The following is a 71,987-nucleotide window of genomic DNA, read 5'->3' as shown; positions in this document are numbered from 1 at the left end:
TTTCAGGACATCCTGCGGAACAAGAACATCATGACCCCAAATTAAACTGTACATAAGAACATCTTCGACAGAAAACATTGGCTTATACATTTGTTTGATCAATTTTTTTTTTTTTTTATAATTTATTAAAAAAAAAATTTTTTTTGGGGGGGGGGGCAGTTTAAATGCACTACTGGCCAAATTGAAAAAAAAAAAAAAAAAGAATATAAAATTGAATATTAGTTAAGTTAATATTTCTATTTAGCTTTATTATTATTTTATTTTTATTTAATATGCAAATAAATAATTTAGTAAATTAATTACGTTTATTATAAGTTTATTATAGTTGTCAATGCAACATGTCTATTTATTAAAGTTTTATTTTATTTTGGCTTTGTTCATGAAGGCTATTTGTTTGTTCATTTTTTTTTTTTATTATTAGTTAGTTACCAATAACAATAATAATTACAATAATAATTTATATGATAAGCAATCAGTATAATGGCAGATTAGAAAAATCTGAATTTCTTAATATTTGGTGTGTTTCTCTTTTTCCTCAATGACAGAAGCCCTAAAGCTGACTAACAAATCTTGATCTTTTCCTTTTCCTTTATCTTTTAAAATTTCCAATACTTTCTGTTTATTTCCAGGTGTACATGAAGGAAATTTCTCATATTTTCAGTGCAGTCTCTGGCTTTTGAACCCCACCATGTATTCCCACTCTTCTAGTCATATTTCACCCTTGGACACAACATTACATAATCAAACAGTGAAAGTCAGCATCGAATTTACCCGCCATCACTCAGAGAGTCAAGAGCCAAAAGCAAGAGCTGTGTAACCTGATATAGTAGCGTCTGAAGCTGTAGTTTCTCTCCTCTCGTGCCTCCGCAGTGTGAAATCATCGTGCATTACATATGTAGGTTCTCAGTCTCCTGAGAAACATCCATCACCGAGTGACTCTCTCGCTGAAGATGGAGCACTTCATTTTCCTCTAGGGGAATGTGAACTTACTTGATCCTGTTAACAAATTAAATTGACTTACGTTTTGAGCTTGGCAATATATTATAAATTGTTATTTATGTGGGCCAACAGGAGATTAATAGCTATTAGATAAATCATTTTTCATTGTGATGGTTTTTGGATGAAATTTTTAGTCCTTGGTAAGAGTTCATACGTAGTTTTAACAAGATACCTCTTCCCAGCTCACAATGAAGTGTCAGGCTTAATGTTTTTTTTTGTGTCTCCCTAACATGGAGTTCAGGCAGCAATATAAAAAGCATTTAGCATTACTAAAAGTCTGTTTCCTAAATATATGTATCAAATGTAAGATTTGCATTAAACGCAAAATGACTGCAGTTTTGGATTTGTTTCAAGCCTAGTAAGCTGTTTACGTGGGCAGCATTTTAATGCATTATGGGTACGTGTTCCTGACGAGAGGCCTGTTCCAAATGGTAGGCAGCTTGATTATGCTTCCTTCTAAAATAACGTCTTATAAGGCGGCATCACATGTTTCCTTTGTAGAGAAGATGGTCCCTGAATGCACTGCAAAAACTTAAGTAAAAAAAAATCCATAAATACGATGGGCAAATTATACAGTAAAAATTAATCAATAAATTATGCAGTATTGATTATACTGTATAATAGACACTTAAAAATCTAGCATAGCGTTAGTTCTGGCAGGTCATCTTAGTCAAGCTCACATCAGCTGATTCTCAGCTGATGCCCATCTACCTATGGGAATACAACACCTATCTAAGCATTCATATATAAGTCCCTCAGTAATATCAGCAGTTTCTGCATTGCTCAATAGCTAATTTACCCTCCTCCATCCCCAACTCCTCCTCTGTCAGTCAAGGTTCAGCCTTCTGTTTCTCCTCTAAAATGTGTACTGTACATAACATTATTGAACTTTAACGATATCTGCAATACATTTATGTTGGTTCTGTTCTGTTTACTCTGGATGGGTTATTGCTGCTCTGCCTGCTATCATTGATGCTAGTTTGCATGGATGCGCAGGGAGTTCTAGCCCGGAACAGAACCATATCGCCAATCCAAACTGTATGCTAACTGCAAATTATCTTTCACAATAGTTGTCCTGACAGATATAAAGGTTCCTTAGGGATTCCTTCATGACAGTTCCATGTAAAACTTTCCATCCCCATTTATTGGGAAAAAAGTGGAAAAAGGTTCTTTAGATTTTTAAAGTGTTCTCTTCAATAAGGAAAACCATTGTGCTTTGCTGAAAATCTAGAAAATCTAGTTTGTGCCAGCACCTTATTATGACCTATATTTATGTTTTAAAGTTAAGTGCCCTCTAGCAGGCGTAAAAATAAGTGTTGTGTTGTATCTGTAATCATTAGACATGGCGGATTACCAGTAGATTTTCTGCAAAGCGCCACCTTCTGTTCAGGACATATAAAAAGAGATATGGCTATTTTTGCTTCTAACTTCAGAATGGTTTAGCCAAAAATGGCAGGCTTTTTACATGTGCAGCAGCATCCCTCAATTGGTAGAAAATTTCCTTATTTCAGCCACTTTGAACTTTACGAATATTGATACAAAACTATCAATGTTGTGGTATACCTTTGGAACCATGCCCTGAAGGTACTCAAAAAAAAAAAAAAAAGAAAAGAAGAAAAACCTGGGGGGTGGGGATTATAATTAAATGTAAAAAACAAAACAACAACAATAATGACAAAAAAAGCTAATAACTCATGATTTTTGAACTCATGAATTTTGCCTATAGTTATGAGACATGTCTTGAGAGATTCCCTGGATAATGGCGAGAACATATTAGTTATGCCATAATCGGCTGAACTTCCTGTCTCTCATTTTCATTTATGTTCAAACTCTAACTAGACCATTGGTCACATTTTCACCAAATTTAGCTTAGATCATTTTCAGATAAAAACAAAAACATGTAATTTATAGATTTAATAAAATTTGCATTTACCACGGCCAATTGTTTCACAATGCCAATCTTTCATCTGAGACAAGCGAAATCATGCAGTGTGTTCAGGGCTTAATCAGTTGGTCAAATTTTCACCAAATTCAACCCAAATCATCTTCAGACCATGCTGGCAAAAATATATGGATATTGTGTTTATAGGCAAAATGGTTTTCGTTCACTGCATTAACAATTTGATGGCATTATGCCAAAGTACATCTCAGGCATCTGATATTTCTTTTTTGGATCAGATTGATGGTACTAGTACCCCAGTTTCTGAGTGAAAAATAAAACAAAAACAAAACACCAACAACATTATTTGGGGATCATTTTGGCAATGTGAACTCAAAAACTGATGTCCATAACTTCAGATCAATGAGGCCTAAAATTAATCCGTTCCAAAAACAAACACAAAACCTGTGCTATAATGAAACATTTTGTTGGTCATATTGACTGGGAACATCCCAAGTGTAACAAGAAAAATTTTATTAGATTTATTATTTGGACAATATTTGAGTGTGTTACTGTAGAGATTTTCTTTATGACTGTTGTGTCATTAGCCTAGCAATGTGAAAACTAATTAAAATAAATTGTGTGTGACGTGTAATTTGTAGTTTCCTCCAAATCAGAAAATCTGAATTATTACGCTATACAAGATTATTAGGTTTTGAAGCAGAGCTAGCAGTCATAATGAACTGTCAGAAAAAGAAAAAAAAAATGCAGTGACTTTTGCTCCTTTTAAATGTTCAATCAAAGTCAGCATAAAGTTCTATTTGTCCCAAACCAGCCAAATCACCGCAACTGGAATGAATGTGCTCTCTCCAGGTGCTATAGGCTTCAGTAGGAAATACGTCACATTACTGAAGAAAAGTGGATTGCAAATGGGTTTTCATGTTGATTTTTAATGACTTTCTGGGACTTCTGGGCGCTGGTTTCATGTTACTGGGCAAGACAACAAAATCTCTATTGCATTTACAAATTATTAATGTTTGCCATGTGAAATGCTGCAATAACAAAAAAGGCATAAATGGAAGACAAATACCAGCATTAACCACAAATTACCTACATTTATGTTTTAGCAAATGTGTGTTGTTTGGGCGCGTGATGAAATATCCACTCACATTGTGAACATGTACAATTAATCCTTAGTCTTGGCCTGTTACACACATAGCTGTAAATTTGGCCTTCTGGGTGATTAATTCGCACCCGGGTTATGGCCAGACTTCCCATCTAGATGCAAGTGAGGTGAATTAAGGCTAAAATACCAATGTGATCAATCAGGACTCGGTGCAAGGCAAACAAACTGGCGCCTTTAAGTGATGGGGTCAGCATGGAGAAGACGTTAATAAAGACGGAGAAAGGGAGATCGGGGGGGGGGGGGTGTGAGAGATTTTCTGTCAAGAGCAGCGCGGGCAAGATTTATCTCTCTGTGGACTTAATAAGCTGATGTTTCTGCTGTGCAATCAGTATTTGTTACTTTAATCACCATAATTACATGCATGTTTTTATCTCTTTTCCTGGTTTGGAGAAGGAAAACTTATTTGGGAATTATCTTTGATTGTCTTTTGTTTTTAGGCAAAACACTAAAAGTCAAAAAAAAAAAAAAAAATGTCATACACTGCTTTCATTCATTACTTCCATAACATGACATCTTTCAGACAACTGGAAAGAAAACATCCAAAATACACATTTAAGTGTGTATTTTATCACACTTTATCTGTTTGCCTCTGTAGATTTCAATTACAATATATTTATATGTATGTATATAAAGGAAAAACTCTCAAAATGAGCCAGAAATCTACACTCAAGCACTTACACACTATTCTGTTGTAATGCAGATGGGTTTATTCATATCATTCACTTGATTTATACAGCTTTTCATTCTCAAAAACATGGTGATTTTTCATGGTGAAAAACATTAGCATTTTTTTCTCTGTCTGTTGACAGTATTTTCTGATTTATTGAGTTATGGAGATCTAAAAAAAAAAAAATGATGTAGACTAATATTTCAAAAATATGGAACAAGAATTTTATCCTACCTTTATTCTATCTTACCAAGAATTTAGTGTTCAGATTTCTGTTACCCATATTTTCCCATCAGTAACATATAAGCCATATTTAATGTAGTTAATGTCAAACAGGTCTCTTTTAAAACAATGTAATTGCTAAGAACATTATTGTTCTTAAAAAATTTTAAAATATAAGTAACATACGGAGTAATTCAGATGTAACATTCCCAGACTTTTTGCAAAATGATAAAATGGACTGTTCCCTTAATGTTTGTATACTGTATAACAAAAAAACAAAAACTTTTACAAAACATTCAGAGAACATTCAGTCTTAGAACATATTTTTGTTAGCTGGTTGTCTGATTTGTTGTTTAACCATGGACCAAGAAGTCTTTACTAACATTTTAAGTGGAACAAGTCCAAAAAGAAATTCTAGAAACTGACACATGAGATTCAAGAGTTTGTATGACCTTTATGTTCTCAGATAGGGCTTCCTCTATTAAAAGACAAGCAGTTGGGTTTGAGTATGTCTTCACAATTCTCTGATCCAGACTGAATCACTCTGAAGGTTTGAATAAATCCGCTATACATAAGCCTGGTCTTCCGCTGAGTCAAACTCTCAGACCTGCCCTGATTGGTCACAGAGTTCGTCCTGTCTTTCTGCTTTACTGAGCTTTCTTTTGGAGCATCTGTCAGGTTGTATTTATGTAAACCACAAGCTTTCTTCACACAGATTAATAAAAGTTGTGACAAAGTGTTTCATTAAGGTGAGTTTTAGTTGGTTTCTTGTTTTCAAGTTCATGTTCCGGGCAGAGGTGTCAAGTAACGAAGTACAAATACTTCGTTACTGTACTTAAGTAGAAATTTGGGGTATCTATACTTTACTTGAGTAATTATTTTTCAGCCGACTTTTTACTTCTACTCCTTACATTTTCACGCAAGTATCTGTACTTTCTACTCCTTACATTTTAAAAATATCTTCGTTACTGGTATTTCATTTCGCCTTGTTTTCATTCCGGCTTGTCATCACTCAAAAAAAAAAAAAAAAAAAAAAAAAAAAAAAAAAAAAAAAAAAAACCTATCCAGATAAATCGCGCCATCCGGATGGAGTGAATTTGATTGTGGTTGGATGAGAAGTATAAACAGATACCATCCCGACACCCTATTGGTTTGTATGCGATCCATCGCACCTGCACATGACACAAATTACATCACCCTCCAGCAAGGGCATAGACAGTTTTTGGTTCGTTTATCATAAAATGTATTTCTTAAAAGTAGGGTTGGGTATGGAACCGGTATCCGATCGCCTCAGAGTCAGTCGGCTTAAATTTCACATGAAACCGGCGCCAGACCGGTCTCCTCCCCGTCTTTCAGCGCGCTCTTCAATCCGCAGACCGCGGCGGAGCAGCACGAGCTCAAACAGAGACAGAGGACATAAGGTGTGTGTTTATCAATAGATTGTTAGAATCTGTATCAGTGAAGTTATTTGTCATAAATACAGTTTACAAAAGGTCACGAAGAAGCTGTCGCTTTCTCATCTACTGTAAAGTTTTCGCTTGTCACAGCCGTTTCCTCCAGTGAAAATCTAGCCCTTAACACATATGACCGAACAAATACTTTAATTACACTTATTTAAATATACTTATACTAAATATTAATTTAATCATACGTACTTTATACATACACTAACTACTGTACAAAAGTTTTAGGCACGTTAGTATTTTCACTTAAAAGAATGGTGTTCGGACAGTTATTTATATATTTTGCTGTAGTGTGTCGGTAGAAAATATCAGTTTACATTTCCAAACATTCATTTTGCCGTTGTCAAACTGCTTGTGCATTCAAAATCGCACTAGATTATTATTAAAATTAATGGCAAACTGATATTTACTATGGACACACTAAAGCAAAAGATTTAAATAACTGGCTTAAAACCCTTTTTTGGGGTGAAAATACTAATGTGCCTAAGACTTTTGCACATTACTGTACTTTACAAACGACATTGTTGCTACTTTATAAAGAATGAGCATACAGTAATTCACAGAACTGATTTAAGACAGTGACAGACAGCACTCATCTTAACTAAATATCAGAGTGAGTGACAGATATACAGTAGAATTATGTCTGGTTTTGTATTAAATAATGACCCAGATTGTGAAATACATTTATTAGCCTTAGATTAAGGGAAGCACAACTTGGGAAGTGAGAGCATCCAAGGTGAAAGCTATGGATTTATTTAAAATATTTGGAATGTTCTTTTAAGTTATCCATAAGTTTTTTTTTTTTTTTTAGGTTCTTTTTTTTAAGTATAGGTTCAGGCACCATTTAGGCGCCTGTACTGTTTTAAAAGTATCGAAAAGGCACTGGACCCTATTTAAAAGTTATTATTTCTCACTGGCTCATTTACCAAATGGGTGCTTTATCTTCGTTCTCCACAAATAAAGCTACTGTTGGTAGTTCGGTAGTGAGACGTTTTAATAAATTATCGTTTGCGATTGACAATGTTGTGATATCTAGGCTATACCAACTTTGTAACTTAACATAGCATACGTATGTACCGAATACAGGAAGCTGTCAATCAAGAAGGTATCGGGATTATGAGTTAATTTTCCTTTTTAGTTATTGATTAATCACTTGGATTAATCATTAATTTTGACAGCACTATAATGCTTATTGTAAATAGACAACGTTACAAGAGTAATTGTTACTAAGCCTGCACCAATGTTCTTGTCCATTGCCCTCGCAGATTCCTGCAGCTAAGCTTGGATGTACATTTACATTCCATTAAAGGTTATTGATGACATGCCTCTAAAGTTTGACTTTGTGCACCATAACAATACTTATTGGCAACTAGTAATCATATCTCTAGTCCTTTAATGTATTTGCATTGTACTAAAATGCGTTCATTTTCAATGGGCATATATGTTGCTGAAACATGTAGCCTAGTGCATCCCAAATTTTTCAACATGAACATTTAATATAACATTATATTCATTATGGCCTTTAGAAAAATGTTTTTTTAGGAGGTGGGGTAGTTCACAATAGGCCCCTGTGGTGCGGCCTAAGCTTTTGTTCTTAATGGCATTTGTTCCCTTACATTACTTTTACTTTTATACTTTAAGTAGTTTTTTAAACCAGTACTTTTACACTTTTACTTGAGTAAAAAGCGTGAGTTGATACTTCAACTTCTACAAAAGTCTTTTTAAGACCTAGTATCTATACTTCTACTTGAGTAATGAAAGCCAATACTTTTGACACCACTGGTTCCGGGACAACAGACAGTTCTTGCATTTCTTGTTCACAATTTAACACAACTTTTATGAATTTTTAAGCCTAAATATCATTGGCAGAAGTAAACAGCAAACATGGACTATAAATAAAATAAACCATGGTCACATGGCCTCAACGTCACCACCATTTAACTTCCAACAACTCTTTCAGCCTGTAAATATGTTTTCCTTAACAAGCAGGACAAGCAGGTGTTACTGTATTTTATGTCATAGAATAAAATGTGAAGACTTGAGACTTTATTTCAGGCATTTAACCAAAATCTCATAAAAAAAAGTCCTAAAATGCATTTTGGTCATTGTGTACATATCCAAATATTACAAGGACCAAATACTTATGTTCACCAAATTTGAACTAAACCACTGTTGATGGAGCTGTTGTGTTTTGTTTATATTTGGAAGTCTGGGTTGCCATGTCTACTTATTGTAAGCAACACTTAAAAAGCATCTTTGGGCTTGTTGTTTGCTCGGCTAATAAAGCGATCCAGTTTATAGACTTAATGAAGTAGGCAGGTGCAGGTCATGACTCTGAGTTAACTTGTTGGTAGAATGTGTCATCACTCCTTTAAATGACTAAACTGTGAACAAGAGGAAGCACAAAAATGTGAATTTACAACTAAATTTAGCTGCAGTGCGTATTTGGCATAAATGTTTCTTAGATGCCATAAAGATTGTCCATTAATATACTACAAACCAATCAGAACACATTATCAAGCAACATGGCAATACCACTAATTGTACTTTAACAACTGTGACCTGGTATAGATAACTAACCAAGATAACTATAACAATTACAACAGCGCTAATACTTTCTTCAGAAAAAGTGGTTTGAGTTAGTAAAGGGGTTTTGACTTGTGCACATCTCACAGGTGCAGATGATGCTCTGCAGGTGTGCTGCTTTAGGCATCAGTCCAAACAAACCAAACATGCCACATAATTGTCTGTCATCTCACGCTAGGCAATTATTTGTACATCAGCTTCTGTTGTTTCTCAGTAGGGAGTGTCGTGTTTGCAGTTATAAATCTTTGTCTTTAAAGTAAGCACTAATTAGTGAATTTGAAATGAAAATGCATGACGCAACAATCTGCTTTTATTCACATCTGTCTACATGAAATTCAAGCTATACCCCAGTGAGAAAGCACACTGTATTTAAATGATTGAAATATTGATGTTAGCGCTTCACTTGAGCTCTTGTCCCTGAACAGCTGTATAGCGCCACAGGCCGACTAACAGCAATAAACCATGACAAAGTACTGAACCCTGGAGTCTGAGAGAAAACACATCAGTCTGTTCTCTTCATCAGTGCAACCCTGGGCTGGATGACGATAGGTTTGTTCCTGAACAGATGTTTGATCTCAGACTCAGAATAAGTTAAAAGTTTGTTCAAAGCTGAAGTTTGTTTGTGTGTGTGTGTGTGTGTGTGTGTGTATACATGTGCATACATATATACACTAATGAAATACAATCATGGCTGTCCTATTAAGGATTTTTTTTTGTCAATGACAAGACTTTTGTTTAAAATGCTTTGTATTGAGGAAAGTGATTTGTTGGCTTTCCTGATTTAAAAGCTGCACATCAGCATCTGTGGCTGAAACTTAAAATTACATGTTTTATACAAAGTAGTTGTTCAACACTACTGTCATTATTATAGCCTAGTTATCTAAAATTATTATATATACATATATATTTAAAAAACTAATACAAATGACAAAATCACACAACAAAATTATACAGACTTCACACTAAATGCAAACAGAACATATTTGTTTGAAATCAAAAAAATAAAAAAACTATAATAATATCTACATGCAACACTTGCTAAATGATATTAAAGTAACTCAGATACACAGATGAGTCTGATGATTTAAGAAATTTACTTTTTTTTTTTTTTAAATAACCGATGATTAAAGGGTTAGTTCACCCAGATAGCAAAATTATGTAATTAATAACTTACCCTCATGTTGTTTCAAACCCGTAAGACCTCAGTTTATCTTCGGAACACAGTTTAAGATATTTTAGATTTAGTCCGAGCGCTCTCAGTCCCTCCATTGAAGCTGTGTGTACGGTCTACTGTACATGTCCAGAAAGGTAAGAAAAACATCATCAAAGTAGTCCATGTGACATCAGAGGGTCAGTTAGAATTTGTTAAAGCATTGAAAATACATTTTGGTCCAAAAATTGCAAAAATGTATGGCGTTATTTCCCTTGTAATGTCGAGAGCGCATAATTGTAGCGCGAAAGTACATTAATATGATGCGCGAGCGTAAATCTCTCTGCTCGCGCGCGTAATATAATGTTTTATTCCAGAATTTATTCCATGTTATGATCAATGATCAGCTGACTTTCTCAGACCACATAAAACTGTCTGATCCTGCAAATTTGCTTTATTCAACATCAAGAAGATCAAGCCCTTTCTTTCAGAACATGCTGCACAACTCCTTGTTCAAGCTCTTGTTCTGTCCAGGCTGGACTATTGCAATGCTCTCTTGGCAGGTCTTCCAGACGGTTCTATCAAACCTTTAAAATTAATCCAGAACGGGGCAGCAAGATTAATTTTTAATGAGCCAAAAAGAATTCACATAACACCTCTGTTTATCAATTTGCACTGGCTTCTAATAGCTGCTCGCATAAAATTCAAGGCATTGATGTTTGCCTACAAAACTACCACTGGCTCTGCACCCATTTACCTAAATTTGTTTCTTTAGACTTATGTGCCCTCTAGAAGCTTACATTCTGCAAGTGAACACTCACTATTCTAATTCTATTCTTAAAAAATGAAAAAAATCTAACTACTTTCCTAATATTTTTGTATTCTGTTCTATTTTCTTTTCATTTATTTATTATGCAATTGTGTGTATGTATGTGTATGTATATATGTATGTATATGTCTATGTACTGTATATATATAGCCTATATATATATATATATATGTGCGTGTGTGTGTGTGTAAAGACCTCGAACAAAGCTTGCTCTATTCTTTTTTTTATTCTATGTTTTCTTTTTATTTAATATATTATTTAAAAGCCCATGCTTCGTGTACTGTGTTAACCTAACTGAGACTTGTTATAGCACTTATATTTCATTTCCCTTTTTGTTGTTTTTGATTGCTGCCACTGTCCTCATTTGTAAGTCGCTTTGGATAAAAGCGTCTAAATGTAAATGTAATGTTCCATGTGCGGTTCAATATCAACCAATAAGATTCCATGTACTATGTCGCGTTTTCATTGGTCAGTGGTTGAAGCCTATTTCTATTTCCGTTTTGTCTTCTCTTCCGTGTCTGTGTGAGAGAGAGTTCAAATCAAAGCAGTTTGTGATATCCGGTTCGCGAACGAATAATTCAGTTCACCAAATCGAACTGAATCGTTTTAAACGGTTCGCATCTTTAATACGCATTAATCCACAAATGACTTAAGCTGTTAACTTTTTTAATGTGGCTGACACTCCCTCTGAGTTCAAACAAACCAATATCCCGGAGTAATTCATGCACTCAAACAGTACACTGACTGAACTGATGTGAAGAGAGAAATGAAGATGAACACCGAGCAGAGCCAGATAACGAACAAAAGACTGACTCGTCCACGAGTCAAGAACCGGTTGCATCGGTTTTCGGATCCCCAGTAGTTCTTTCGGACAGTTCGATTCAATAAACCGGTTGAAGAAAACGGTTCACCGGTTCTTTTGCGCTCGACGTAATGGCGTCATTTGCGATGATTGCCCTTGATTCAAGCCTTCGGTTTACCAGTGCTCATAAAATTAGCACAGAATCAGTTCAGAATCAATCACCAAAAGAATCAGTTTGGTTCAGATGCTCTGTGTGTCGTCTGCTTCACGCTGAATCCTGGTATAAAATTATTATTGCAATTCTTCTGCTAAGTGACATGACCTTTAAACATATCAACTCTTAAAAGGAATGATCTTGCGCACAAAGAGGAAAAATTGCACTTTAACTGTCCAGAGTCATTACAGATGTCTGACCTACCGTTGCATAAACACATTCTGGTCAGTGTTTGCGGCATGACCTTTAAACAACAAGTCTTGCCACGGAAATCCCTTATTCCATTATTCGTTGCTTTGTTTACCCTTGTTTACCGTGAGTGTTACAATACCTTACCTAATAACATCTGCTGCTCACACATGAGTGACTGACTCAATATGCTAGAACTAATGTTCTGTCATCCTCCTCCAGCAGATAAAACAACGCACATTCCTCAACAGTCCAACATTCCTTAGAGTGCGGTTAACTTTGTTCAGGGTCAGGTACTCTGAAAAGGGATAACAATGTCTAATTTCCTCCCTCATGTCTAGGTTGAAGATGTCCTCTAAATGCCTCCCTCAGAATGCTCTTTTGAACCTTTATATATACCATGATGATCTGGTAAATTGGATTGCGGTAAATGTCCAGGGAATACACAGTATACAGCGGTTACATTAGAATATTTATTGACATTAGTGATAGGGCAGAAAAAAATAAGTGTTTGTGAATAAGTGTCTGGATCTTCTGAATGTGTAACTTTGGCAAGTTAACTTCTGGTCATGGTTAGAAGAAAATACTCCTCTCTCTCATCCTCTCTTAACGCTTAATTATGTTTTATTTTCTACTAAAAAACAAAACAAATAAGCACATATTTGCAAAGACCTTTTTTTTCAGGTTTTAGGGGGTTTGTTTTGTGAAATCAACATGCTAACGGGTGCATTATCCCTTTTATTGTTGTACTATACTTACCAAATAAATGGCATGACATTGATTTGAGCTGCAATTATTTGACATGATCACGCAGAGAGTCTTCCTGCATGTACAAGTTGTGAGCGTGCATGTTTGTGCATGTGTTTATTTTTCCAGTCTTCAAACAACCTCAGACACTCTGTTCTCTGTGGGCCCTGCCATGATGCCAACTGCACAAATCTCACATCACTGCCAGACTGATGAATCACAGTCCCTTCATGCAGATTTACATGTTCATACAAAAACGAACAGATGCAAGAATTACGCAAACACACAGAAACAATTACAGAGGCTGCTTTATTAACTTTGCTTTCCATGTACAAAAACACTGAGTTAGCTATTCTGCATCCTTTTTCACACAGAAAAGAGCTGCGTTCCAGATGTTGTCGGGTCTTATTTATTTTCTATAATGGAGAAATTATAATAATAATGAATTTTACTGTAGCTGTGATAAGCTCTCGGTGCCTTGCTCAAGGGCACCTCAGTCGTGGTATTGCTAGCTCGAGACTCGAACCCACAACCTTAGGAGTCATACTCTTTAACCATTAGGTCATGGAATTATGCTTACTGCTTTAATAAATGACTACACAAACATTTTTATGTTTTCAAACCAGGTTGTCTGACATGCATGCATGGAGGATGGAAAGTGTTATAATAATTTTGAAAGAAAAAAATTAAGAGAATTTCAGTTCTTTATTTGTGAAACAAAATGTCTAGTTGTTATTTTCTTCCCTGATGGCTAGACTGAGGGATTTTTTTTTCTTGAAAACAAAAAGTTTATTTTTTTTCTGTGAAAGATTTTAAATAGTTGGCCATGAGTTAGTCAGAAACCGTGTTTTGCTAACAGAAAAAAAAAAAATCAAATAAATTGATTCCAAAAGTCAGTTATTAATTCATTACAGTGTTCTGGAGTCTGACAGTCCTGTGTGCGGCAGTCTGAGACTTTCACAAGTATTGGGTTACACTCTGATTATGTCACATTTATGGCTTTTTATGAAAAGTAATGCATTAGTAGTTATATAAATTAAGGTTGTGAATGTCAATGTAGTAGAAAAGCAAACCTAAAAGCAATTTAGCAGTAACAAAGCTTTATTCTTCCCCAACTTTTTTTTTTTTAATGTTTTTGAAAACTTTGTATTGCTAGCATTTTTTTTATGTCATTGTCTTCTTAAGATGAATCACTTGTTGTATCGCTCTGAATAAAAGCATCTGCTAAATGAACAAATGTAAATGTTCTGCATTATTGTTTTTCAGTGTTTTTTAATCAACAGGTTTAAAACACTTTTGTGAATTTTTTGGGCTTTGAAAATGTTTTTGTTTTTTAAATGCCACTTTCTTTCTGCTTTCCTGCTTTATTATATATATTATAATATTTGTAAAATGCGAGATCATCTTGAACGCCATTTAATTTTACAAGAAAATACTATTATAGCCTCTTTTTTTTTTAAAGTTGATTCATGATTTATTCCTTGAAATTTGGTAAATATTTTTTCCTTTAGTGTTATAAATTTGCATGACATATATGTGTGTTTTGAAAAGGCTGTACAAAAATTGTTAGGACTTTTGTGTTGGGGTCCTATTGACTTATATAAGGCTCAAAGTTTACTTGAAAGTGAGACTCATAACCCTAATGCAACAGAAGAAATTCAACAAGTTTCTCATATATTTTTGACATACTGCAGTAGAGGTTTTCTGTTTTTGCATGAATCTTAATTAGGTTTCATAGTGTTGATTTTTGGTAAATTGCAGCTGTACCCAGTTTTTGAACACAACATGAGGGATTTATTTCGATCTGTTACTTGCTGTGTAATTGTTTGTGAAATTTACCAGCAATATCTGAGAGAAAACCGATAACCTATAAATCCTACACCATTTGTTCAGTGTAATTTCAGACATTTTCAGAAATGAAAACCCCAAAATTACATTTCTGTCTTTGGAGCATAAAAGGAGACACAATACATTGAAAACCAATGTTTGGTTACTTTTTGTCTTCAAAGTATCTTGTTTTTGTTCAGCAGAAGAAATAAAACATGAGAGTGAGTAAAGGGAGTTTGTGTGGACTAGCACTTTAAATTAATTTATTTTTTATTTTTTATTATTGTTACCATGATCTGCAGTGATCTGCAGTCACACGGTATATTTTTGTCACATCGCCCACACCTACTTCTACTTCAAGCACTTCCTGTTGTTAAAGTTGATGTTCCTGTGTCAACTGAAATCCCCAGCAATCCCTCTTCTGCATTTTATATCTTGATGTTTTTTTTTTTCACCATACAAACAAGTGTGCTTCTTTCCTTTGTTTATGGTAGCCCTTTATTTTTGGCGTCTGGAATTCTTTTACTCCTTTTCCTTTCACGTCTGGATCTCTCATTAGTTTTGTGAGAGTGATAGAGAAGGACAGACGGGTTAGGGGTGAACACAACTGGTCCCAATTCCCTCTCTCATTGTTTACAGCTGATATGAGAATGACTTTTAAGACCGAGGCTCTTGAGAAAGTGAAATGAATCACGCCGGCCGAGGCCAAAAGCTCAATGGGTTTTGGGAGAGATTGAGAAAAAACCCACGAGATGCAAACAATGTGAACACGCACTGGATGATTGCTCTCCATATAAGAGAACAAAGCTAAATCACAAAACCTAATTGAAAGTGTTGTATCTCTTTTCAAGGCAATGAAGCAGCTGATTAGAAAGATAATTGAGCTGGGAGACGAGATCTGGCGGGGGACTTTGGCGCTAGCCGTGCATTTGACAGTATCGAAAACCATAGCGCTGGCATGACGCGCAAACAGATTGCATGAGAGGACTTCATTAGGGACTTCAGTGTAAGACTCTGAGCTCTCCGTGTGAATTAGCATATTCTTCCCAAGCTGGAAGCACATTCTGCTGTCTTGCATGCCATTTCAATGATCCGACACATGACTCTTTGTGTCAAAGAAAGGTGCTCCATAAAGCATCTTCCAAGATCTACGCAGTCTTTAATTAGTTTCTAATTCCTTTGAGAGCTTTATAAGTCAAGTGTTGATTAATGAGCTGTTTTATGCATCATTCCATCTACATGATATGGCTTATTTGAAACGTGATTAATTATAGAAGCCTATTTTCACCAATGAATTTAAAGAATATAATTGTGACTTTTTATCTTTATGTGTTTTTCTTGTAATTCCTAGTTTATATCTCACAATTCATTTTGAGATGTTAACTCGCAGTTTCTGAGAAGACAAGTTGAATTGTGAAATTTAAACTGGCAATTTTCAGAATAATGAGTTAAAAGATGCAATTATTATTTATTTATCCATGCTTAGTTGGGGGAAAAAAAATCCATGAATTCCATGAAAAATGTTGGAATTCCATGAAAAATTTCAGAAATTTGAATTACAAGTTCAAAAGTTTTTTTTACATGCAATTGCAAGGTATAAATTCATATTTGGGAGGAAAAAAAGTCTAAATTGTAAGATATAAGATCATTCACAATTACCTTTATGCAACACAACACATAAAAAGGCAGTATAAGTCATTATAATCAGCAATCATTACCCCACTGGATGCAACAAATGCCTCGATTGAAATGGGTTTTTATAGTTTTTGTCAGGTCGCACTGGGACAAATATCACGTATCAGGGGGCATATCATTTCCGTCACATGCTTGAGGTATTTGGCCAATCACAATGTGCTGGATGGCCAATCAGAGCACACCTCGCTTTTCAGACCAATGAGCTATGTAAAAAATTCTGCGTTTCAGAAAGGCGGGGCATAGAGGAGAAAAAGATATGTACATTATGTGGAAAATAATGTGTTTTTGGAACCTTAAGTATAAACAAATTTCATTACACCAAATACACAAAATAATGTTCTTTTTAGCAATATCGTATGACCCCTTTAAATGTCAATGAAATCAAACTTATGGCAGTCTGTGAATATTAGCTACATTTCAAGAAACTGTGATAATTATCAGTGTACAAACTCCTCCGCAGTGTTACATAGATGCAGAAGTATTGTAGCAGGAAATGATGTCAAATTCTGGCTGCATTTCAGAGACAATCAGATCGGAATCATAAGGGTGCACGAGGAAACCACAGGCATTCAGAGGTCCTGTTTTTCTCATGCATTGAACTATGTGTGGTGTGGGATTTCTAGCCCAACATGGTTGGATCTGGACCAAATCCATCCACAGAAGAAGGACATTAGACAAATTCCACAACAGATAAAAATAGAGCATTAATTGTAAGCCCGCTGCCAGGTCTCAGACAATAGTCCTCATTACAGTCTCTGCCTTGACCTCTGAACTCTGTTTCCAGCCCTGACCTTCACCAGAGGACTTCCAGACACCATGCTGTGGCTTCTATTTGTGATTCGCTGATCATGGGAAATAGGAGAATCATAATATTTTTCGGGATTTTTGTTTGTTTGTTTATTTATTTACTTGCTTATTAATTCATTAGTGTTTGTGTGAAATACATTTTCTTTCTTTCTTTCTTTCTCTCTTTCTTTCTTTCTTTCTTTCTTGTTGATTAATTCATAGTGTTTAGGTGAATCTGATGTTGCATTCACAGTTTAGGACTTTCATTTTTTTTATTTGCTTGTTTATTTATTTGTATTTAATTATTTACCTTAATGTGATTAATTCATTAATTTCTTGCATTTTTATATGTATTTTCTTAATCCATCCTTTAATGGTAAGGTGAATCTCATGAAAACGTTTTATTTATTTAGTTAGTTAGTTTTATTTTGCATTTTTATATTTACTTTAAATTTCATTACATTTATATTTTCTTTTTTATTCATATTTAATATTTAATATTTTTATAATATTAATTATTATTATTAAGGTGTTTTTTTATCTTTTTTTGGGCTCATTAAACATTTTATTTTACAGTTTTGATTAAAATTTTATAATTAATTAATTCAATTTTAAATACAGAAAATTGCTCATTCATTTAAAAATGTCATGTGTGTGTGTGTGTGTGTGTGTGTGTGTGTGTGTGTGTGTGTGTGTGTGTGTGTGTGTGTATATATATATATATATATATATATATATATATATATATATATATATATATATATATATATATATATAAAGTAACTTTATAATTTTAGGGAAATCTCTTTTTTCTTTTTTAAGGATGAAATCCTTTTCACAAGATTCAGCCATTCAGAGAAAATCCCAATGGAAAAGCTGCAGTCCATCTGTTTGAGAGACTGGTATGACAAGATTCAGTCTTCCCCTGTTTCTGAGGCTTGAGTGAGCAGAACAAGTGTTTGAGAGCGCAGACGTGATGTGGATGAAGCCTGGCTGCTTCACCTCACCTGCAGGAAACTGCTCCTGTTTGCTTCACACTGCCATTATAGCCGGATATCTGTCACTCATGACATGCCTGTGCAGAATGTCTCAGAAATTCAGTTCCACTAAAAAAAACGGATTAAAATAATAACAGTTAAATAAATGCAAAGCAGAATATGAAGAGTTGAATTACAAAATTATAAAGCAACACTTTTGTTTTCGCCCCCATTTTTCATGAGGTGAACTCAAAGATCTAAGATTTTTTCTGTTCACAAAAGGCCTATTTCTCTCAAATATTGTTCACAAATCTGTCTAAATCTGTGTTTGTGAGCACTTCTCCTTTGCAGAGATAATCCATCCACAGGTGTGGAATATCAAGATCATGATTATTGCACAGTTGTGCCTTGCCTAACCTGATTTTACCAAGTGAGACATGTTCCTGGGACAACATCGTTGTTGACCCTGGAACAACATTGTGATTAACCAATCAGATTTGAAGAACCAGTTTATAGATTTTGTGAAGTTTATGCTTAAAATCAGTGTTTGGTGCTTGTACATCAGTGTCATTCATCTATCATTTCCTCTGATTTTAGGGATTACTCATGGTTAAGGTTAGGTTTAGGTGTAGGGATATGGTTAAGAATATATTTTTGGAGTAAAATGTTATTCCAGGGTCCACAAAATATGTTGACCTAGGAACACATCGGACTTGGCAAAATCATGACGTGCGTTGTGCCTTAGGCTGGCCAAAATAAAAGACCACTCTAAAGTGTGCAGTTTTACTGTTTTGGGAAAGCCAGTCAGTATCTGGTGTGACCACCATTTTCCTCACGCAGTGCAACACATCTCCTTCACATAGAGTTGATCAGGTTGTAGATTGTGGCCTGTGCGATGTTGGTCCACTCCTCTTCAATGGCTTTGTGAAGTTGCTGGTTATTGGCAGGAACTGGGACAGCTGTCGTATACACCAATCCAGAGCATCCCAAACATGCTCAATGGATAACATGTCCGGTGAGTATGCTGCCCGAATTGGGATGTTTTCAGCTTCAAGGAATTGTGTACAGATCCTTGCATCATGGGGCCGTGCATTATCATGCTGCAACATGAGGTGATGGTCGTGGATGAATGACACAACAATGGGCCTCAGGATCTCATCACGGTGTCTCTGTGCATTCAAAATGCCATCAATAAAATGCAACTGTGTTCGTTGTCAATAACATACCCCTGCCCATACCACAAACTGCCACCATGGACCACTCGATCCACAATCTGGTTGTTATTGAAAAGTTAATTTTTAATTTAACACAAAATGCAATATCTGTCGTGTTAGTCTGTCATGTTTTTTCCCTATCTTTTTGTACACAAAGAAAACTAAAATAATGACTTTATTCAACAATTTGTCTCCTCTCTATCTTTCCACATGACTGTAGTGCCATTTTGTAGAATATGTGGAATGAAGTAATTATTTTAGTTTTCTTTGTGTACAAAAAGTATTCTTGCTTCATAAAATTCAGATTGAATCACTGATGGCTGATGGACTATTCTGAAGATGTTTTCATACTTTTCTGGACCTTGACAGTGTATTTTAATTGGCAGTCAGTGTGACAGTCACAAGCGTTCCAGTTTTCATCCAAAATATCTTAAATTGTGTTTTAAAGATGAACAAAGCTTTTACGGGTTTGGAACGACATGGGGGTAAGTGATTAATGACAACATTTTCAATTTGGTGTGGAGTATCCCTTTAATGCAGTTTAAGCATGAACTTTCACATACAGTAGATCTACAATTACAGCACAGTGTTGGTGTTCTTGTTCTTGTTTTTGTTTTTTTCAAAAGGAAGTTTTGACTTTTCTTTAACCTTTTCTAGGCAGTATGTAACGTGCTGTTTGGTTTGTGAAGGGCTCTAGATCATGATAACAGTGGATTCAGGAAAGCAGTGTATTGCATCTCTTTTTTGACAGCGTTTTTAAGATAAAACCTCTTATGCAGCCGCTCCCGCCTGAATGCAGGAATATTCTGTCCGACTTTAGATTAAGATACAAAATATGATGCATTACAGCGTGCATGAATCAGATAATATGCCTTCCTGAATTAGACACCAGCCTTCTTTGTGTCTGTGTGTGTTACCAACAAGTCATGTAGGTTTCAAGAAGAGCTTTTAATAGAGTTATGGCAAAGATTATTATTATTTTTTATTTTTTTCAGCACATAGAGGATCAGAAGCTGAGACCCTTGAGCCCTTAGAAAAGCTGCTTTTCCCCACAGATTGAAAAGACCGGGCTTAGTTATATTTCTGTATAGTTTAATGTGTTTTTGGGTAGGTTTAAGTCCATAGGCACAAACCATAAAGTCTGGAGTACTAAAGGATAAGTCGTCACACCATTAAATCACCTTTTAAAGCTTTTCAGCCTAATGCAAACAGTAAACAATTCATGATAAAGCTAAATGTGCTAGATAATATACAAAATTATATAATTTTTGGTAACTTAGATTGTGACAACTTGCCTTAACCTCCAACTTTTGATTTGAAAACACTGTTCACACCTGGTTTTATTGTTAAATTTAAATGTATACTAATTTAAGACAGATTTTTAGAATCAACATATAAAGTATGGTCAGCCTTTTGGCACAAAATATCACAGACAGTGAGATATAGCCCTTGTGACAACTAGCCCCGGTCTCTTTAACAACAATATTATGTCATGTTACAATCACCACATATTCTGAACAAAAACAATTCCACAAATGTATTAATATTCTTTTCACTTTTTACTATTGAGTTAATTGTCAGATACTACCATTTAATAAACACTGCACCAGCTTTATTCCCAAGAACTAGGATTCTGTCATTTGGTGTTTATACTCTGCATATGTACAGTAGGTTGTATGGAAAATATACAGTACAATATACAATAGAATATTTAATGTAATTTTTGTTCACATTTATACATTATATGTATTTACAGGGAGTGTTGATACTGTGGTGATGTAAGTCAAATATTCCTCATTAAATATAAACAAACAATATGTACATCAGAGGCACCAAGAATTATTTGAACACTAGAGTCATATTATATATATATATATATATATATATATATATATATATATATATATATATATATATATATATATATATATATATATATATATATATATATTAGGTTTAAGTGATAAAACAATGAAAAAACTTATATCTGACTTTCTTCATTTAAAAACACCAATTATCATAGTGTAAAGAAGTTCATAAAATAATGATTATTTAAGTATGTTTTACAAGAAAATACTAGTAAGTCTTCAAAATTTCACATTTATGTCAATTTGTTACTTGCTCATTTCTGAACGAAAATTGTTTCAAAGTAAATCCTATCAAGTATTTTCAGTGCAGTTGATTAAAGAAGAGTGTTTCTTCAACTAAACACGTTTGGCCATGTGGCCTTTTTAGATAATAAACTCACTTTTTTAACATTTCCATTAACAACAAATGCATCACATTAGAATTCTGTCAAATTTATATAGCATTTTATGGTGACTTTTTTTCATTTTTTTTACATTTTGAATAAATATGTCTCACTGATAGTTTGTGCAAATTGACCATAAAGTTAAATAATAATATTTGTTAGCTCATTATAGTTTTAAGAATGCACGGTTTGTTGCTTTATTCTTTTTTTATTAAGTATTATGTAAACATATTACATATCTATATTTTATATACATTAAAAGGCATTTGAAAAGTAGCAAAAATAAATTTGTATAATTCGAGTCCCAATGGTTGAAGAAGCAAGTTAGAATCAGGTCATAGTTTGCAGTTTCCTCTTGGTTTGATTTCTGATGACATTCAAAAATGCATTTAATCGCGCCTAGCTTGCCCAAACACGAGTCTCTCAGGTGCGCTGCGCAGTCAAGCAAACGATTTTCTTAAAAGCCTTTCTGAAGTCCCTGTTGAAAATCGTGTAAATGATGGGATTCACTGAGCTGTTGCAGTAACCAATCCAAAAGAAGAGCTTGAAAAGCGCCTCGGGCGGCTCGCAGCTGTCCCCGCAGATGGCATGGAGACTGTAAGTGAAGAAAAAAGGGAACCAGCAGAGGACAAACACCCCCATGACCACAGCCAGAACGAAGGTGAAGCGTTTCTCCCGCATCTGAGCCACTTTGGTTTTCGATGCCACCGCGAGCTGTTTGCTGCTCTGCTCCTGACTGGAAACCCAGGAGATCCGACAGGTCCTCTGAGGGCAGCAGCGCGCGCCGTCCACCCGCCTGCGGTTGGAGAAGCGCGAGCTCTTGGGTTTGTTGTCGGACGTCGCGCTCTCCTCCAGGTCGATATCATCCAGCTCTTCCTGTCTCTGGTTGCTTTCCGAGCTGTTGCTGCTCGGGGACTCCTTCTCAAACTTATCCTTCCTCACAAAGCACGTCTCGGACTGGGAGGGCTGCCTCTCCAGCCCGTTCTTGGCCACGAACACAGTGGACGAACGCTGTTTGGCGACGCGGTAGATTTTGCAGTACACCGTGATCATGATGAACCCCGGCGCGAAAAACGACACCAGGCACGAGGAGAGGATGTACCAGGTCTCGTCGTTTATCAAACACTCCTTCTCGTCGTGCTTGGTCATGATGAGAGGTGGGAATGAGATGACGGCTGAGATGACCCACACCACCGCGATCATAGACTTGATGCGCTTCGGGGTTCGCTTCAAGTTGTAGCTCACTGCTTTGGTGACGGACCAGTACCTATCCAAACTGATGGCGCACAGATGCACGATGGACGACGTGCAGAACAGAACATCCAAAGCCAGGTAAAACGCGCACCAGGTGCTGCCAAAGAGCCAGTATCCATGATCTCGTTGGCGAGGGAGAACGGGATCACTAGCGTGGCCACGAGGATGTCCGCGCACGCGAGCGACACGAGGAAGAGGTTCTGTGGCGCGCGGAGAGCGCGGCTGGTCAGCACCGCCACGATGACCAGAACGTTCCCAACGATGGTGACCAGAATGATGACGGAAACCACCAGGATGATGAACGCGGCGGCCGTCTCCGTGTACGGCCACGGGGTGACGGTGATGTTGGCATCATCCTTCGTTGCATTGGACTGAGTTACATCCATTCTGATTCCATCTTTCTGACTGCCAGGTAAGCGCTTCAGACTTCACGCGTTAGGTTGTGTCACCGAGGCACTGAAACACTTGAGCTGTCAGTGCGCTCTTGTGACGCGATCTTCTCATGCTTGAATGGTAAGAGCTGTCCATCCTGCTCGCAAATACTCCTAAAATCCCAAACTGTTTCGTTTCGGACAAACTGCCGCGCGAAAAGAGTCCCAGAACAGTTTCGCTGCGCGCACTCCGGGGAGGCACACGCAGCTCTCCACGCACGCGCTCCACACCAGACTGAATGTGTGGAGATGTGTGAGCTCGAGCTGGAGATTTTCACATGACGTCATGCTCTAGTCCAACCCATCGCTAATCACACACACACAGAATATGTTGCGAGTTTATTTATTTTGCATGACAACTATAATCACTAAGAAAATTCAAAGCGTAATCCAAAATGTTACATACATTTTTACTATAAAATGGAATTGCTGCATAAATCTCTAATACTCATTATTATCAAAAAGAGAGCACATTTTATGGAGTTTTTAACATTAAACAGGGTTTCTGCAGGTTTTTCTCAAGATAAATGTAAGATTTTTAAGAGCAAGTTAAGACATTTTTAGCAATACATTCAAGGGAAGGCGTTTCTAAATGTAAATATCAAAATGAGTTAATTTAGTAACACTTCAGCGTTTTAAAGTACAATCTCTATCATTTTTTTATTTATTCATTTTACAAAAAAAGGCTTAAGACTTGAATAGCTCTGCTTTCAAGCTAGAATTTGGAAACAACTTTTGCTGTACATTCTGATCACACAGCAAACAAAGGCAATGTTTGTCTTCAGTATTTTGTCTTGTTTTTTATTTCAGTACAAAAGATGCTTAAATCAAGATACAATTATTTGAGAAGCAAAAAAAAACCACAAGATAAGTAGTCTTGTTTTCTGAGGAACTGATCAAAATGAACTGAGTTCAATAAACAAGAACAACCATCTGCCAGTGAGAATTGTGTTGTTTCAATGCAACTGAAAACAAGGTTTCGTTCACAAATGACATATATTTGTTGCTTAAAAACAAACTTTTTTTTCTCAATTTCTTAGAAAACAAGACAAATTTACTGAGGAACATATTCGTTGACAGTGTATGAAACATTTAATGCCCTGACTATGAATTTAAGACTCTCTGCTTTGTTTCAAGACATATTTAAGGTTTTTATTCATGGAAGGGGGAATTAAGATATTTTAAGTCCTTTTGTAGACCCACAGAAATGCTGAAAATAATGCCATCTGCCCCCTAATTATTATGGATTTTAAATTTGCTTTTGGAAAAAGAAAGATAATTATGTTTTTCTCTTTCCTTTCTATTTAGAACATGTTGTACAATACACAGAGGAAGCGAAAGAGATTAGTTTTATGTTTGTCAAAGCTTTCCGAGTTTGGACCTCTTGTAGTTTCTCAGCATCAGTGGTAACCTCATCCTCGGCACTGTTGTCTTAGATCGTCCCATGTGATTTTTTTTTATGTTTGTTTTGATTTCTGGGTCATTCTGTGAGACTGGTGCTATTTATGTGTAAAAATAACTTGAACAATGACTCGCTGATGCAGCTTTGAATGTGTCAGTATAGACAACACGACAAAAATCCTGTTCTTTTACTTTCATCATGAGGAAGCCTTTTTTGCCCTATCTCGCTCCCTGAGTTTTCAGATTTAGCAAATTCTGATAAAAGCAAAATATATCTGTATTTTTAGATTTTAGTTTACATAATGTATCGTTAAAAATACATTAGGTTGTGACTCAACCCAGGAGCATTATTGTTCTTTTTATTTATGTAATGAACTATTTTAAGTGGATATTTTCAGAAATATCAACTTTACATTCAAAACGGTCTGGTACCTTTCCGAAGACTATCATTTATTAAAATGATATTAATTTAGTCGAATGCAATGTAGTAATACATAAAGGCATACATAAATATTTATCTGATTGAATGCTTAAAATTCACAATTTCCAACTGGAAAAGGCTAAATGACCTCTATTCTAAATCTAAACAATGACTGGCCTTTAAAATCAGGCCACAGTTCTGCTGAGCTCAGACATTTTATGACCTGAATAGAAAACAAAATTGTCCTGGTTATGAATAATATGGTCAGTCTTTGATTAAATCTGAGTATTCAAACAATACATGAGTGTTTTCACCGCACCTCTGTTATTCTATCAAATCATAATGTTCATCTGCACTTCATTTTAATTTCACAATGCTTACATAAATGTGTTAACTCAGTTTTATACTGCTTTTGTTTTTCAGTTGAATATTAATGCTCTTCTTGACATTCTGTATAAATCAGTCTCATCAGACTTCCTCAGAAATGAAAAAAGAATCCATGGCATAATCAAACAGAAACAGATTTGCATTTTGAAAAGCATGCACAGAGTCTCAAAAAACCCGCTAAGACCTGTCCAGGTCACATTTCACCAAATAATCAAAAGACAGAAATAAGAAATGGTATTTTGCTGAAAGATAATGAAGCCTGTTTTTGACCATAAGGATGTTATTAGTAGTAGTAGTAGTAAGAGTAGTAATTTGGGAAATAACATTTCCTCAGCTGTCATGAAAGTAATGTCGTAATTTAAGTTAATTGTTAATCTTAATGGTTTAAAAATTATATTTGTTTGCTACAAGACAAATAATAATAATAAAAAAATATTTATAACATTTTGTATAATATTGTATATTATTATTATTATTATTATTATATAAAATGTTTATACTTTTTAATAAAATATTGTTAATAATAATGATTGTAATCACTAAAAACAGTGTGTGTGTGTGTGTGTGTGTGTGTGTGTGCGATTAAAATAATTTAGAATAATGTTAAAACAATAATAATAATTATTATAAATATAATAATACTTAAGTTTGATTGATTGATTGGTTGATTGATTGAAAAAATGAATTGGACATGTTCTTGTGAGATTCATCCAGTTCATCATTTCAGACTCATCTAGATCTGACATATCTCATCATACCAGACATGATCTTTCTGAGCCTTGTCTTTCATTTTAATATCTTCTGCCTACTTTCCAGTGAAAAAAAATCTTATCATGAAGAAATCTAATTATGCAGTGCACCAGGCGAGCCGTTTAGTGTGTGTGGTCTGTAGACTCAAATGAACCAGCGGTTGAGTCACGAGAAACATCAACTCTTCAAATCTGCTCCAAGCTTTCTCAGCTGCAGAAGAGTCTTCTAGATCTTTAAGAATTCCTCTGATTCCCCAGCTGTGTGCGCGGCGTCTAAACACAGATTTAAAGCCCATAGATGTAAAAGAAATACCTGCTGCACATCCTTCTGGAACAGATGTGCTTTGGAGGGCTTTCAGATGTGTGTGTTGTGAGGCAGACAGAGGTGGATCTGTTTATGACAGGGAACAGCCGAGGAGCAGGACTGAGACTGAGTGTCCGACCGATTTCAGGGTGAGACAGAGAATCGTGGTGACTTCCCTTCATTCAGTCAGGAAAACAGCATTATGTGGTGTTGGTCTGGTAAAATGCCATAAAGAGATTTTTGAGCATGATGAAGAGAGAGAGAGAACTTTGATGACAAACGGAGAAAACGGCGAGTTCAACTGTTCATGTTTCATCACCCCCATCTGTGCTCTTAGCTTTACTTGAATTAGTTTTTGCTTTCATTTTTCTATCATTAGGAATAAATGATGTATGTCTCTATTCAGACACTAACAATGTGTTGGTCTCGATCCACAGGTTTGATCTGATCGGATAATAAAATGCTATTAAACATTAAAATCATGCATCATTAGGAAAAAAGGGGCTTTTAGTAATGTTTGATTTGTGCAAGTTAACCACAAACATTTGCCTGTTTTAAAGAGTTGTTGAGATTCTTGGTGAGATAAAAAATAATAGTAGATCATATGCAGTAGACATGCAGTTCTGAAACATTAATAAAGCTTCAGTAAGACATGATGGGGTCACTGCAGATGCATGCAGTGTCACTGGTTTACAAGTGTTTCGTTTTAATAACATGCTGTTAATTGAAGCAAACATTCTTTGGAAAATTTCCACCATAGAATAACCAAAATAAATAAATGAGACAACTCTTTTTTTCAGAATTGTGAGACATCAACTTAAAACTGAAAGATATAAATTAAAAGCTGCTGGATATGAATTCAAAATTGTAAGATATAAATTTTAAATTTTGATATAATCTGAAAATTGTAAGATATAAAGTCAGAATTGTGACATAAGCTCAAAATTGGGAAATATGATGTCAGAATTACAAGATGTAAACTCAAAATTCAGGATATAAACTCAGAATTATTAGATATAATCCCCAAATCATAAAAAATGTATTTATTATTAATAAAACAATTATTGTGGCATAAGCTCAAAATTTGGGAGATATGAAGTCAGAATTGCAATAAAAATAAAATCAATATTGTAAGATACAAAGTCAAAATTAATCGAAATCGAAATTAAAAATGTAACTCAAAATGGCAATATATGAAGTCAGAATTGTGAGATATAAAGTTAGAATTTGTGACAAGATGAAAATTGTGAGATATTATGGTCAGAATTGCAGGATATAAACTCACAATTGCGAGTTATTAAGTCTGAATTGCAAAATATAAACTCAGAATTGTGAAATTATTAAGTCAAAATTTCATATAAACTGAATTGTGAGACAAAGTGTCACAATTTTTATTAATGACGTTCCCAATGCAGGCTAGCCTCGATCTGAGCCTCATTTGCGGACAGCAAACCAAATTTGTTTACCATTATCCGGAAGAGCAGAATGATCAGGTAAACTCTTGAATTATTATTGTTTTAATAGCGTGGTGAAAAATCTTCCTTAAAAAGTGCTGCATTATGAGCACTGAATATTCAAATGTGCATCCTTTTTTGAGTACTGGAGGCTTCAATGCACTTCCAGGCTTCCCAGAATTATGATAATGTGGGTGAGCTCTGTGCAGATCTCTGGTACCGTGGACATGCTGTTCCTGTTGTTATTGCTTTTTTCAGTTTTTTTATTCCAGCCCACTGGCGGATACACATACACCTTTGACAGGAGGTGGGTGTAAAGAAATCTCTCTGGAACAGCTTCCTAACTCCAAAACCACGAAACAATGCACAGCTTCCTGAGGGACACCAAATTACTTCCTTGTAATGCCTAATCGACACCACAGTCTGTCAGCTTGATGTTACCAGCCATGTTCATGTTTCTATCATTAAGTCTTCACTTTTAGTAAAACTATGAACTGGAAAAAGTAAATGCAATAAGTGCATTTGATGTAGTCCATATTAATCGCAGTGACAGATAAATAAATTAAATATAAAGTCAATGTGCTTCATTCTCATTACGCAGTAATTTAAGGAAGCAATCAAGTGCTCGGTTGAACTTGACAGGTCACTTCATTCCTTCATCTGTCACAGTCAGGCTCAGGATTTTGTAGGTCAGTGAGTAAATGTGTGCATCAGCAATTAAACATTCATCGGGATTCATTGGCGTAGTGCTAATGCTTTTGTTTTGTGTGTTCTGAGTTCTTTCTGGGTCACTTGAATATATATATATATACTTAATAAATATGAAGTTTAATAAATAAGATTGAAATTGGCTAATATAATAACATTTAAACATTTAAAATAAAATGTAAAAAAATTGTTTTATATATATATATATATATATATATATATATATATATATATATATATATATATATATATATATATATATATATATATATATATAATTATATATATATATATATATATATATATATATATATATATATATATATATATATATATATATATATATATATATATATATATATAATGGAAATGTTTTCTGAATATGTTTCTTAATAATTTTACAAAAATAATTTTTCAGGTCCTTTCTGTTTAGTATAATGTTTCAACTACATTTTGAATATCTGATTTTCTGATTTCACTGTGGAATTTTTATATTGTATTTGCGCAGGTGTGCATGTCTGTTTGTTGAAGTTCCGTCATCATTTTTTGATGGGCGAATTGCTTTTATTGAACTTCAACCACATTTTTAAATAAGAAATGACGAGAAGCCCTTCTTTACAGCTGTAGTGATTTGTCTTGTGTGAGAGGATGTTAAAAGTCAGTACTGAGATGAAACAGTCTTTTTGACTTGATTCTCACAAGGAACATCCAGCTCACATACGTAGAGGGAAAAATTTGAGCACAGTTTCAAAATTCCACTCTGATGCAGTCTGAATCTCTCTCTCTCTCTCTCTCTCTCTCCATCTACCTCTGCTTGTTCTTTCTGTCTGGGCCAGGCCTCGGGTAGATAAATGTAGCATGGCTTTGACAGCTCTCCCTGATGGTTATTTTTGGATTCCAGGAGAGACTAGCACTAAATGTTGTAAGAGAGATAGAGAGAGATATGTACCGAGATGCTCAAATGATGCTCCTGTAATGCAGTTTGAGCTTGATGTTCCTTTATCATCTGATTTTCCAGGAATCATTCTCAAGAAATGCTTTAAATTATTCTCAGAATATGTGTGTCAGAGATATGGAAGCTGCTTTGAAACCAAAGCCTGCCAAGATACATCATCTGAAGGAGATAAACAGTCCATTTGCAAAAGCACTGTTTTCATTTAATTAATACATTCATTCATTCATTCATTCAGAATGTGGCATTTTTTACCCCTTCAAGTGTAAAATGTAATTTTGCGTAAAAATGACTCAACTTTTGTCAGTCTGATCAGTTATGACAAAGAAAAAATTGTGGCTTATATCACATTATTTCTGGTTTATTTATCAAACTGGAAATGAAAGGTAGAGGCGCTGTTTGGAAACTATTACAGTTTTTTTTACAATCATTTTTGCTAAAATAATAGAAAATTTATGTCATTTTTCAAAACTCTAGACACAAAGCTCAAAACAGTCATTGTGTTAACACAGGCTGTCCAATGTTCAAAACTTTGGTTCAACTAATTTATTATGAAATACCATAGGAACATTACTTTAGATCACACACAAGACACCCAGTTTCACTGTTTAGCTTTTAGTACAATCAATAAATATAAATGTTCTATATAATATATAATCTATCTGTCTATCTATCTATGCTCTAGTCTAGTACATGTTGGTATTTAAGCTTGTTCCTACAAAAGCTGCAGCACTGAGTTACTGTCATTATACTATATATATATAGTTACAGTTAGTTGGTCGTGTCACTACTATTAGTTTGTTCATCCTCAGCACTGTTTTGTGGATGTCAGTGTGGGAGTGATGAAGAGAGAGAGTGAGAAAGAGAAACATCATCATTTGTTCATTTGTGTTGCTTTGCTCGTCAGTGTGTGTGTGTGTGTGTGTGTTTTCTCTTTGACAGCGTCATGTCACTGGGTCACACCCCCTTCCTCTTCTTCCTCTCTTTGCAGTGAATGTTTCTGTCCATGTTCATCTAGACTCTCGGGTATTTCCCAATTCATCTGACTCGCGGCTATCAATCTTTAATGAATTAAACATTAAAACAAGCACAGAAACTCTTATGAGAAATATATACCAGAGAAACTAAAAGACTCAAGTACCATAGGCTACCCACAGTTCCTCCAAAAACAAGGTCATTATTAGTCATATAATCACTACAGTACTCTGATATAAACAAATCATTATTTGAATTAAAATAAATGCTGACTGAAATGAAATATATATATATATATATATATATATATATATATATATATATATATAAAACTTGTTAAAAACAGTTAGGTGCCAAAGGAACCTTTTTTATTTTTAATACAGCTTAACTTTCTTAAATACTTTTTTTTAAATACAATTTTGACTAAAATCTAAACGAAAACAGAAGAAAATATAGATAAGAACATAGGCCTGTCTGAATAATACTAAACATTGTTGGTTCATCTGCACACATACAGTATATCTTGCACATTTCAGGCAGAGCCTTTTATATTCTTGCTAAATTTTATGATATAATTTCCATATAAAAAAGCTATATGTTCAGAGCTATAAGCTTTTATGTAACACTTTTTGACAGTTATGCAGGCCTCTAATTTCTTGACCTGAGCCGAGACACAGGGACAGTCATTAGCATGAACTGAGGGTTAAATGTCTTGCTTGGGGCAATAAATGACGTCACATTTAAATACCGTTTAAGCATATCAAATCATAAAATATGTGTTATTCTGTGTGAACTGTCTGTCTGAGTAATGTTGATTTCTTCTCTTTTCATGGCTTATATCCTTGAGCAAATGTGTAATTGTTAATGACCAGATTTCACTGATGTATTCTGACTTCTTTTAAAAAATCCTGCAAACTTCAGACTTTTGAACGGAAGTGCACATATTTGATTGAATTTAATTCATTATTTTAAAAAGGTTCAGCTGTTGCATCAAAGCAGGCCGTGATGTTTCATGTCTCTTAATGAGGCTGTAACCTGGCTGATCTCCAAGGAGTAAATTGCATCTCAGAAGGAAACAATCTCAGGAATCATTAGTTCACTAAACACGTGGATCGCTCTGCTGGATTTGGGGGTGAGATGAGTCACTCAACTCCAGAATGATCTGCAGTAACTTGCTCCACCTCTGAAACAACTTTCCTTTTACTGACAAAAGCAACATTAAATTAAGAGCTTTAATTTACGGGTTTGTTTCTTGTACCAGATGGACTAGTAATATAGATTATTGTGATGTTTTTATCAGCTGTTTGGACTCTCATTCTGACGGCACCCATTCACTGCAGAGTATCCACTGGTGAGCAAGTGATGTCTCCAAATCTGTTCCACTGAAGAAACAAACTCTACACCTTAGATAACCTGTGGGTGAGTACATTATCAGCAAATTTTCATTTCTAGGTGAACTATTTGCTTTAGACCTGCTATTATTTCTCAGGCTTAAACTTAAACCCCATGAGATCGAGCCGGTCTCACACAGTAAATGACCTCCAGTCTTGCATGCAGCTGTAAATTCACTGTGTGAATGTTTGTCATGGGGGTTTGAAATCCCGCAGCCTGCGTTCAGTTCAGTTAGCAGGTCAGTGGGATGCCCGGCCACGTTTCAGATTCAGACTCATGCCAGTGTGAGTTTGCTAACCCTCTCTCGGGCTCCCGATGAAATCAAGATTTTCATCCAAGCTGGGAAATTGGCTGGACTCCCTGTTCTTCTAGCTTCAGTAATGCATATAATGGCTTTGGACACCACTGTAAACTCTGAACAATTACTCTGGATGTATATTTATCTGGGCTTTTATTCAAAGTCTTTTTATTCAAGTGCATCTTTTGAAGAAAAAAATCACTTCGCTGTTTTATCAGCTTTGTTTGATTTCTGTTTGTTTAAAGTTTGATTCATGTTCAACCTTCTGGAATTATAAATTCGGAACAGATTTAATAACGATTGAAAAGCATGAGCATGTTCTTTCTCATAAATAAATCAACTTTGGGGTTAAGCCCAAAGCCCAAAGCTTATATAAAATTGTTCTGTTTTAGTTTAGAGATTTCATTAATATTTAGTTGCACCTTCTGAAGATATTAAATAATAAAGGCTCTAGCCAAGAATAATTGTCTCCTATTTAACACCTATTTAGACATCTAAACTTTTATGAAATGAAAAATAAAACCTGCAAGATAACTGCCTCTGAATTGCCATTGCTACAAATTGTTTACAAATGTCAACCGATGCAAAATAATTATGTAGTAATTTGATGCAACGTTTTTTTTTTTTTTTTTTTTTTTTTTTTTAACGTTAACCACAACTGCCATAATCATAACTTTATTTATGTATTTGTTTATTTTTTTTATTAATTGTGCAGTCAGTTTCAAGGGTAATGGTGTAAATGATGACAACATTGTCATTTTTGGGTGAAATATCATCTTTTTTGTTTTTGCGTCTTGCATATGATATTCCTCCTCTGACTGCTGATTGATGTGCATGCAGGGCCAGCGAGGGAAAGAGGGATTCAGTGGAGGAAATCCTGCACCCATCTGAGTCCCAGTCTCCCATGAGAAATTATTCCTGGCTCACTTGCTGTGAGCAGAAGCTGGAGATATACGCTCATACTGTAATTACAGGATGCATGGAGCATGACCTGTCAGACTGAGAGAAGGTATGAATGAATGGTGTGACAGAATGTGAGGGAGGGAAAATTAGTTCTAGTGAGTTAAAGAAAATGATGTGTTTGCATAAAAGGTGTGAATGTGTGTGTGTGTGGTTGTTTGGGGCTCATATTTGTCTGTGTACCTATTAACCATATTTTAGAGACAAATTGTATCCAAAACCTATCAAATTGTATCTAAAACCTATGGTAAATAACACGTAGCACGTCATTAGCCTTTTTTTGTATATATATATATATCAAGCTTGTATGTCTAATTAACATAAAATAAACATATTTCTACCTTCACTGGTTTAATGTTAACCCTATAGTGCAATAAGTGAATCTTAAATAGGCAAGACAAGCACATTCCATACATGATGGTAATTCAAAATGCTTTGTAAACAAAAGGCGGTCTTTAACTCTATATGTGATTCCTGATTTGTCCTATTTGTTTTACGATTATTAAATATGTCATGTTGCTACCAACCCACTTAGAACAATGAAGCAAGTGCATAGCAAGCCTGACTACCCACAACACACTGTGGCACAGACAAGAACCGCTCACTTTTACTTTTTTGCCTCAGGAAGTGTAAAAATAGTTGTAGCTTCTTTGTGAAATCTCCCTAATCTTCTGTTCTTCTTTCCTCCAGTGCCTCGGTCGCTCCTTCATCCTTCTCTCTTTCTCTCCGCACTGATGTGTGTCCACAGCCCACTCTTGAACCACCTGGAGGCCTGTGTGTGTGTGTGTGTGTGTGTGTGTGTGTGTTGTATAGTGGATGACAGGCGCTCTCACTCTCGCTGTGGGTCACTGTCAGAGAGGCAGCAGGTGTTACACAGATTCTCCAGCCAGATGAATCCACATTCTCATGCCTGTTTACTCATTTGATCAGTATTCATGGTTAATTCAATTAGAAATTCTGAATATTAAAATCAGGCTTTAAAAAGTCATAGGTCATAGTGTGTGTGTGTGTGTGTGTGTGTTTGTGTGTGTGTGTGTTTTAATATAAATTATATCAATTTTCGGAGTCATTAAAATTTCTAAAAATGAAAACCACTTATAATGTTAATCAGTAATTGGCAATGCAATAATTTGCACTCTTTCTCTGCCCCTTACATTTAAATTGGCCTTTTTTTGGCTGCTGTGCCTTTTAGACTTCTATATAAATGCCCCTTTCACATGTGAAATGAGCAACCACGCTCTGCTGTCGGATCCAATATAGTGTTTAACTGCTCCATCCTTCAATAACAAGCTCTGTGCAGAGCCTGAAATTACATTGTGACGCTCGAACTGTTAAGGTCACACAGATGTGACTATTTCAGGGCTAAATTTAAAAATACTCTTTTGTTTCAAAACATCAGGGAAAATTAGATAATGACCCCTTTGACCCTACTGTATTATATTAGATACACATTTCGAAGGCCTCTAAATGATGGACATGATCATTTTTTCAAAGATGCTTTCTGTCGTCTAAATGATAGTTTAGACTTTTTTAATAAGTAAAAAGCCTTTTAGTGTAATTGTACAAATGTGCATCTTCAGCTCATATGCATCTTTGTTACCGACTTTTATCAAGTAAATATAAAAATAACTTTGATATTGTTAGTAGTATTTCAAGAAATTTCAACACTGGATTTAAGAGACTCAGCTATTGCTTATTCAGTCATATTTTTTGGGGGAAAATTCAAATATGATCATTCAGGCTTTTGTGGAACGTCTGTTTGTTCATCTCTCCTTATGTTTTCATTATTAAAATAAGCATTTCAACATTATCTTACTAAGACTAAGATATAGAGTGACATAAAAGCCCGGTGTATCAAAAATGATACTCAACAAAAATCACATATGCATATTTTATATATATTCTGTAAAATCCATTCCCACAGTGAACCTTAAACTTAATGCATTCAATACCAAAGAAACAGTTCTGATCTGAAGTGTAATCAACTCTACTAACCTTTGTAACCATAAATCTATAAATCAAATCACTTTGATTCATGACTGTTCGCGTTGGATCATTTTGTTTGGAAAGGTTTTTGAAACAGTCTATACATTAGTTCAGAGAGAGAGAACTCATACAGGCTCATGAAAAAATATTATGCACAATTGAACAGTTTATGCTTTTTATATACACTAGTGTGATTGCCAAGAAAAATGATTTTGTATTTGACAATGATAAATTACATTTAGTCTGATTAGTGCAGCACAAGCTGCATATTTTGTCCATGTATGGGACAGTGTCTGCAGAATCGAAGAGGCTTTAAGATTCATTTCCTTTGATTTGTGTGTGTGTGTGTGGGGGGGGGGGGGGGGGTATTTGTGACTCATCTTCAAATGTGAGTCACAAATACATGATCATCAAGCTTTTAAAGAATGTTTATGTGTTCATCTATTATTCATCATTGTTTTGCATTGAATTTTACGTTTCCTAATTAAGTCAAACTTGCTTGCTTGAAATATCCAAGTCTTAGGCCACGGTTCTCAGCTGGAAAAGGGTGGTTTCTCTTGAGGAGGAGAGCTCCAGCCTCAAGTGGAGGAGTTCAAGTGTCTTGGGGTCTTGTTCAGGAGTGAGGGAAGGATGGAGCGGGACATTGACAGGTGGATAGGTTCAGCTTCTGCAGTGATGTGGTCGATGTACCTGTCTGTCAAGGAACTAAGCTGCAAGGCGAAGCTCTCGATTTATAGGTCAATCTGCATTCCTTTAAGAATGATTGCAACATTAATTTACATAAAAAAAAAACTTTAGGATTTTGCTTCCTGATTTCAGAAACCCATCTGCACACCACTGGTCTCTAGCTATGGCTCAGGTGTGAGAGATTTTCTTAGAGAGTTTAATAGTTAGGCTCTAAGTTCAAGCACTAGTAATACTGCTGCTTCTTTTAGCACTTTATCATTTGTGTCAGTCTTGAGCAGCTGGTTTTGATGAAGTTGTGTCTTGACCTGCTCCTCACTGTCAGCACCTGTTCACATTGTAATGATGTGATTCAGTGAAGCGCTTGGCCTCAGTGCTGTGTCATTTTCAGGGCAGAACTGTCTCTAACAGTTTACAGTATGTAGCCTATACTGTTGAAGAATCTGGCTTCAAATAGAGGTGGTAAAAATGATCTAATTTCTGTTTAAACATTAAAAGTTCTTCTAACATGTACATATGCATCCATACAGTATTGCATGTACAGTATACTGACTTACACATACATTTAAATGCTATTTATTCATGATATTTGTTGTTATGGTTTCACTCAGTTTTATTAATTTGATTTATAAGTTTACAAGTTTTTGTAGGCCTGTGTTAATTAAATATAGCCTACTCTAAACATGTTTTGTTTTATATGTTTTATATATATTAAATTAATTAATTGTACTTACTTCAAGAATTTGTTCAAAACTTGTCCAAATATTGTCCCAAATTTCCAAATTGAGTCATGTGACCAAATGTGTGTGTGTGTTGAAAGTTAATCAAATAAATTTGTTTATTTAAATGTAGCTAAAATAAATTGAGTGCAACCACTCACCTTAAAAATGTTTTAGTAAATGTGCAGTTTTTGAAAATTCCTAAATGGTTCTTATCTTGAAAACGTAAGAAGAAACTTGAGGTATTTCTAAAAAGACGATAACTTGAATTGTAGTGCTGTTAGTCATGATAGGTTAGATACTAGGTCATTTTTATTAATAGCTTGAATGTATTTTTATTTTTATATTTTCTCTTTTAATTAAAATTTTTGTTGAAGTTTTACTAATTTTGTTTTGTGTTTTTGGTATTTTTTACTATTATTCTAAATATGCCTACATTTTATTCATTTTAATTTCAGGTTTCAGGTTTTTTTCCAATGTAAACCTATATTCCGGGGCTCACCCCTGGATGCCCTGTCAGTTCACCCCAAAATCAAAAAGAAAATAAGAAATACAGTTTGCAATTATTATAATTAAAAAGCATCCTGTAAAAACAAAAACTGTGACTGGTAACTTTACATGACAACAAGACGGACTCGGTTGTTAACCAGAAAAAGCTTGCTGTGAAAATAAGAGTTTATGGTTTAGTCAAAGTTCTGGCTACACGAGAGCAATGAGCTGTAAGTGTTTCTAGCACCCAGCCACAAATAAAACAGCACTTCTTTTCTCAGCATGAACACAAGAGTGACAGGGGTGTATTAAGATAGGAAACAGCTTTCAAGTTCAGGGAAGCATCACTGGTGTCAATGTTACAAGGGGCTGAAATAACAGAGCTCTCTGGACTGCCATTAATTACATCTGTTTCCCGTTTCCTCTGCCAGTGCCATCACGCCCGGAGGTTAAATGTCACTGATAATTGGTTTCTTTTACATCACATGAGTTGATAATACACTTCGAGGTCCTGAAGTATGCATCTTGGTGCATGCTTAATATTTTATAGCTATTTGATGAAGAAGGTCTGGACGTTTAGACATACAATACACAGCTGCCACAGAGACAGTGTTCCTCTATTCAGATGCCTAAACGAGAACACGCTTCAAAACAAGTCAGTCTCTATCTAATGCAACGGCTCTCTCTAGTGGACAATGGAGTTAAACTATTTATGATTTATTTTGATTGTTTATGGCGTGTGCTAAGGTTGAATGTGCGAGGATTCCGGTGTTATTAGCATACAGTTATTTTTTTGCTTTACATTGAAAAATGATATTTATTATCAGATTATTTGAATGGATTAAACACACTGTTTTGTAGCGTATTCATTTTTAGCGTTTAGTGCACATTGGTAGTGCACTTTGGTATTGTTCTTGTTATTTTCTAGCTGCTAATGAACCAGAAGTATCGCACATTCACCACAAAAAATAAATAAATTAAATAAAATATTAATAATAGCTTAAATTTGCGCTGCATAATAATAATAATAATAATAATAATAATAATAATAATAATAATAAAAACAGTCCTGAATTTGCTTTCAGAAGGATCTTGAAGCATTATTTGGCCCTTTAAAACCAATTCCAAACAGATGTATAACCCATATTCTAGAAAAGTTGGAATGTTTTGTGAAATGCCACAAAATGAAGAATATGTTATTTGTCTTTCTGTTTAGCCCTTGTTCAACTGGCTAAAGGATAAAAAAAAAAAAGATAAAGAAGTTGGTTTTCACTCCCAACTTAATTTTTATTTTGCAAATATAAACAAATTTAGATTTTGATGGAGACAAGTTTTACAGTCTGTCACATTAACTTTCTTTTTAATTACAGTGTTCAGTTGTTTGGGATTTGAGGATAGTAATTAGTTTTAATTAGCGTCATGTCTGGAGGATACCATCTGCCATCCCTACAGTGAACCAAGGTGGTGGCTCATCATGCTGTGGAGATGTTTTTCAGAAGTGTGATCAGATGAATGCAGCAATGTACAGACACATCCTTGATGAAAACATGCTCCAGAAACCTGCTCTGGACCTCAGACCGGAGCGAAGGTTCATCTTCCAACAGGACAATGACCCTTAGCACACAGCCAAGATAAAGGAGTGTCTGGGACAAGTGAATGTCCTTGAATAGCCCAGCCGCCAGAGCCCAGGCTTGAAACCCATTGAACATCTCTGGAGAGATCTGAAAATGGCAGTGCACCGGAGCATGAGAGGTCCTTCAAGAAGAATGGGAGAAACTGCCCAAAAATAGGTGTGCCAAGCTTGTAGCATCATACTCAAAAACACTTTAGGCTGTAATCGGTGCCAAAGGTGCTTCAACAAAGCATTGAACAAAGGCTGTGAATACATATGTACATGTTTGTTTGTTATACATTTGCAAAGGTTTAAAAAAAATACAAATAAAAAACATACATGTTGTCATTATGAGGTAATATTTGTAGAATTTTGTGGGAAATAATGAAATTTTAATCCATTTTGGAATAAGGCTGTAACATAACAAAATGTGAAGCACTGTATAAATACTTTCTGGATGCACTGTATGCTGTTCTGATTTATATTCAGCTGGAAAGAACAAGTGGGTAATCATTTTCAGATATTTATCCAAAGTGATTTACAATGTGACAACAACCTGAGGCTATAGACACCTACACACTATGAAATATTATACTGCGTTTTACATACAGCCTATACTGTATGTAAAACAACTTAGCATAGTTTTCTAATGTTAAGAAGATTAATTTGCATTAAGCTCCTGTTATGTCAGTTCACTCCCTACAAACACACACATGTTACGGTCATGTACATTCATAATATATGGAGATATATTGCATTTCTTGTCACCTAAACTCATAGTTTCCGGTTTCCCCTCAGGCATCAAATTACAGTATTTACAGAGTGTCACAGTTACACAGATAGAGACCAACCAAGAAAGTCTTTCTATAATCTGGGATTGTTTAACCTAAATTTACTCAGTAATTCAAAATGAAACCAGGAAAAGGTTCTGATTCGTCTGTAGGTCATGCTGTTCCAGATAAGCCAAATAAGGGAGCAAAGGTAAACAGAAAACAAATTCTTAGGAATTCTTAATGTCTATTCTTCCAAGGAAAGACAACAACAGTGCAGACATGCGCTCACACAGATTGATTCAGCCGTTCTTTGGAAACCTCATGCACTGGCATAACTCGTTTTTTTTTTTTTTTTTTTTTTTTTGATTGACATCACAGCCCTGCCGTATTTGAATCTCTCCTCCACACTCCAGTGAAGAGAAAAGCAGGTTCTCACCAGCTAAAAGACTACGAAATGGCAACTCAGACGTCTCACTTTGAGGAGAACCTCCTGTGCCCTGTTTGCCGTGACATCTTCAGAGATCCCGTTCTCCTGCTGTGTTCTCATAGCTTTTGCTGGGCCTGTCTGGATCAGTACTGGGAGCTCAGCGGCTCACAGATATGCCCTGTATGCCGGACAGACTGCTGCATGGACCGTCCTCCATGCAACCGCGCTCTGAAGAACCTGTGCGAGATCTTCCTTCAGGAGAGAAGTAGGACTGTGTCAGCGGAGCCTGAGTTATTCTGCAGTATGCATGGAGAGAAACTTCAGCTCTTCTGTGTGGAGGACCAGCATCTCTTGTGCAGTGTGTGTGTGACTGATGACATGCATGTTAAACACACATTCAGACCTGTGGATGAAGCTGCAGTGGCTCTCAAGGTACATTATCCAAATGCTTTTTAAGAAAAGTATTGCTTTACATTTACTTTTTAGTTTAAGTTTAAGATATTTTAAGAGCATATCATTTTACTTTAACTAATATTCATAAGCAGTTAGAAAATGCTAAAAAAAAAAAAAACATATTGTACTCATTTTTAGCCCTGAATATTGGGAAAAAATTTTTTATTTCCGTGTTACTTTTCAGGAGGTGTTCAAAACAAGCCTGAAGCCTTTGCAAGAGAAGCACAAACTCTTGAAATTAGAAAAATTCATCTGTAATCAACGAGTGAAACGCATCAAGGTGAAATCAGCAGCTGAAAAACCTCTATGTTCTGCAAAAATGAGTAACAGTTACGTAACGTTTATCTTTGTAATGTGTTGCAGAATCAAGCTGAGCAAACAGAGGCACATATTAAGAAGGAGTTTGAGCAGCTTCGTCAGTTTTTGCGTGATGAAGAGGCGGCCAGGGTAACAGCCCTGAAGGAGGAAGAGGAGCAGAAGAGGAAGCTGTTAGAGGAGCAGATGATAATAATTAACAGTGAACTCTCTTCTCTGGTAGAAAGAATTCGGATCACTGAGGAAGAGATAGAGACCGACAACATCTCATTCCTGCTGGTACGACCAACTGTTTATTATTCTTTCTAACCAGGAGCCATTTTTAAAAATTATTATTATTATAGAAATGTAATATATTTGAATTTGAAATATTTTTTATTAGATGTATTTATTTGAATAATAGTCAAATATGAATCATTTAGTTATTTGAACAAAAGCACAATAAAGACAGTATTATAATGAAAAATTATTGCAATTTAAAATGAATCTTTTCTATTTGAATATACTATTCTTGTGATCAAAGCTGATTTTTTCAGCATCATTACTCCAGTCATCAGCGTCACATGATCCTTCAGAAATCATTCTAATACTAATTTGAATTCTGATTTTTTTTTTTAGCATTTATCAATTTATAACTATAAACTTTTATGATTATTTCATTATAAGATTTGTTTTTAATTACAATGTCTCTTGGTCATTTCCATGTAAATCCATCTGAAGAAGTACAAAGGCCCACCTGAGAGGTAAGTGTTTGCTTTTTTTTAACACTGTTTTGATTGTGACCCAAAATAACACTGAGCACTGACTGAGGGTGTTCTTCCAGCACTCAGTGCCCCACTCCCAGTCCAGAGAAGCTCCCAGAAGAGCTGATCAATATGGCAAAGCACCTGGGAAATCTGAAGTTCAGCGTGTGGCAGAAAATGAAGTCTGCAACTCAATACAGTGAGTCTCATGAATCAATGGTTCCATGAAGAACCTTTAACATCCATGCAATCTTTCCATTCAACAACGTTCGTCATTGTGGAAAAGGTTCTTTAGATTTTTTAAACACCATTCTCACTAAGAAAAATAATATTTTATTTGTTCCACCATGGGATAAAAATAAATAAATAAATGAGGTAATTAGGGCTTTCTCTCTCTCTCTCTCTCAATTTTAGGTTTACTACTCACAGTAACCACCCCCCCACCCCCCCTCATTTTTATAATTATAGTATATCATAATTCTGATTTTACATCTTGCAATTAGTAAAATATATATATAAAAAAAATATATTATATATATAAAATATATATATTATATATATATATTTATATATATATATATATATATATATATATTATTATTATTATTATTTTTATTATTATTATTATTATTATTATTTATTTATTTATTTTTGTGGTGGAAACATGCTTCTATACTTTTAAAAATGATATTCACCAGTTGGCCCTTGGGAAACCAAAAATGGTTCTTATATTGCATTAGTATAAAAAAAAAAAAAAAAACCTTTGGAACCATATTTCTTAAAATGTAGTCTAAAATATATCATAAACCTATTTAATTTATGTGGAAAGCAAATGTCAAGAAATCCTCTTCCATCTGTAGTTCCTGTAGTCCTCGACCCGAACACGGCTCACCCATGCCTGCATCTGTCTGACAGTCTGAGTGATGTGAGGTTTGGTCAGTGGAGTCCACAGGCCTTGGGTTACTCAGACAAACCTGAGGGCTATACGAGCGTCCTGGGCTCTGAGGGCTTCAGCTCTGGGACTCACTACTGGGATGTCGAGGTCGGTGACAACAGCACCTGGGCCTTGGGTGTGATTTCAGAGTCTGCCATCCGGACTCGAGACAATCTGCCCAGTTCTGGTCTGTGGCGCCTGGGCTTTCACAATGGCAAATACGGACAAAGCCTTTCAGGGGAGTTCCTCACGCCGCTCACTGTGAATCAGAAGGTCCAGCGCGTCAGAGTCCTCCTGGACTGGGACGGAGGGCGCGTGTCGTTCTTCAATCCTCTCACCAGCACGCATCTCCACACCTTCACACACGCTTTTAGCGAGAAAGTGTTTCCGTACTTCTGTAACGTGTGTTCGTCTCAAGCTCTGCGGATCTTGCCGGTAGAAATGGCTCCAGCAGGACCGGACGTACAGAGATTTTCTGCATTAACCAGCAAAATAGAGAAGTAAAAATCCTGCTGATTTTCTATGCAGAAAGAGAAAATGAATGGAAAATTTCAATATAATTTTTTTCCCCAATACATCACTGTGAAAGGACATCACTGTGAAAGCTGCTGTGGTAGGCAGAGCTTACTGTATATTCAAAAGATGTAACTGTGAAATCTGCTGTGATAATTAGTTTCACTTTTACTTTTACTGACAAGAAGTAAACATAGTACACACACACACAATCATAAGACAGCACTCTGGAAATTATATTAATTATGTGATGTAGGATTTTCACGTTAGTTGTCCAGTGCAGTTTCATGTTGTCTTGTCATTTTTTGGCTTTTATATATTATTATTTTAGATATTTATGCATAACTGTGAAGTCTTTATTTTTTTGTGTGTGTGGGCTTGCGTGACAAACAATCCTGGTGTAAATTGCGACATATGATTTATCCCTGTACGTATGAAGAAGACCCTTTCCACCAAAAACTCTCAACACATTGCAAACATAGCTCTGTTTCAAAGAGCACACTCTTTTGGTTCTTTCTTCTGTATTTATATTGTAAGAGAAACAAAAGCATGGTATGATGACAAAGTATGATAAACTGGAAAATTGGATGATTCAGACATATAGTATTACAGAAGTGTTAAAATATACTGTTAAGTGTCTAATTAATGGGACTCTGTTTTTAGTTTTGCAACTCATCAGCTGATTGATATATTCTCAGTGCAAACGAATTGAATGCATGTCCAATAGTAATGTAGATCACAATTAGTCCTTTACTTTAAATACATATTAGAAATAAAGAATAAAAAGAAAAAGGAAAAGCTGTTTAGTTATATTAATAAGTGTTTAGCTGTTAACCAAGTTTTAAGCAATAATATTATTTGGGATCTCAGTTTAAACTATCAATTATTCGAAGTGTGATAATAGCCTATCTATCTGTATGTATATATATATATATATATATATATAATAGTTTTGCATATGTAGTTTGTTGAGTATCATATTTCATAATCAATAATAGATAAAGAAAAATTGATAAAAAAAATTGATAAAAAAAAGCTCAATTGGATTAAAAAAAAAAGAAAAAAAAAGGATGAGGTTTTGATAGCCTGAAATGTAAAACCAACAAGATCTAATAACAGTATAACCCACTACTTACATAAAGTGATATAAATATCAGTCATCACAATCACCTCCAATAATATGTTTCAGTAAGATTAAGAATTAAATGCTTAGTTTATTACCAAAGCTCTGTCGTTTGTGTATTATTGACCTTAAAATAGACATTTTAGAATTACATTAAAAGGCCTTTTACTAAAATATCGTATAAGCTATAAATCTGATTGACAGAAGGAATGTAGATTGTGTGCTGATGCCCTTCAGCAAAGGTTTTATCATGTGGATCATTTAGATACTTTAGAAAAAAAAAATGGAGTATGTTTAAAGGGTTCTAGTACTATTGACTATACTATTGACACATATGAATTATTCTAATAGCAAATGATGATGGGTAGACATAGGCTTTGAGTTATGAAGGAAAATGCACAAATGTGTTACAATCATCCCATCAGCCGCTCTAGGAGATGAGAGAGTCACCTCTTTAATTGCGAGCACCTTTTCAGTGCCAGATTTGCATGCACTGGATTCCTCTATTATACTAAAATGCCCAGGAGATTTTTAATTTGTGTGTGCTTAACTGTTCTTAAGCAATGTTTAAACTGTGAAGTCTTCCTTGTGGTTTCAGCTATACATATTAAAATCTTCCTAGTAGTCCAGGTCACTGATTATTCAACGGCTCTTCTATTGAAAACCACAGTCTTTGGCATTCAGCTTCTATATAATGGTGCACTGCACTCAACCGTGGCTACAATGACAGTAATTACAGCCGGACTCCTGACATGTTGTCTCAGCTCCTGTGATGGTCTCTAATTGATTTCCTCCTACGAGACAGACAAAAATGTTGTTTAAATGCCAGATAGACATTCTTCTGAACTACTGCTCACATTTGTAACACTGCTGCAGTAACAGCCATATTCAAAACAATAGCTGTAAATGTTTGAGCGTCATGCAAAGCAGGACCTACAAAACCGGTATTGCTGGAAATTTCAAATAACACTATTGAAAAACAATCATTTAAACTTTGTTTTTATCAGTCCTATAACATTTCTAGATGATCACAAAGTTTTTGTTTGTTTGTTTAATAATTAAATTTGATTACACAATGCCGATTGGGTAATTCGATTAGGTGTATGAACTAATTCCTTTAACTTGAAAATAAATCTTCTAAATAAGAATTTATCCACAATTATGCCAGAGATGTATTATCTGTTAATAAATCCAAAAATAAGTTTTACTTTGGCACACAATATATTTCCATGAGTTTTGAGCCTGGGAAATATGAATTATTGCTTTTATGAAACAAAACTATATACAAGGTTTGTGGAGGTCTTAAAAAGTCTTAATTTACCCTTCCACAAATTCATAGTCATGACATTAAATATTAAATACACTGCAAAATAATAATAATAATAATAATAAAACTAACTTAGTGCTTTGCCTTGTTTTCCAGTATAAATGTCTAAGCATTTTTAAGTCATGATATATTTAAAAAAAAAAGGACAAAATTAAGTGATACATTTTAATAATAATAATAATAATAATAATAATAATAATAATAATGATAATAATAATAATAATAATAATAATAATAATAATAATAAGTTCTGTCATTTTGCTTCTCACGTAATGATTTTATTATCTTTTTACATTTGCACTGGAAAAGACGACAAAAAAGGCTACTGATGAAGAACATTGCCATGTGATAAGACTGTACATGTAAAAGACTGTGCTGTAAAAATTCATATTCAAGTGGGTGGGAGCAAAGCTGTTTTCTTTACCTGGTTATCTTGTATAGACTATACATTTTCCAGAAGCTCTTGGAAAACAAGTTTCCGAAGCAACACGCACAGTGCTAGGTCTGGCGGCGTTCAAGTTTTCGTCAGTTATGCAAAATCACAATACTGTGTTATCAACCTTTAAATCTACAAACGAACAGGGCAACTTCGCAGTAAAATTCCTGGGAAATGGTGTGTTTATCTTCTTGTCCTTTATGGCGCACAATATAGGTATCTGGCTCCCTCTAGAGATCACAACTGACAACATAAAATAACTAGAAGCAGTGCTTTTATTCCGAGGCCCACGCTGAGCAAAAACACGCAACTTCATGTAGTTGAAGTAAGAGAAGATTCTGACAGCTTGTAATGTATTTCAAATATATAATTGTTAACAGCATCGGCAGAATGCATGTAGGCCTACTAATAAAATGCATTAGCTATACTGTAAATCAGTCATCTCCCAATAATGTCTTAATAAGATTATATATATAAAAAATTATATATTCCTCTAAAACCTGATCATATTTGATACATTTGAACATGATTTGAACATAAAAAAAATAATAATAACCAAACTTAGTTTTCAGTTTTCATGTTTAAATATTGCTAATAATATAAAAGTTATGCTTACTTTCTAAATATTATTGAAGTTTTCACAACCTGAAGGTGATATTTTAACAAATGCACCAAGAGGCCTTTTATTTGCTAAAAAAGAAAATAAAAAAGTGACAACGAAGTTTTGATCATGTTGATAATTTAGAAGCCTTCGAAATCTGTGTATAATCCCATCCCAATGACAAATCCCACCTACTCTTTCAAAAGTGAGAGGGTTTTTCTTATTTTGGTATTTGTTTGGCAATTTCAGTGTTTTGTGCTCATAATCTTAGTTTTAGTATAAATAAATGCACAATCGCTTATGAGTCAATGATCCATTTTTATTAGACACAGGATTTGGTCACAATGGTGTTATACAGTAGGACTATTCTTCACATTTAAACTGTTATGGTGATGTACTGTAAGTCATTTTGAATTAAAAGCATCCGCTAAATTATAAATTGTTTACATTTAGCAATAGACAATGATTGTTTTCTTTCCTTATAGGATTTATCAATCATTATTTATTTTTAGGAAGAACATTTTTCTCAAAGTAACCAGCATTGGTCATATTTCCAGCAGGTTTGTATTGACCAACGACAAAAACTGTGTTTCCATCGGTAGCCAGCCCTACTCCGAGCTCTGTGGATGACTTCCACACAACCTGGGTGAAATGACCTGCAAGTATATTCAGATATATATAAGACAATAATAAGATATGTCAATGTCTAAACAATTTATAACATCTATGTAATGCCATGTATTCAAATGAAATGATTATTACCTGTGTTGGACTGAAATCCTGGTGATCTGAAGTTGTAATCCTTGATCTCACTGTACCAACTGTCTACAGCCTCCTTCCCTAAAATATACAAAACAATAATACAAATGTTAAAAAAATCAGCGTGATGTGCTCAGTGCTGTGCTGGATCCACTTTTTTTTTTATCATTATTTGAACGTGTAAAATTACATTTTCATTTCAGTTTACTGGGTCTAATTCACTATGGCAGTCTTGGTAAAATCTGCGTATATGAACAAATCATGATTCTCTAATACTTTTATTTCGCGGCGTCTGCCGCGAAGCGCCGTGCCCATGAAACCGGTAGGATTTTGGGTGCACGAGCACCTCTTGCGCTTTCCACGTCTCCCATTGGAAATGAATTGCTCGTCCACATTAGAAATAACGATAATGATCGCGCAAAAGACGCGATTAAGTGAACGGCCCTTTAGACGAGAGTCGTGTTGAGAGTATAATGATATAGTGACGGGATGCTATGCGGAAAGCCCTTATATGGAATGTATGCAAATTACTAGCCTTGAGCAGCTGCCCACTTATTTAAAATACCACTGAGTCATTCATTCTGCGTCAGTTTGAAGACGCTGTATGTAATTACTAAGCTGCAGATATTACCTTTGGGTGTCTTTTTGACAGAGCTGAAGGAAAAAAACACATTCTCCCCGTTTTTCGTGTCACTGTGGGCCAGTTTTTTGATGTTCAGCAGGTGATCTGCCCACTTCTGAGCAGCGCTGCACAGCTCCACACTGTACTTCAGCTCTGGGGCCTGATGCTGCTTCCTGTACTGATTATGAGCCTCCAGAAACTCCTTCTTAAAGCTCTCATCTGTGGAGAATCATGCAAACACCAGCCCTTTACTCATAGACTAAAACTAGAAAATAAATACATTTGTAAATAAACATACCCAAACTTTTCAGTAAATTTACAGAAGCTCAAATCAATACACATTTATTTACAGTGATAGTGAAGAAAATAAAAAGTGTTGTAAAGTTCATTCGATTATGAAAGAAATACACATAATTGCTTTCATAAACTGTGTAAAATTTCAGAATTCAGAATTAAATTTAGTTCCATTTTTGATTACAATGGATTATTCAAAAATAAATTACTTTTTTCTTTTCCAACTGTTTACACACAACTTCAAGAATTGCACACACAAAATGCATAATTCCTCACATCTCTTGCTAAATAAAGTACTGAATTCAAAATATGCAATACAAAAATACATATTTTAGATAAGTACATGTGACTCACCTGCCATTGTTTCCAAAGTAAGCTAAAAAGAACAAAGATAATATTTGTTAATTATATTCACATTGTAGCAACTATAAACTATATGTGGCTCATTTCATATTACCTTCTCTTAGAGCTGTAAGCTGTAAGTTGTTTTCTCAGACGGTCTTCAGCTAGTAGTTTAAAGCTCTGCGTACAGATGAAGTATATATATACCGTTGTCTGTATCTCCTCCTCCGCCTCCTTTTTTCCATAGACATTCCTCAACTCCATCTCTTTAATTCAATCTGAGAGTGAAACAGGACTGAAAGCAATGTGTGTGTGTGTGTGTGTGTGTGTGTGAGAGAGAGAGAGTTAGAACTTAAGGAGGGAGTGTAGGGTACCTGTTGATTCCAGAGAAATGTGAAAGACTTAGGTCGGTATATTTTTGACAAGCACAGTTCAATTGAATAATACTTTAATGATTAATACAATAATGATTTTAAAATCATAATTCAAAGAAAAAAAATATATAGGCTAATTCCATAAAAAGTAGGATACAGTGCAATGCAGTATTCAGAACTTTAGCTGATGGCTTAAGCATTAATGTCAGCATCATGCTGTTTGAGCTACGTTACCCTTGTGCGACTTTTTGGACATTTTTAGTTAAGTTTTTTTGAGAATTTTCCCTGTTATTGCCAACTACATAATTTTCTGTGCATTTTGGCACGTGTGTATTTTTATTGGAATTTTACTATCTCACCCTCATTTCCTTAAAAAAATTCTATTTTGCACTAGGTACAAAATATTTCCTCTCAGGACCTTAAAGGATCATGAAACCCCCTGTTTCAGGTTTGCTCTCATCACAGTTTTAAAAAAAGATAAAGAAGTGGGTGCGGTGCGCTGAGGAGCAGAGGAGGGGGAAGAGGGAAGACAGACAGCACAGACAGCTTCGGTGTCAGCTTTCCAGTCAAGTTAAAAACACAAATATATTCTCAAACATTTGCAATCTGCATCGAAAACATATATGAATGCGCAATTGCACCTCTGAGAACCTTAGGCTTATTCTGCGGTGGTTATATAAGACCTTTGACAGGTTGAGTCTCGGAGCTGTAAACATTGTTACACTAACTAAGCGAATGAATCACTTTGGTTCCAACTCTTATTACCAAAGTCCTTTAAAGACAAGTCATGTCACTCTGCGGTCATCTTTGAAATGCCTCTCAGGCATACATCTTCTATCTTCCACCTGCACGACTTCCAGTTCCCAACAGTCAGCAGAAGTGAGAGAAAAAAAGTATTTATTACATTTGAAATCTGGATATTTATCTCACAAAAATATATAGATTTGCTACAGGGGGCCTTTATTCATCCCCCAGAGCCATGTGAGGCACGTTTTATTACAGATGCACGCACTTTATTTCACGTCTTCAGAACTGTTGACAACAAACACCCTCTTACCCTCATTGAAAGACTTGGAAGTGCAATGACAATTTTTTGTGTCCACTATTGAACTATGTGTAACTTATTTTTAATCCACACACAAGGGTTAATATTTATTAATGCCCCAATGTTTGATTTTGCATGGTGCTCTTAATTTTCATAAAAATGAATAGGGGGGAATACTTAATAGTCCTTAAATTATTTATTTATTTCATTAAGCATAATAATTTAAATTAAATGTAATTTGATTCTGAGATGATATATTACAGAAACTTTAGTGCAATAGCCCTACAGCAGACTGTCGGGATATCACGTCACTGTTCATTTTAGTGAGCCAGATTTCAGTGTTAGACATGGAGGTTGTAGTATTGGGTTTTAAGCTGTGCAGCTAATTGCCTGTTAAAATACTAGCTGGTATATAAAAGGCATTCTAGTCACGCAAGTGGCTTAACAAGTTGCTCCCATTAACCAGTAAAACAGGCAAGAGCTTAAAAGACACAAGAAACTCATTAGGTGGCAGAAATAGCTTTTGTATGGGAGATGTGAGGAAAGTACTTTTTAGGGGTGTGCCGTATTCAGTATAACTCCAATACTGGTATTTTAAGCTGGAGCAGGTCAGACAAGAAGATATTCTGCATAGGCTATACTACTATTCTGTGTTAATATTAAGCCCCACGAAAGCCACATAAACATTAAAAAGCACAATAAAGTTTCAGTGCACTACATTTTAAGTGTAAGCCATTTCATAGTTTAACGTGAGGTACAGGTGAATATTAAGTCAAGCTCTCTAAACCCTTCTCTCCGCTGCGGCTGTCTGTCATCCTCCATTCAGCATTCAAACTCTAATTCCTTTTATGCCAAAGCATTTATATTTATTTACAGATCAAGTATAACATTAGGAACAAAGTTAAACTTGATCTGTAAATAAAGATAAATGCTTTGGCATAAAAAGAGTTTCGTGCCATTTCTAAATCGTGTAAATTTCTATCGGATATCTTGCAGATCACAAGACTGGAGTAAAGAGCACTATGAATTGTTTGTCAGGAACAGGTATTTGTTTTTGATGTTAACTAATTTAGTACATATTTATATTTAAATACATGACTTGTTTTATTGTACAAAAATACAAAGAGCAATGTGTAAAAGTTTAGGATTTTATAGAAATGTTGTGTACTTATGATTTGTCTAGAGTAAAATTTGCTATTGAGAATTTTTCAGAACTCAGAATGTTTAGTACCGGATGAAAAAGTGGAATCGAGCCAGCCCTGTACCTTTAACTTTAACTTTTTACATAGACTTCAAACTGGACAGAAGATTTAAATAAAAGTAAATATATGAAACAAACACAAAAAGATAAAATGTTCCCGTGTGGTCTTTCAAGCGCAATTAACTTCCATCGAGCATTAAATGAAAAGTAGACATAAATACACACTGGTTTGCAAAGACGTACAGTATGTGAAGTGTTTCTAATCAGTATAAGATCATGAGCTGCATGAGAGTAAGGCAGACACTTGTGGATATCATTACTTAGTGTGCTAACAGTGATATATGTATGTACTTTAACATTCATTCACTTAGAAAATGCTTTTTTACAAATGAGGAACATTACAAATACTTTATTATAAAACCAAAGATATTCGTAACACAATATCGTTAGCCTAAATAATTTAGATGCATAAACAAACTAGACCAGAGGTTTTTTCTATTCCTTTAATAATTACAGAATGGAAACATTTTGAGATGAATATTTTTATTTGTTCCTATTAACATGTAATGAAAGAAACCCCAGAGCATGCAAATCGCTGACTAAAATGTTTTGGTATGAACTGTGGCCTGATTCACTGGAAAACGGATGGCTTTCTGTGATACAGAACACTGTTTTTTTTTTTTTTTTTTTTTTTTGCAGCGGACATCCTAAACAATGACAGGAAAGCTGTCTGATTACAGAGCTGGAGATCAAGAAAATGTTTGAGAACTGTAAAATAACCTGGTACCTTTTTATCTGCAGATGGTGGAACAGCAGTCACACAGTCAAAAACAACTTAAACTGTTTTACTGATGCAATGTGTTGGTGCCACATTCTTGTAAATTCTCATCCTGTACAATTTTCTTTGACGACAACTATTTACCAAGTTAAGAGCGTTTTACGACAACATGCCATTCCTTCAGGGTCAGGATCAAAAGGGCTTTCTGTCGCGCCTTTTGGTCATAATCACCGCTTTCTGTGTTCAGTGTTTCAACAACTTAGTAGATGTGAGTACATACTAAGTGAAAACTGTAAGAGCATATGTTTGCATTAAAATACTAGTTAAAAAAAAGGCACAAATATACTCATCCTCAGGCCATCCATGATCTAGATGAGTTTGATTCTTCATCAGAACTGATTTGGAGAAATGTCTCATTAGATCACTTGCTCAGCAATAGATCCTCTGCAGTGAATGGGTGCCGTCAGAATGAGAGTCCAAACAGCTGATTAAAACATCACAATAACCCACAGGTCCACATGACTCCAGTCTATAGATTAATGTCTTGTGAAGCCAGAAATTGCATGTTTGTAATAAACAAATCCATCAAGATGTTTTTAACTTTAAATGAGTCTTGTATTCTTATATTGCTTCTCCAGTGAGAAAAAGTCATCTTGTACTGTCTCTTGTGATATATTGTATGTTCCCCTGACCTGTTTTTACAGAGCATGAATCAGTCTGAAAATCTGAGCATGTAAAAATGTTGTTTAATGGTAGCATTTTTTTCCATGTGTGATGCATGTTATTATTATTTTAATTTTTTCTGATCAGTTCTCACAACAGTCATGAAGCATATTATCCTATTTCCACGTTAAGTTTGCATTTGTAAAAATAAAAACAAATAAAAATAATAATATTTTCCAATAAGTTTAAACTTAATTGTACATGTTATGGGCATTTTTACCTTTATGAAACGATTTTTTTTTTCTAAACGTGTTTAAAGTTATCTTTTGAGTGAAATTCTTGCATTTAATCATTGAATTAGAATAATATGACATGTGGGCTGTTACCAAGCAAATGAAATCGATAGAAAAGCTGCATCTGAAGTGGCATTTAGATGTATTTACACACGGTTTAATTCAAGACATGAATGTATTTAACCTGTTATTACAAATGCATAAATAATGTTTTGATAGGCTATATTAAACTTAATTTTAAAATAAATAAAATAATTTTAAATTATTTAAATAATAAAAGAGACTTTGAATGTGAAATTAAAACCACCAGCAGGTGGCACCAAGTCACTTTTAATAAGTGAGTCATTGCGACTGAACCGAATCATTTAAACGGTTGATTCATTCAGGAACGAAACGCCCTCATAGAGAGTAGTATGAAGCTGCAGACTAATATTGCTCAGAGACGCAAAACAATGTTGTGGCTGTGTTTGGAATTATTTTTGTTGTCAAAATAGCGCAAAAACAGGCAATATGTCCTCTAAGACCTAAGTCTCTTAATTAACTTCTTGTTTATTGAACTATTGTAGAAAAACGATTAAAATTTAGTAAATTTTGGAGAAAAAAACCAAACTCTTCGAGTGAAATTGATTAATTATATCAAGTGGAATAAATACATACATGTTCTGCCATCATGTCTTGAAAGTGTGATAATTCTAAATGCATATTATTAGACTGAATCATTCAAAGAACGCACTTTAAATGCGCACGCGCACTACTCTAGACTTCAGTTCACGTAATGTATGCGTGCGCTCTGTAGGTGTGTTTTGAAAGTTTTTTTTTTTTTTTTTTTGCAAAATATTTGATCATGTCAAATCGCACATCGTTGAAACAACAATTACGATATTACAGCAGACGATATATATCGCACACCCCAAGTTTTTCTTTTTTTTTTGGGATATCTGACTTGGCGCCAGAAATGCCAGAAGTCCTATAGTTTAGCTCATGCCCTTTGACAAACAGGAATGTATTCCTATGAACACCGACAAGCGTGAGTTCATGCAGGTGTAGTGTAATTCCAGCTGCATGCAAATCAAGATAAGCTATTACAGTATATTGCAGTGGCCTGCTATATGTTGTTGTTGCATCTAGGCAATATGTTTTCATCTATTCAGTTATCTTTTCTTGTTTGTTCCTTTCAGAAGTTGTATTGCTGACATGCGTGATATGTATATGTGTTACGGATTAGCATCTTGTCTCAGTTACAAGAGATATGAACAAAAATGAGAAAATTCTGAAGAAAAGATAAAGCAGCTTCTTCTCTCACCATTCACTTGAGGACTGCGTGAAAGCTGGCAGTTTCTCTGATTTAGTTTTGTGTGGAAATCCTTTGAAATAGAAGCAGGCTGTTTGTACTGTCCTGTGTTGATCATATGAAGATTACCCACTAAGGGGCAGCACGTAACCATCAACTAACACTGGTCCATAAAGGTTCTTATAATCCAATTTCTATAAGGTTAATGATGCTATAATGCTTCTAGGTATTTTATATCGTTTAAACCATGCAGACGAAACAATAAGCATATATAAGTCATTATAATACTTTATAGTAACTGTTTTTTTTTATTTATGTTGAGCATTGATGGAACATGTCAGCTATAGATAAATTAATCTAGAACTATATAAACAGTGGGGCTCGAAAGTTTGGGCACTCCTTGCAGAATCTGTGAAAATGCGAGTAATTTTCAAAAAAAAAATAAGAGAGATCATACTAAATGCATGTTATATTTTATTTAGTACTGTCCTGAGTAAGATATTGTACATAAAAGATATTAACATTTAGTCCACAAGACAAAAAAAAAAATGCTGAAATTATTAAAATAACCCCACTCAAAAGTTTGGGAACCCTTGGTTCTTAATACTGTGTTCTGTTACCTGATGATCCTCGACTGTCTTTCTGTTTTGTGATGGTTGTGCATGAGTCCCTTGTTTGTTCTGAACAGTTAAACTGAGCAGCGTTCTTCAGAAAAATCTTTAAGGTCCTGCAGATTCTTCAGTTTTCCAGCATCTTTACATATTTGAACCCTTTCCAGCAGTGACTTTATGATTTTGAGATGCATCTTATCACACTGAGGACATTTGAGGGACTGAAACACAACTATTTAAAAAGATTCAAACATTCAGTGATGCTCCAGAAGGAAACAAGATGCATTAAGAACTTTTGAACACGATGAAGATGGCCAAATCTGTCTTATTTTGTTGAAATATATTTTTTTCCAATTAGTTCTGCCCTTCGTAAGCAACAGAAGATACTTGTATGTTTCCCGGTACACAAATTAAGTACAATTTACCTTGATCTTCAAATTCCAAAAGTTTTCACCCCCCAGCTCTTAATGCATCTTGTTTCCTTCTGGAGCATCAGTGAATGTTTGAATCTTTTTAAATAGTTGTGTTTGAGTCCCTCAAATGTCCTCAGTGTGATAAGATGCATCTCAAAATCATAAAGTCACTGCTGGAAAGGGTTCAAATATGTAAAGATGTTGGAAAACTGAAGAATCTGCAGGACCTTAAAGATTTTTCTGAAGAGCGCTGCTCAGTTTAACTGTTCAGAACAAACAAGGGACTCATGCACAACCATCACAAAACAGAAAGACAGCCGAGGATCATCAGGTAACAGAACACAGTACTAAGAACCAAGGGTTCCCAAACTTTTGAGGGGGTTATTTTAATAATTTCAGCAATTTTTTTGTCTTGCGGACTAAATGTTAATATCTTTTATGTACAATATCTTACTCAGGACAGTACTAAATAAAAAATAACATGCATTTAGTATGATCTCTCTTATTTTATTAAAATTACTCATATTTTCACAGATTCTGCAAGTGGTGCCCAAACTTTCGAGCCCCACTATATATAAACTTTGTTGTTGCTTAAAAAATAAAATAACTTTTAACTGAATGAAAATGTATAGTTGTCATTCCTATTTAGTTTAATTTGATTAAACCTGAAATCAAAATTGATTAAAAAAAACAACTATCCAGACATTTTTAAAAATGACAAAAACACACAAAAATGACACTTAAAAACACTTAAAAAAAAAAAGAAAAAAAAAAGAAAATCTAAAATTAAAAACTACAAAAAAAAAAAAAAAACTGTATGTTGAACAGTAGTACTTAATATCGGTTAAAAATGTGACAGCATGCACCTTAATTTATCCAGAACTTTGGTTTGTTTTGGTCTTGTCCTGTTGTCTAGGGTGGTCTGAATGCTGGATCAATAATTACACAACACAGATAAACCAAAAGGCATTTAGAGGCATAGCAAGATGGTCCCAGCATGAAAGACTCTCAGCAGCTGTCTTTACAAAAGCCTTGATGATTACTGTTCACACTGTGCAGTGCTGCTCGTGCTAGCTTTTTACTGCGCACTCGGATCAAAAACACTAATGTTGCCGTATATATAAATCTTAAAATCTTAATGTCCTATAAAAATAGACTTTATTTTCAAAATATTTATATTACTTTTATTCATTCATTCATTCATTCATTCATTCATTCATATTTTTTTTTAATCTGATTTTAAGGAGCGTTATGAACCAGACGTGAAGTGAGATTCACCTAAACGAACTTAAGCAGAATTTGAATTAATTGTAACTTTAGAATAAACTTTTTAACTTATATGACAGCAATTCAATTTATCCGCATTCATTATTTAAAAAAAAAAAAAAAAAAAACAATCTCTTGCTTTATGCAGGATGTTGAAAGTTTTTAACTTTGTTACCTTGTTGTTTGTTACATTTTCTCTCAGGCTGGTCATGAATTTCTAAAGTGAAAGATATTTTAATAGTTCAGTCTGTTGTAACCCAGTAGATATATTTCTAATTACATTGCTTGAATTATTTCTTTAGTTCATTAGATGTGATAAATGAGAAAATTAGACGTCACATTTTAATGTAGATCTTGAAGCTTGTTGGGAGAAAAATCTGACTTTATTGAAGCTGAAATAGAGCTGAAAGCAGTGGTGTAATTTAACGAAGTCTTACTTCATTATGGTACTTAAGTAGTTTTTGGTAGTATCTGTACTTGAGTTTTTATATTTCAGCCAAATTTTACTTTTACTCCAATACAATTCCTAATTAAAATGTTTACTTTTTACCTTGATTCATAAAGTCGGAAAAACACAGACTGCAAGAAAGCAGATTTGTCGAATCAGTTAATTACTCCTAAAAAACACACCTTTGTTTGTGTTACCAAATGTAATAATCATTTTAATAGAATAATAATAATAATCATTGTAATAATCATTCAGTTTAACAGAGTTAGCATTAAGTGACCCAGTTTCACAAATGGGGCTTAGCTGAAGCCAGGACTAGGCCTTCTTTAAATTAAGATATTTAAGCAACTTAAAAACAAAAAGTTTTACTTGGAAGAAAACATTACAGGTGCATCTTGACCCAGAATAATGACACTGTGATATTTTAAGATATGACAGAGCAAGATATTTTAATTTGAGACCACTCTAACATGCATTTTAGTAGGACTAGCTTTAGCCTTGTCTGTGAATATATTGCCAGTTTTTGCTCAATTTTGCCAAAAGAAATAGCCCCAAACAAAGATCACAGCACTGTTTTGTGTTTCTGAGTGATGGTGTTTACTTATTGAATGCTTTTTGAACGAATCAGTTGAATAAATGATTCAGTGATTCACCAAATAAACACAGTTAAATGCTTTGTTCCCGAATGAATCAGTCATTTGAATGAATCGGTTGAATCTCAATGACTCACTCATTAATGGTCACTTGCTGTTACTGACTTTTTTTTTTTTTTTGTTTGAAATTTTTTCAAATATTATCCAATGTATTTTACTCAAGTAATATTCTAAATGGTGACTTCAACTCCTACCAAAGTAATTTTCTGGTAATATATCTGAACTTTTACTTGAGTATGACTTTCAGGTACTTTACACACCACTGGCTGGAAGCTAATATTAAAATAAATGAATTCAGTTGCTGGTTTAATCTGAGCTAATAATACCACAGAGCATGAGAACATGAGCTCGGTTTGAAGAATAACGTCAGCTATTAAATGCTTGCTGTAGCCTGAGGAAAGAGCCACTGTTACTGCATATCAACCCGAGGAAAACCAGACAGCAAAAATAATTGGAAAAGCAATTCAATACAAATCCTCGCCTGTGAAAGACCATTTCAATACTGCTTACCTCAGCAAATATAGACAACACATGCTTTTAAATTTACTGTTATTTTGTGTTTGCCTGAAATTCAATCTTGTTGTGCTTCAGGTGCATGTGTGTATGGAGAGAGTGCATTTAAAGGGAAACCCACTACTAGTTCAGGATATTTGTAATTTCCTTTGACATCCTCTCTGTCTTGAGCTGATTAAATATCCTTGGTGTGGTGTGCAATGATATGAAACCAATGATGATAAAAAAAGGACAGCATATCAGTGTACAAGGCATGCACTAAAGCGTTTTGAGGTGATATTGTGCAAAAATATGCAAAAGTAACTCCTCATGAATTGATAATCTGCCCAATTATCATGATTTGCTTAAAAATAATAAAACTTGTCACTGTTTCTTTGTTGTTAGTATTCATTTCAGCCGACAACTAAAGCAAATTTTAAGTTTTTGAAAAAAGCACAATTTTTTTCAACGATCCTGGGTTGCATTATTGTTGTTTCAGGATAAACTGTTATGTTTGCAATTACAAAACTTTGTAAATATGTATTTATATAGCTTTTTCCACATTTTATTGGTAGACAGAAGGCAGCTTCAGGACAATGTTTATATGCACTTGTTTTATATACTGTGAGAGCAATAAAATGGGTTTTTCAGATGAAGGGATGCAGTTTTTAAAGTATGAATTGCTCTAACATGCTGATCCACAGATGTTATTTCAACATTGCTTCAGGTTATTGGATTCATTATGCCAGCCAAAAATATTGTATTTACTAAGCTTTATTTTGATACATTTTTACTAAATGTGATATAAGAATGAAGAAAAAGACTAACCACAAGCATTAAAATTAACTTTTATATTTTCTCACAAGTCATACACATAAAGAAACATAAGGTCAAAAGAGGGAAAATTTTAATATATGGAAATAAGTGGAAACAAAATAATGTGAAAGATGTCAATGATATACCACATACATACAATTCTAAGTTTAAAGATCTCTGTGGTTAAATAATGAAGACATAAAATAAAACTATATGTAAAATGAAGCCATGTTCAAAAGTGTTTAACTGAAGGCTGTATTTTCTATATTTGAGTAGATAGGATGCTGCTGTAGTGCCACAACACATGATAAAGTATTAATTGCTATGACATTTGATTGACATCTGTTCGCCCGAGCTTCCTTTTTAAGCCACAGAGAATGACAGAGAGGAAGACATGAGCCTGTCACTGAGATAAACACACACAGAGAGAGCGAGAGAGAAAGAAACTTGCTTTAAACCTGACTTTTGTTCTCGTTCACAAAGACAGTCATAGTCCAGAGGATGATGTCAATGCTCAGACATGGGTGAGCGGATTAAACCTCTTTTTTTCTGTTTTACACAGCGGAACTTCGATGTCCTGTCTTTCACAGATGTAGAGTCTGCTTTATTTAAAATCTCTCTACTTTTAGCATGCGTTACAGAACTCATTTTACCTACCTGTTGCCTACCTATCAGTATGACCAAATTAAAGTGATTAATGGAGAATATTCTAACAGTTTTGTAGTGAACTGTACTGTGTAATAAGTTTTTTAAAACATTCGTGATGTGGACAAAATCAGTGATTTTGAGAAGATTGCTGTAGAATTAGTCTTAGACTAAAGGTCTGGAATCTATTTGATCTTTCATTGGCCAAGGCCTGCTCATGAGGCCATTTGACTGACATATCAAACAACCAAAATCACAGTTTGTGTTGTTCATCGTCATGTTTAAAGGCATGGAAAGGTTGCCACAATAACAGACTCTTGGACATATTTTAAAGATTCTATGCTGCGAACTTGAAATATTTCACATACTTTTGAAAATCCAGTGTTTAGTTGATCCTGATATTCATTCGTTGTCACCATTGTAAACACGGGGTTTTGGTGCCATGGTATCTTTGTTTCCAGGCAGAACATTAAAGAAAGCAACACGTCTCACGGAAATCCTGTAGAATTCAACCAATCCGATGACGACTTAAACACTCCTGAAGTGTTTCCACTTTTGTGTGCCATATGCATCAGATGGTCGTGACGTCTGAGGCTGAGACTACTTTAGAATTGACAAAATGTAAGAATGTTCAAAAGTAGCAACCCATTATTATCATTATTCAAAATTCTTTGCTAAAGGACATCAGTATAAATTGTAAAGTTAAATAATAATAAAAAATAGCAGAGACAGATTTAGAGATTAATAATTATTTTAAGTCTTTAATAAGACTTTTTCAACAAATATATTGTACTAATTTTGACACAGGCACTTTAGAAATTGTGTTTTAATATACTACCAGTCAAAAGGATTTTGATCAGTAAGATTTTAATGACTCTTCTGCTCACCAAACCTTCGTTAATTTGTTCCAAAACACAGCAAAAACAGTAATATTGTTAAATATTTTTAATTAAAATGTTATTTATTCCTGTGATTTCAAAGCTGAATCGTCAGCATCATTACTCCAATCTTCAGTGCCACATGATTATTCAAATATAATTCTAATATGCTAATTTGCTGCTTTAAACAAACAACAACAACAAAACCATTTATTATTATTATCATTAGATTTTTTTTTTTTTCAGGTTTCTTTGATTAATAAAAAGTTTAGAATAATAGCATTCATCTGAAATAGAAATATCTAAGCTTTTGTTATAGTCCATGAGTAATGTTAAAACCTGCTAGCCTGCACCCCGACGCGGACGTCCTCAACGCCTCTCAACTCGCACGTGTCAGTGTTTACGAATAGATTAAATGAAACAGGACAAATTTTATCTTGTCAAACTATATATCATTATAAAGATCTAAGCCTCATGCATTGACGACAGATATCGAGCATCGCGTTAGTTCAGTCAGGCCACGTTAGTAATGCTTGCATCAGCTGACAGTCAGCTGTTCCTGACGTGAACCAATCCAGTATTGACACCTATCACCTGCGGTCTATTTAAATTCCCATTCTTCAGTGTCTCTTCCATCGCATCGCTGCTTGCAGTCGTTCCTCTACTATAGCATTGCTTGATTGTACTGTACTCCCATAGCATCTATTAACAAGTAGGAGTACAAATAAAGTATCATCTGGGAATGTACTCAGTTACTAATGTAACCTTGGTTCCCTCAGATACGGGAACGAGTACTGCATTGCTAGCCGTGCTATGCAGCTGCACGAATCAGTCATTGCTTCAGTCTAAATAAACTGTGAATCCTTTGGCAAATGTCCACTTATATAGCCAGATGGCTCCGCCCATTCTGGCAGGCTTTGTCGCCATAGGCTTGTGCAGCACCGCTTCCGACCCATTGGTTAGTTTTTAATGCCCTGCATGAACCAATGGCTATGCAATTTCAATGCATGATTGAAAAAAGTTCAGTTCAGGAGAAAATTATATATTTTTTTCCCATAGCGTCTTTCAGCAAGACACAGTACTCATTCCCATATATCAGGGAACCAATGTTACATTAGTAACAAGTACGTTTCACTTTATTCTCACCTCAGATCACCTACCTGGACTATGAAAGTTTACAACTACTAAGTTCCAGATCCGTTCAAGATACTCACCTGCTGTCTTACCTCTTAATCACCTATTTTATAAAAACATTGTAACACTTACCTCAAGTCTCTACCTGACTCACCAGACTCTTTAAGGCCCTGATATACTTCAAACATCATTTCGAACAAAATCAGGCTCAAACGCTCAAAAGTTAATTTATGTTCAAAACGAACATAAAACAAACTTTTGAGCATTTGAGCCTGATTTTGTTTGAAATGACAGTTTGAAACCGCTCACCAAAGCAAACTTTTTGGGGAGTTCGTTTTGGCTCCCAAACATCTTTGAGCAATTGTACCATTAGTCTGTGGCAATTATGCAATAAGCGGTTGTGTTCTTGAACTCCAGCTTCTTGACATGCAATTTTTGTTCTGTTAATTTCACACTCAAGGGCAAAGGCCTGTTTCAATAAGGAAGTTTAACCAACTCTGAGTTGTCTTACTCTGAGATGGTAAACTCTGAGTTCTCGGATTCAGAACAGCTGAATCTATTTAGTTCAATCGACTCTTGAGTAGTTTGGCTTTAGCGCATGCACCACGACTATGAAAAGCCATGATCTCCAAAATTGTGATTCACCATGGCAACAGAAACCAATAAAAAGTCTTCAGCATACTTTCGAGTCAATGCATAACTTTTATTCTTAATCCCTGTTATAATATAAAAGGTAAAAAGTGGCAGAAAAGGTAAATTATTTAAGTTATATTAATTTCTGTCATATCCTACAGGCAAAGAAAATGAAAAAAAGCAGCTAAATGAAGTATAATAAACATAATTTATTCAAGGCTAAGCTTTAAGCATAAAATGTTCATGAGTGTAGGCTTCATGACTTTACAAGCATTTGACGTATATTAAATAAATATCATTCAGGGTCTATTTCAGTGTGCAGCAGCTTTTTCCACATAGTTTAGAGCTCTTTTCACATAATTAAATGTTCTCTAATCCAAACTGTTGCTTTTCTTAATTAGAGTAAATGAAATTAACATCTGACTTCTACTCAGTCAACGCCTCAGGCAGGAGAACAACATCTTAAAGTGACTTGCAACATAAATACACTGTGTCGAATAACTGAACTTCTACAAATATATCTGCACCTATACGATTGCTCGCGGAGAGACTTTAAAGTTTCAGAGGAAGCATTTAATTCCTAGAAAGAAATTGAAATGAAGCTTGGTGTAGACGACCCAGAGTTATGCAAAAAGAAAACATATATTTCAAATAAATGTACTGCTGCTTCTGCTGTTGTCTTAATAAGCCAATTTAAAAGGTATACAATAAATTAGATGCCAAAAGAACATATAATAATAAACCTTAGTTTTTTTAAATCATGACACCACATACAGCAAAAAAGGTTTAATAATTTATCCAGTTTAATAAAATAAATGAACAATAATAAAATAAAGTAACAAGTAGGTTTGTGTTATTGAGATGACTCAGATATTTTTGCCACATCATTCTAAATTTTCAGACTATGAGTCATTCAAACTTAAAGGACCGATTATGGAAAATGGTTCTTTTGTACTGCAAACATGACACTTGACTCTGAACTGCTGCTAATCATTATTATTTTGTATATAATATTCATACCATTGGTACCCAATGTGGCGGCGGGTTGGGGTGTAGAGGGTGTTTACCCTTAGCAGAGTCTGTAAATCTAATTCTTTGGCTTAATGGTTCTGATTTTGTTGTTGAAGTTCAAAATTGCACTCATACGGTCCATTGCAAAGATATATGGACACTCCAGCTCGCCCTAAGCCTGCCATCAAACCCTCCACTTCCCTGGACATCGGGATCATCTTTTCTGCCTTTCTGCTTTTCTGTCTCAGACTCCAACCCAGTTGTTAACCTAGAACCCATTCCTAAAAAACGGGCCAGAGAAAAAGCAGAGAAAGTCTAAGCATTCAGCAATTACTCAAGTTCCCAAGCTTGTCCTAGGATTGACTTCAGTTCCAGAATCTATTTCAGAGTCCTTTATGAGTCTGCTCCAGTCCCAGAGTTCAGAGTCCGATCCAGTTTCAGAGTTCTGAATCGAGTCTGTTCTAGTCCCGGAGTTTGAATAGGAACTCACTCTAATCCCCGAATCTTCCTGAGAGCCTACTCTCACTAATAAATTCCTAGTGAGATTCCTAAGTTTATCTTCAGTACAAGAATTTCATCCAGACCATGCACCCATCTCAGAACACAGCTCAAGATCAGTTCAAGCATCTGACCAGAGTGGAGAGATGGCTCTACTTCCTGACCAGAGTCAAGAGAAGGCTGTAGCCCCCAACCAGTGGCAAGAGAAGGCTTATGTTCCTGAGTTTAGCTCAGAGAGGGCTCCAGTCCCGAGTTTCGCACAGAGAGGGCTCCTGTTCCCGAGTTAGGCCAAAAGAGAGCTTCTGTTCCAGAGTCTAGCCCAAATATGGCTCTAGTACCCAAGTCTAGCCTAGAGAGGGCTCCTTTTCCCAAGTTTAGCCCAGAGAGGGCTCCTGATCCAGTGTTCAGCCCAGAGAGGGCTCCTGTTCCCGAGTTTAGCCCAGAGAGTGCTTCTGTTCCTGAATTCACCCCAGAGAGGGCTTTTGTTCCTGAGTTTAGCCCAGAGAGTGCTTCTGTTCCTGAATTCACCCCAGAGAGGGCTCTTGTTCCTGAGTTTAGCCCAGAGAGTGCTTCTGTTCCTGAATTCACCCCAGAGAGGGCTCCTGTTCCCGAGTTTAGCCCAGAGAGGGCTCCTGTTCCCGAGTTTAGCCCAGAGAGTGCTTCTGTTCCTGAATTCACCCCAGAGAGGGCTTTTGTTCCTGAGTTTAGCCCAGAGAGTGCTTCTGTTCCTGAATTCACCCCAGAGAGGGCTCCTGTTCCTGAGTTTAGCCCAGAGAGTGCCCCTGTTCCCGAGTTTAGCCCCGAGAGTGCTTCTGTTCCTGAATTCACCCCAGAGAGGGCTTTTGTTCCTGAGTTTAGCCCAGAGAGTGCTTCTGTTCCTGAATTCACCCCAGAGAGGGCTCTTGTTCCTGAGTTTAGCCCAGAGAGTGCTTCTGTTCCTGAATTCACCCCAGAGAGGGCTCCTGTTCCCGAGTTTAGCCCAGAGAGTGCTTCTGTTCCTGAATTCACCCCAGAGAGGGCTTTTGTTCCTGAGTTTAGCCCAGAGAGTGCTTCTGTTCCTGAATTCACCCCAGAGAGGGCTCCTGTTCCTGAGTTTAGCCCAGAGAGTGCCCCTGTTCCCGAGTTTAGCCCCGAGAGTGCTTCTGTTCCTGAATTCACCCCAGAGAGGGCTTTTGTTCCTGAGTTTAGCCCAGAGAGTGCTTCTGTTCCTGAATTCACCCCAGAGAGGGCTCTTGTTCCTGAGTTTAGCCCAGAGAGTGCTTCTGTTCCTGAATTCACCCCAGAGAGGGCTCCTGTTCCCGAGTTTAGCCCAGAGAGTGCCCCTGTTCCCGAGTTTAGCCCAGAGAGTGCTTCTGTTCCTAAATTCACCCCAGAGAGGGCTCCTGTTCCAGTGTTCAGCCCAGAGAGGGCTCCTGTTCCCGAGTTTAGCCCAGAGAGGGCTCCTGTTCCTGAATTCACCCCAGAGAGGGCTCTTGTTCCTGAATTCACCCCAGAGAGTGCTTCTGTTCCTGAATTCACCCCAGAGAGGGCTCTTGTTCCTGAGTTTAGCCCAGAGAGTGCTTCTGTTCCTGAATTCACCCCAGAGAGGGCTCCTGTTCCCGAGTTTAGCCCAGAGAGGGCTCCTGTTCCCGAGTTTAGCCCAGAGAGTGCTTCTGTTCCTGAATTCACCCCAGAGAGGGCTTTTGTTCCTGAGTTTAGCCCAGAGAGTGCTTCTGTTCCTGAATTCACCCCAGAGAGGGCTCCTGTTCCTGAGTTTAGCCCAGAGAGTGCCCCTGTTCCCGAGTTTAGCCCCGAGAGTGCTTCTGTTCCTGAATTCACCCCAGAGAGGGCTTTTGTTCCTGAGTTTAGCCCAGAGAGTGCTTCTGTTCCTGAATTCACCCCAGAGAGGGCTCTTGTTCCTGAGTTTAGCCCAGAGAGTGCTTCTGTTCCTGAATTCACCCCAGAGAGGGCTCCTGTTCCCGAGTTTAGCCCAGAGAGTGCTTCTGTTCCTGAATTCACCCCAGAGAGGGCTTTTGTTCCTGAGTTTAGCCCAGAGAGTGCTTCTGTTCCTGAATTCACCCCAGAGAGGGCTCCTGTTCCTGAGTTTAGCCCAGAGAGTGCCCCTGTTCCCGAGTTTAGCCCCGAGAGTGCTTCTGTTCCTGAATTCACCCCAGAGAGGGCTTTTGTTCCTGAGTTTAGCCCAGAGAGTGCTTCTGTTCCTGAATTCACCCCAGAGAGGGCTCTTGTTCCTGAGTTTAGCCCAGAGAGTGCTTCTGTTCCTGAATTCACCCCAGAGAGGGCTCCTGTTCCCGAGTTTAGCCCAGAGAGTGCCCCTGTTCCCGAGTTTAGCCCAGAGAGTGCTTCTGTTCCTAAATTCACCCCAGAGAGGGCTCCTGTTCCAGTGTTCAGCCCAGAGAGGGCTCCTGTTCCCGAGTTTAGCCCAGAGAGGGCTCCTGTTCCTGAATTCACCCCAGAGAGGGCTCTTGTTCCTGAATTCACCCCAGAGAGGGCTCCTGTTCCCGAGTTTAGCCCAGAGCGGGCTCCTTATCCTGAATTCACCCCAGAGAGGGCTCTTGTTCCTGAATTCACCCCAGAGAGGGCTCCTGTTCCCGAGTTTAGCCAAGAGAGTGCTTCTGTTCCTGAATTCACCCCAGAGAGAGCTTCTGATCCCAAGTTTGGCACAGAGAAGACCAGTGCAAGTTCCAGCTCCTGACCAGAATTCAGTGCAGGCAAAAGTGGATGCCATTGTGTTAATGAGTTTTATAATCTTGCACATGTTTTCACTTTCAATCCAGTGCTACTGTTTACTTAAGTTTAATGAATGATTTAGATAGAAATCCATTCTACTCATGTTTAATGTTTCTCTCTTTTTTTTCATGAAGGAGGTCCAGTTTTGTTTAAAGCAACGTGTGTAGACTGTACAATGAGGACACCAGTTGACTCGTACGCTAAAACGCACGTTACTATAAATGAATAAAATGTCATTAGCATGCGCTAGTGGTAAACAAAAAGTGCCTGATAAATCACACTTTAACGGTTGTATTTTTTATATATGTTTTATGTGAAAAAAGTGGAAGCAGCGAAAGAGGAAGGGATAATAGCTTGAGGTAAGCATTTTTAGTTTTTAGCGCCATGTCACATTGTATTTTATTTTGCATTTTTATTGGTTCGTCAGTAAATGTTAATCGTATCAGTAAACACACTATGCTATGATCATGCTGTATCATAAGCTGATAGTCATTAGATAGCCACAATCACAGAAATCACCATGATTGTTTCACGATGCCATTCTTTTGTCTGGGAGAGCCGAAAGTCATGCAGTGTGTTTAGGGCTGAACATCTCCCAGCCTTACTGTATACCACATGTTCCTCTGACCCTTGGTTTGCATCTTACTTGTCTGCAGTGCCAACTTTAATTTCCCTCCGTGCAATAATTTTGTACTTTAATGAGCATTAATTTTCATTAGGCACCTGTCTGCATTTGACAAGAGACAATATGTTGTTCTCAGTCAATCAGTCAGTCTGCCAGATGGGTGAGTAGGAAGACAAGCATGATTTCTAGGCATTTTTTTCTAGTCTAATTTAGTTTTCTAAATAATATATGCTTGCAGTCAATGCTTTGTCAACTGCCTGTCTTCTGCAGCCAGAAAAATAACTCTTCTCCTTATATATATCTTAGTCTTGTTTTACTGTTTATATCAGCACCAAAGTGCCTCATTTATAAAAGACTGGCCAGGTTATGTAATAAAAAATTTGTGTTCATGTTATGGAGGTGGAAAGGCCAACCCCTAAATATCAGTTATATAAAACAAGCCTTTTAGAAATCTTCTCCTCTTTTATTTACAACACTTCCCTAGTCTGCTGAAAATGTAACACTATAACAAAGACAAAAAAATGCATCTTCATTCAAAAAGTTAATTTTGTACACTGCAAGTTCGTAAAAAAAAAGTAGACTTAGTAAATCGTTGTTGTACTTTTAAGTATCAATGCTGTCAGGAATGTTGTGTGAGGGTGAGACAGCAACTTTCTGTTGGTCAACGTAGTGGATCCATAAAAAACTTGAACCCATTGTGAAACTTGCATTGTGACATTTTTTGAACTTTAATCTAAATTTCTATATGGAATTTCTATGAAGCCGATTTCTGCCATGAAAGGGCAATGCTTAGGTAAGTCATAATTATGAGATGAAAAGTCAAAATTATGACTTTAAATTTTGTAATTATGATATACTAAAAGCCAAGTCAAAATTTTTCATAGCTTTTCCACTTTTGAAAACTGTCAAGACTTGGTATATAACAGCTCCTGACCATCTGTAACTGCCTCTATCTGATGCATCTGGGACTCATTTGTTCCCCTCAAACAAACACTGCTCATTATAGCATGTGTCGGAAAGCGAGAGACTTTCAACCGGGGTGGATTTTGAACGCGGCTGCTGTTTAGTCTGAAAATCAAAGCTGTCTGGTAGAAGAGAAGCACTCTGAGACCTGTCTGATCTTCACAAGCATGCACATGTCCACTTCAAAGCTGAAGGCAGGAAAAAGAGCACATGTCTCCACTGGCATAGCAGAGAGATACAAATGAATACAAGACTAAATCACTATTCATATAATTCTAAATGCAGTCCACAATATAAATTTTAAGGCATAAATCAACTAATTGATAGCATAATAAGACCCATACATGACACACTGAATATATGAATACACATATCCATACGTAAGCTTATGTTGCACTACTGCTTAATGTCAGGACCTACAAAAAACAAACAAACAAAAAAAAAAACTCTTAATTAGGTGATTTAAAATAAGCTGATGATCCTGACGAGTATTCAGAAGGCACAAGAGGAATATAGTTTGAACGTAGCTTAATATATTTGAACATTGTCATACTCCAGTATGCGAGAGAGAGACTCCGCCCCACTCATTGAAAGGATGCACCACAGGGTTGGAAGAGTTGATTGCCTATTGAAGAGATTCATGTAAAGCATTTACAAGAGCAAGTGAGGGCTTTTCTTTCTCTTAGAGTGGCAGAAAGGGAGGGAAAGAGAATGAGTGAGAAGCACTGAACATAGCGTCTATTTAAAAGACGACTGCCCTTGACCTGTTTCTGATATTCTTTTATGTGTCTGGGCTGAGAAAATTGCCCACTTTTCACTCTCCAAATCTCCAGGAGTTGTCTATTTTTTATCTTGTTTCAAATTATGATAAGTTATGGGATACATTATGACATAATTATGAGATGACATACATGATTTTTAAGTATGAGACACTAAGTAAACATGATTCTATAGATAGTATTTGCCTCTCTACCTCAAAATTCTGTATACCATAGTTACATTTAAAACATGAAATATAATTTTGACTTCCTCTCATAATTGACTTTTTGCCATAATTTAGCCTTTTTATCTCATAATAGACTTGTTTCATAATTTTGTTTTTTATCTCATGATCATGACTTAGTATATCATAATTTTGACTTCTGATGTCATAATTACATCATATAAAGTCTTATTAGTATGAACATTTCAGGTAGATTTTGTTATCTCATTTTTTACTCATTTAAAAGTTTTAAGTTAAAGGCACGTTCATACCAATAATTACTAATTGATAGCACAAAATCAGTATACTATACTATATTAATTGATAGCACTACACATGCTGTAACACTGTACATGATGTACTTAATTTATAAATACTGATAGACTACTTTGCATATTGCAAATGCTTATTCATATATTCATACATCAGTTTATATTGTACTGCTAAGAAAATGTCTTTTAATTGGTAAGAGATTTATGATTAGCTAATATGAAGATGTTTTCATCAAATGGTTTTAAAGAAGAAGTATTTTTGTCTTCATTAAAAAGATTTACACTAAAAAATGAATCATTTTGTGAAAGTTTCATGTTGTTCATGTGACATGGTCAAGAGCTCAGTATACTGACCATTGATGTGTTTCCCAAAACCATAGTTGCTAACCTGTTAGCAACTTGGTTGGCAATGGGAAATTGCATTGCAACCAACAAAGTTGCTAACTAAGTTATGGTTTTGGAAAACGCACACCAGCTCGATATTATTTTTTCTCGTTAACTCTTCTAATGATCAGACACTTTTATTTGCAGAATAAATTACCAGCCAGCTGCCAATATAGGGTGTATCTCATCAGAAACAGAAAGCCACTTTTCATTGAAGAAACAAAGACACATGTTTTGAAGGACATGAGTAAATTATGACAGAATGTTCATTTTTAGATTAATTTATCTTTTAACTAAATGAGGTGATGCATCTTTCTGGTAAATGTGCCGCTTTTAGAGTAATTGCCTGTGTTTGCTTAATCAGTGTTTGCTTAAAACATACAGCACAAAAACACTAAAGAGGGAATCTTTCAGTTTTTTCCTTCTCAGAAAGTTCAATAAAATTTATGTTAAATGTGCAGTTTACATCTTCACACATTCACAGTTCCATTGAACATAGTTTCCAGTTCATCTGTAAGTTCATTCATCAGAGGCTACTGAGCGGATTATAGCGCTGTGACATGAGTTTGTCCTGCTCTCCGTGTGAAAGCTCTTAATGACTGTGCCTGCCATAGGGACGTGTCCTTAATGAGCAAGTGTTTCTTAGGATATATTTACTCTCTCTCTTTCTCTACGAAATACTCCCTTGCTCAGTGTCACTTTTATTTTGTTAGTTTTCTGCGTCATACCAGCTAAGCTTATTAAAAATTAATTCTTGCAAGGGGATCAAGTTTATCACCCCATAGAGATGACCAATCAACCAATAAAGGCTTCAATCTTGAGGTTTTCTAAGGGTAGGCCAGTGCATCAGTTTTAAAGGGGTCATATAATGCCCATTTTCCACAGGTTAATATGATTCTTTGGGGTCTTAATGAAAAGTCTGTAACATAGTTTGTTTAAAATTTCTAAATGGTAGAGTAAAAAAAAAAATTTTTTTACACTGTAAAAAAACAGCTCTTTTCAAAACACGCTGGTTTGTGAAATTCTCCTTTAATGCTAATGAGCTCTGCTGACCCCGCCCCTTTCTTAAGATCTGCTTTCTGAGACTCTTTACTTTAGCCACATCCATAGTGAAACTTGCTACTTAGCACATTATTAGGAAAAGTTGATTTGCAATGATTCATTTAAATACATTATACTCACTGCTTCTGTAGGTGATGCTTGATCATGAATGATTCACGTGAACATAAACGCATTTAAGTAGATCAAGGGCGCATTCCCTTCAGATCCTCAGATGTCGGGAGTAAATTACTACTGCTATGTTCATTATTACATCCAACAACAAAACGCCTCAATCACTTAGGAGTAAAGCTTGTCTGCATCTCGGACTGATGACGGCTCACGTAGGGCGGTCTGAGGTAAGACACAAGTCCAGTCTGTGCTGAAACGCTGCTGTCAATCAAACAATCACGTGAGGGGCCTCTGACAGTGTGATGTCACACGGACTTGACTCAAGAACGAGTCCATCTTTTGTTCGTTATCTGGCTCGGCTCGGTGTTCATCTTAATTTCTCTCTTCACATCAGTTCAGTCAGTGTACTGTTTGAGTAAATGAATTACTCCGGGATATTGGTTTGTTTTAACTCAGAGGGAGTGTCAGTCACATTAAAAAAGTTAACAGTTTAAGTAATTTGTGGAGTAATTTATTGGAGACATGAACCGTTTTAAATGATTCAGTTCGATTTGGTGAACTGGTTCAAGAAGATTCGGTTACGTCGAATGATTCGTTCGCGAACCGGATATCATTGAACTGTTGTGTTTTGAACTCTCTCACAACAGACACGGAAGAGAAGACAATGATGAATAAAGTCGTAGTTTTGCTATTTTGGACCAAAATGTATTTTTCGATCCTTCAAAAAATTCTAACTGACCCTCTGATGTCACATGGACTACTTTGATGATGTTTTTCTTACCTTTCTGGACATGGACAGTATACCGTACACACAGCTTCAATGGAGGGACTGACAGCTCTCGGACTAAATCTAAAATATCTTAAACTGTGTTCCGAAGATGAACGGAGGTTTTACGGGTTTGGAACGACATGGGGGTGAGTTATTAAAGCTGCAGTAGGTAACTTTTGTAAAAATATATTTTTTACATATTTGTTAAACCTGTCACTATGTCCTGACAGCAGAATATGAGACAGATAATCTGTGAAAAAATCAAGCTCCTCTGGCTCCTCCCAGTGGTCCTATTGCCATTTGCAGAAATCCATCGCTCCCGTTAAAAAATAACCAATCAGAGCTGCGGTCCGTAACTTTGTTTGTGTTCAAAATGTTGAAAATGTATATAATAAGCGAGTAAACCATGAATCCATTTTCCAAACCGTGTT

At 35.6% G+C, this 71,987-nt stretch overlaps 2 protein-coding genes, 1 long non-coding RNA gene and 1 pseudogene across 3 annotated transcripts; 2 read left to right on the top strand and 2 right to left on the bottom strand.

Moving 5' to 3' along the window:
* Positions 1 to 22,094: 22,094 nt before the first annotated feature.
* Positions 22,095 to 23,592, bottom strand: LOC113113797 (alpha-2 adrenergic receptor-like; annotated as a pseudogene).
* Positions 23,593 to 32,103: 8,511 nt separating this feature from the next.
* LOC113114483 (uncharacterized) lies at positions 32,104 to 34,369 on the top strand. Its single transcript, XR_003293743.1, has 3 exons — positions 32,104 to 32,138; positions 33,250 to 33,418; positions 34,060 to 34,369. It is a non-coding gene; the product is annotated as an uncharacterized LOC113114483 (long non-coding RNA).
* A 5,717-nt stretch (positions 34,370 to 40,086) lies between these two features.
* On the top strand, positions 40,087 to 43,008 carry LOC113113307 (nuclear factor 7, brain-like). Its single transcript, XM_026279430.1, has 6 exons — positions 40,087 to 40,491; positions 40,697 to 40,792; positions 40,876 to 41,106; positions 41,548 to 41,570; positions 41,651 to 41,769; positions 42,431 to 43,008. The coding sequence occupies exons 1-6, from the start codon at positions 40,087 to 40,089 to the stop codon at positions 43,006 to 43,008; spliced, it is 1,452 nt and encodes a 483-aa protein (XP_026135215.1).
* Positions 43,009 to 46,802: 3,794 nt separating this feature from the next.
* Positions 46,803 to 48,769, bottom strand: LOC113114482 (Golgi-associated plant pathogenesis-related protein 1-like). Its single transcript, XM_026281404.1, has 5 exons — positions 48,637 to 48,769; positions 48,534 to 48,555; positions 47,895 to 48,104; positions 47,267 to 47,344; positions 46,803 to 47,160 (listed from the first exon to the last, which is right to left on the bottom strand). The coding sequence occupies exons 2-5, from the start codon at positions 48,538 to 48,540 to the stop codon at positions 47,003 to 47,005; spliced, it is 453 nt and encodes a 150-aa protein (XP_026137189.1). The 5' UTR covers positions 48,541 to 48,555; positions 48,637 to 48,769; the 3' UTR covers positions 46,803 to 47,002.
* Positions 48,770 to 71,987: the final 23,218 nt, after the last annotated feature.

Source organism: Carassius auratus, chromosome 14, assembly GCF_003368295.1.
Source record: "Carassius auratus strain Wakin chromosome 14, ASM336829v1, whole genome shotgun sequence".
In the NCBI taxonomy this organism is placed as follows: Eukaryota; Metazoa; Chordata; class Actinopteri; order Cypriniformes; family Cyprinidae; genus Carassius; species Carassius auratus.
This window is presented reverse-complemented; position numbering and strand designations above follow the sequence as displayed.

Coding starts and splice junctions, on each gene's coding strand:
- LOC113114482 (XM_026281404.1), bottom strand. Junction 47,345..47,894: donor TGTCAAAAAGACACCCAAAG/GTAATATCTGCA, acceptor TGTATATTTTAG/GGAAGGAGGCTGTAGACAGT. Junction 47,161..47,266: donor AGGATTTCAGTCCAACACAG/GTAATAATCATT, acceptor ATATACTTGCAG/GTCATTTCACCCAGGTTGTG.
- LOC113113307 (XM_026279430.1), top strand. CDS start 40,087: ATGGCAACTCAGACGTCTCACTTTGAGGAGAACCTCCTGTGCCCTGTT. Junction 40,492..40,696: donor AAGCTGCAGTGGCTCTCAAG/GTACATTATCCA, acceptor GTTACTTTTCAG/GAGGTGTTCAAAACAAGCCT. Junction 41,571..41,650: donor TACAAAGGCCCACCTGAGAG/GTAAGTGTTTGC, acceptor GTGTTCTTCCAG/CACTCAGTGCCCCACTCCCA.